At 46.0% G+C, this 72,089-nt stretch overlaps 2 long non-coding RNA genes across 2 annotated transcripts; both read left to right on the forward strand.

The window, feature by feature from the left end:
- The first annotated feature begins 15,024 nt into the window (after positions 1–15,024).
- Positions 15,025–33,301, forward strand: LOC135916270 (uncharacterized). Its single transcript, XR_010568889.1, has 2 exons — positions 15,025–15,366; positions 32,994–33,301. It is a non-coding gene; the product is annotated as an uncharacterized lncRNA (long non-coding RNA).
- On the forward strand, positions 21,591–25,160 carry LOC139047089 (uncharacterized). The gene is made up of 2 exons (XR_011507036.1): positions 21,591–21,741; positions 21,928–25,160. It is a non-coding gene; the product is annotated as an uncharacterized lncRNA (long non-coding RNA).
- Positions 33,302–72,089: the final 38,788 nt, after the last annotated feature.

Consider the following 72,089-nt stretch of genomic DNA (forward strand, 5'->3'; position numbering starts at 1 on the left):
GTAAGAGCGCGTGCGAGAGAGGTAATGTGGGGAGTTTTGCTCCTTGAAAATACGACTCTGCCTAGGTACTACGAGGAGTAAGCGCTTGTCCCTAGGTGAGCCGGCATAAGTCGCGGGGCGGGGTAGTGCTGAACTTACCACCGCAAGTTGGCGGCTCGATGCAATTATATTTATTCGATCATGTTTTACTAATGAAAACAACGTGTCATTATTTTGCATTATTGGCGGCACCTCCAGGACACCAAAGCGGCAACGGGGACATCAAAGCTAGAAGCCGGACTGGTCCGTGGGTTGGGGCTCGCAGAAGCGCCAACCCACGGGACGCCCTGCTTCCAGCTTTGATCCCCCCGCTACCACTTGGGTGCCCTGGAGATCCTGCGCCGCCTGCTTTAATAAAACCTCAGGTGCTCTCCTGAGGCCTTCATTTGCCGGTTACATGTGCCCTCCTGGAGAAGCGCTTGTAAAAAATCCGATCTATCGCCGCGACGAGAAAAGCGACTCGCGACTTACACAACACCAGTCAGAACATTGCCTCTTTAGACACAGCGATCACGTCCGCACCCACTGCCTCACTGCGCGGGCAGCCAGCGGCGGAGCGTATAAACCAACTCGACCGCACTCCGCAATACCGGCATGTCTAGGGGACAAACGAATACAACGCGCGCTAAGAAACCTCCTCCATATTGCATAGTCCGAGTCATATATTCAAGGAGCAAAAGCCCCCAGATTTTTTCTCTCGCGCCCGCTCTTACTCGGGCCTGCGCAGAAACGTCGAGCTCCGTTAAAAGTGCCACGCCCCGCCGTACCTCCCAGCAATTCTAAAAACGCACACCGGACAGTACCATATCCATCGAGGTGTTCCACAAGGGCGAGTTCTCAGTCCAACTCTTTTCAATGTTGCATTGCACGGTGAAGATTAGCACGTATGCGGACGACATGTGCATATGGGCATCTGGTGCCACCCGTCCCCAAATGCGTGCTAGGCTTCAACCTGCTGTGACAATCACAGCTAAGTGTCTGCGGCGTCAAAGCTGCCAACTCTCAACAGAAAAAATGTTCCGTGATTACATTCACGCGAAAACAAATGGCCAGGTATCCGATAATCGTCAACGAAGTAGCGATACCTACGGTTACACACCACAGATTCCTTGGCTTAGTCATCGACCGGGGATTATCTTGGTCAAGACACGTTGCCGCACTGAAGTCAAAGTTGAAGAGTTTTGTTCCTTCGCATCGTTGCAGGAACAAGATGGGGCCCCTCGGGGTCGTCATTACGCCAATTGTACCAAGCTCTATTCCTAGGGCATATACAGTACAGCATGCCGGCGCTCTCAAGCATGGGACTTAGCTGTGTGCGCGCGCTGGAAATTATTCAAGCTCAAGCATTGCGCACATGTTTGGGCCTCCCACGATGTACGTCAACCAATGGAACAATAGCGGAAGCTCGTGCTTGTCCTATTGGGGTATACTTGCTCTGCGAGCCTCTTCGAATGTACCTCCGCGTGTTGACCCGACACAGGCACCATCCTCTGTCATCGCTCCCTGCCACCCACCCAGGTTCCAGCTTTTCAAGGACTATATCGCGCCATCAGAGTGTTCTGCCGTCAAGATTTTCTCCCACCTGTATTCCTAGAATACCCCCGTGGGTTCTGCCTAAACCTGTTGTTACATTGCAGATCCCTGGAATTACTAAAAAGGCATGCTTTGCATCTATTGGCATCAGGCAACTGACCCTCTTGATCATTTCTACAAAGTACGGAGATACTGTACACGTGTATACCGATGGCTCTGTCACACCATATGCCTCCACTGCTGCCTTCGTCATTCCACATATGATCATCGCTCGGCTGTTTAAACTAGACCATAGTTCAACATCAACTGCCGCAGAACTTGTTGCTATCCCGGAGGCACTTCAATTTCTCTCCGAGGAGCCTCCTCGCGCATGGACGATATTCTGTCATTGCAAGCCAGCTCTTCAAACGATTGACTGTGTCCTCAGACGGCGCCCGTATTATTCCGTGGCTACAGAAATCACAGAACATCTCGATCACGCAACTAGAAATAGCCACAATGTCACCTTTCAGTGGATACCCTCACACTGTGGCCTGATCGGCAACCAACAGGCAGAAGCCGAAGCGAAAACTTCTTTAGATAATGCTTGTGACGTACGCATTCCGTTCTCACGAACAGACACAAACGCCCTACTTCGTCGCGTAAAACGCAACGCTACGTTGGAACACTGGACCCAACCAGATCGACGACACAATCACTTACACAAATGGGACCAAGAAATAAAATTTCGTATGCCTCGCAAATTCAAAAGAAGCCACACGAGCATGGTGCACCGGATTCGCCTGGGTGTCGCATTCACCAACCAGGGGCTTAGCCAGGGAGGGGGGGGGGGGGGAAATCATTCTGGGTTTTGTCTAGAGCGTCTTTTTCACGCTCGAAAAGCCATTTCACCGCGAAAATTGCGAGCTCGGGCTGAATTTCGTGGCAACGCCCATGCACCGGGAGTCACATAACGCAAGCAGCCCCATCCGAGCAAGCACAAAGTTTCAAGGATGCTTCCATGGCGAACGGGCTCGCCGCGACATATCGCGGAGGCCGCGGAATCTACAATCTATCATGGAATTTACGGAGCGCGTGAATATCAATTCCGAAACTTTATGGGTATAAAGTTCTCATGCACTTTTGATGTGAAACGTGCATTGACATTTCCAAACGGGTGCTTTAGATTTTCAATTTCGGAAATTTGTAAGTTTAATGCTCCCATAAATATTTGACGCCAAAGGAGCATTGACTTTTCCAAAGTCGCACATCGGGCCATACAACGAGACAAGCCAAATCAACACACTCTCAGACAAGTTGACAAAGCCCGCAGCAAGGACCGATGAGACGAAGTGTTGTGGTGGGTCATTCGTGCCGTCATGTCACATAAAAAAATATCATTTTTTTTTTCACCTGCGCCAAAGCTGCCAGTGAAGACACTAAAGCCAGCCAAAAACTACGTTCTTATTAGCTTTTTCTACTTTGACTTTTAATCGCGAGGACACATTGAGCCTTTTCAATTTTTTTTTGTTGTCGCTCCCCTACCCGCGCGCTGCCAGAGCCAGCCAGAGCGCATGCGTTTTTCTCGTGCTGCCCCGACCACCGCGCGGCGCACGTCGGTGCGCGTTCGGTTTTCTCTGGCCGAGTGCATTTTCGCTTGGCAGAGCTTTGGACGCTTTCTAGCTAGCAGACGAGAAAAAGAAACAATGGTCGCTAGCCGCCATCACTGTGGTGGTGGTGGTGGAAAGCACTTATTAAGAAAGAGAGGTGTGAACTCGCGCATGAGCCCTACATACTAGGTGGAGTCCCTAGTCCGGGACCCCATTGGTCGAAGTCGCCAGCCCGGCCCTCTTGACCAAGGCCTTTAGGGCCTGAAGGTCTGAGCAACCAAGCAGGGCCGCCTCCCAGTACTCTCGGGTAGGGTCACGACGGATTGCAGCGCGTTGGCTTGAGCGCAACCTCTCCAAAAAGTCTTGTCTTGCTGGTGTAGGATACCGAGCAGTATGTGCATGTTTCTTGGTGAACCAAGCGTATCGTGTTTTCTTCGATATTCCTTTAATAGCCATATCTGTTGCCCAAAGTAGGCATTCTATTGTGACCAACAAACTTTGCGTTTTTTTTTCGTTACGGTGCCCCCGCCCCACAAAAGGAAAACAGAAGCGTTGTTGCGGTGCAGCGAATCGTCGCATGGTGAAAGTGTTATTTTGTTACTTCTTTTGCGGAAAGTAATGGGCTATGGGACGCTTCATCTGCCGGATACTCTTATTATATTATTGCGATATCAATTATATGGACAATCTAGGCACATTCCTGCCGTCGCCGTCGCCCTCATGTTCCGCATAAAGTCCAAGTGCGATAACATCGTGACCCCGCGCCATTTCGAGTGTACGAGGACGAGTCAAATGAAAGTGAGCCTACCCACCCCGCGCAATTATGGTTCTGTTCATTATCTGCAAGGCCTGCGCGTAGCACACAGACATCTCTCATTTACAAAAGTGACACGCAGGTGTGAGGATAAATGTTCTATAATGCTCTCATACACTGGGTTGAACATGATTGTGTGCCGTAATGGACTCTCCAGAAATCGAGCAGCGTGGTGCCGTCAGGTTTTTGACAGCTGAAGGTGTTTCCCGAAAAGAAATTAGTCGCCGTATGGCTGCCATGTACATGGAACATTGCATTTCATTGGCCACTGTGAAGCGTTGGAACAAACGGTTCAAAGAAGGACGTGAAATTTGCAAAGACGATCCCAGACCGGGCCAAAGCCATCGTGCAACCACCCCTAACAAAATTGCAAAGGTTGATGAGCTGATGAGACAAGAACGGAGGATAAGCATCGATGAACTGGCAGAGCGTGTGAACATCAGTCACGGTTTCGTTCACGCCATACTTTATGAACATCTCGGCTATCGGCTCTTGTGCGCGCAATGGATGCGTAAGATTTTGAACCACCGCCAAAATACAGAGAAGATTAGCGCTGCCTTTACTCATCTGATCCGGTATCCCAATAAATGTGATGCTTTCTTGTCTGAAATTGTGATCGGAGACGAACCATCATGCCGCTACTAAGAGCCTGAAACACGACGGCAAAGCTTACAATGGAAACATTCAAATTCGCCTTCTCCAAAGAAATCAAAGGCCGTCATTTCCGCAGAAAGATGTTGTTGACTTTTATTTTTCGATCGTCAGGGGCCATTACTGATAGAACTTGCTAAATCTTGAGAGACTATCAATTGTTTCCGATATCGTGAAACGCCGGATCGGCTGCGTGTCGCAATCAAGAACAAACTACGTGGTAAATTGACGAATGGGGTCATGTTGTTCCACGACAATTCCCGTTCCCACGTAGCTGATGTGGTTAATACAAAACTGGCAAAGTTCAAGCGGGAAACGCTGCAACATCCGCAATACAGCTCAGACCTGTCGCCTTGCAAATTCCACATTTTGGGGCAACCGAAAGAACAGCTCAAGGGAGCCAGATTCGTCTCGGACGATGTCGTGAAAGTCAGTTGCAGATGTTTTTTAGCAGCAACCCAAGGAGCTTCATGAGATGGGAATTGCGCGACTCTTTAGTCAATGGGACAAATGTCTAAATGCTCATGGGGGCTACTTTCAATTAAAGTACCCCGTTTGTTATATATTCGCATTGGCTCACTTTCATTAGACTCGCCCTCGTATATTCTGCAGAACTCCTGCTTTTTATACGTAGCCTCTGTTGCGACTATAATTTCGGTGCAATTACTCACGATACACGACCGGTGACAGCTGCTGCTGCGTAATACATTGGAACAAATGGCAGCGTCATTGAGATTTTTCACTGCCGTTGCATATGTACAAAAATGTAAACAAGGATCTTGAATGACAAAGTGTCATTAACATGTTTGTCTTCAACTTGTTCATTTCATGGCCTTTACATTTCTCATATCAGCGGCATCCACTTCTTTGCCGGCTTCTAACTGATGTAGTTTTAAAGTTCATGTGATATTTTCTTTACTTATTAAATAGACAAAATGCATGGAAGCATTGACATCAGCTATGTTGGGCACAATTTTTGGCACATACGAGAATATTCCTTTATGAAAAAAATGCATATTTTACTTGTATTGATAGTGCGTAGCGTTCAACAATTCGTTTGCAGCATCTTTGGCAACGGCAATGCAGTTATTATTCGTGTTTTTTATCCCTAGGCAAATTGTTTAAGAGGAAGCTTTAGCTCGAGCCCAACTCCGACGCGGCCTATTCAGATACATGTAAAACGCAGAAACTGTTTTCTGAGATAACTCCTGAATCGCTTTTAGTGAAATTTGTTGCATTTGAGAGAGTATGTTAAATTCTAGTGTCTGTTGGAAGCGGAATTTCGATTTAGGGCCTGAACTTTGTTTAAAATAGTTTGAAAATTTTGAAAGTTCGAAAAAAATAGAAGCACGAAGTTTAAATATTAATAGCGCTGCATCAAGAACAGATATCGTGGTTCTGTAAACGGCATCCATTACACCATTCAAAGCGGACAAATTCGATATGTCAATTCGTATCTTACGTGAATCGCTTATGTTATGTACAAGGGTTCTGCAAAAGCCGTATTTCCATAATACTTAATTTTTTGGGACTCATGTGTAACATATCAATTTTGTCCGCTGTAGATGTACTATTATGTGCTATTCACAGAATCGTGATATCAATTTTCAATGTTGATTTACAGAGTTGTAAACTTCATTGTTTCGTTTCCTGAAAATTTTAGATTTTTGCCACTTTTCAATAAAGTATTGATGACCTAAATCGAAAATTTGAAACAAACAGTCACTAGAATTAAAGTTTTCCTTTTAAATGCAACAAACCTAGTCAAATTTGGTGCAGTGGTTGCCGAGAAAAATGAATCCTCCTTCTTCATGTATTTAGATAGGAGCATCCGACCTAATGTTTCCTCTCAAGGAGGAGGTCCACCTGCAACGTGAGCCCCCCCCGAACGAAATTTCTGGCTACGCCACTGTCACCAACCGTTATAGACATATGATAGGTGCCAGTGATACTAGCCCAAACTGTGAATAGTGTGAGGTGCCGGAAACACGAACATATATTTCGTGTATGTCCCGCGTACGCGCAAGAACGACAGCAACTGGTCTCTTCCATTGCAAAGATCCATAAGAGGCCGCTATCAGACGAGTTTCTTTGAGGTCCTTGGCCTAATGCAAACAGCGCAGCCCTGGTAACAAGCGCCGCTATAGCTTTTCTCCAAGCCACTGGGCTGGACGCACGGCTTTAGAGATGCCACAGCTCTCTGAATTTGTATATACGCCCCATCTCTTCCTTAAATCATCATCATCATTCATTAGCCCTCTCCCTCCCCGTCCCTTATCCCCAGTGTAAAGTAGCAGGCCAGAGAAAGTTATAGTTGAGGCCGACCTCTCTGCCTTTCTGTAAATAAATTTCTCTCTATCTCTTTCTCTCTCTTGGCGCGCAGGTGGGCGAGCTGTCGGGCTTCTTCGGCGTGCTAGAGATAGGCGCCGACATCGAAATTCTCATGGTCAGTGACGTGGGGCAGCATAGAGTCGAGAGTCTTCGTCGGGTTCCTTCCGTAAGTGGTGTCATTTGAGTTGTTTCTTGCACTGCAGTGTTATAAGCGAAGGTTACGTACGGCACGACTGCATCATATGTCTTGTGTTCGACGTCGACGTTCATCGCTAGTATGTCGGCGATGGTCTTGTTCAGGCGATCCGTAAGACCATTCGTCTGCCGGTGGAAGGCAGTTGTCCTGCTGTGGCTTGTCTGGCTAATTGCAGAATGGCTTGGGTGAGCTCTGCTGTGAAGGCTGTTCCTCTGTCGGTGATGAGGGCTTCTGGGGCACCATGTCGTAGCACGATGTACACGACGGAGAATTTTGACATTTTGGCTGCACTACCTTTCGGCAGAGATTTCGTTTCAGCGAAGCGGGTGAGGTAGTCTATCACTACGACGATCCACTTATTTCCGGTTCTTAATGTCGGAAAGGTTCCCAACAAGTTCATCCCGATCTGCTGAAATGGTCGGCAAGGAGGCTTGATCGGCTGTAGTAATCCTGCTGGCCTTGTCGGTGGTGTCTTGCGCCGCTGACAGTTTGTGCATGTCTTGACGTACCGGGCGACGTCGGCGGTCAGGCGTGGACAGTAATGCCTTTCCTGTATCCTCGATAGCGTCCGGGAGTATCCGAAGTGCCCAGCGGTCGGATTGTCATGTAGGGTGTGCAGAATTTTTCGACGCCGTACTGAGGGAACAAGGAGGTAGTTGGCGCGGACTGGTGAGAAGTTCTTTACGAGTAGGTTGTTTTGAATCGAAAACAAAGCCAATCCTCGCTTAAATGCCCTAAGTGTTCATTTCCGAATACTCGATTAAGCTTGTTAGCTGCGGGTCCGCTCGTTGCTGTTCAGCGAAGTCTTCCACGCTTGTTATTCCAAGGAAGGTGTCATCATCCTCGGTGGTGTGTCAATGGGCGCGTGATTTGGCAGTCGGCATCAGAGTGTTTTCGTCCGGACTTGTAGATTACAGTGATATCATATTCTTGCAGTCTGAGGCTCCACCACGCCAGGCGTCATGAAAGGTCCTTTAAATTCGCTAGCCAACACAACGCATGATGGTCGCTCACGACTGTAAGTGCCCTGCCATATAGGTAAGGACGGAATTTTGCTGTAGCCCAAATGATGACGAGGCATTATTTTTTGGTCGTACAATAATTGCCTTCCGCTTTTGACGGTGACCGGCTTGCGTAAGCTATGACTCGTTCAAGTCCATATTTCCTCTGGACAAGGACGGCACCGAGGCATATGCTACTGGCGTCAGTGTGGATTTCTGTATCGGTGTCCTCATCGAAGTGCGCAAGTACCGGTGGCGACTGCATGCGTCGCTTGAGTTTTATGCGAAGCATATTACTAGAGCTCAACCCAGCTCCTCAGGCGCGGCGGTGTCGCCTTCAATACCACGTGACACCGTGACGTCACGACAGAGGAAAAACGGGGCTCCAACTCGCGCCGTCGCTCGCGGCGTCGCGGCGGTATATAAGCAGCTGCGCTTGCCTCTGCTAGACACTCACGAGGTCAGATGCCTCCTGGAGACAGAGCTGCTCTTTGGAATGAGAAGCGAAGGTTGCGGCGTGCTACAGAGACTGTTTCTAGGTGGCTTTGCTACAGCGCAGCGACTACGCGCCCCGCATCGGACGCGGTGAGCGTCGAGCAACGCAGCGTTCGGCGCGACAACGAAATGTGCGCCTGAGCAAGCGCCGCACGCCTTAGCCGACGCCGACGACACCGCCTTTTCTGCGACACGAGCTCCTTAATGCTGTCGCGTTAAAATAAAGGCTAGTATGCTTCGCATCCTGGGCTTAACCTTAGCTAAGCCACAGCCATTTTTTTGAAATGCGTCGGCCTTACGTGTTTGCCACTTACACTCGACATCACATTTAGTTAGATATGCCAGTGGCGCAGCGATGCGTGAAAAGTCCTTGACAAAGCACCTGCAGTAGGCACACAGGCCGAAGGAATCTACGCACTGCTTTCTTGTCGATGGAACTTTGTGATGGCAGCTGTCTTCTGCGGCTTGAGACGGACTCCAGATTTTCTAATGACGTGGCCAAGGAACAGAAGCTCATGGTAAGCGAAGCGGCACTTTTCCGGCTTCAGAGTGAGCCCTGATGTCTTCATGGCCTCTAGTACTGTTTCAAGCAGCCTAAGGTGATCGTCGAAATTTCCGGCGAAGACGACGACGTCACCCAAGTAAACGAGACACCTCTGCCACTTCAGTTCTGCTACGACCATGTCCTTCACGCTCTGGACAGCTGCAGGTGCCGAGCACAGTCCGAACGGCATGTCGGCAGTCAGCACTGCGGTGACAAGTAGCGGCCTGGTGACGGCGAACGGGGCGGTCTTCGAGAACTCGACTGAGTGGCAGCGGGGTAGTCGGCGATGTCACGAGGGCGCTCCCTAAGCTGTGGACATGGCGCGTTGACGTCGAACCCTCAAAGTCCCAAGTCGCGGTATGGGCATCGGCGGTACACATGTCCGGCTTATCCGCAATGATAGCAGAGTGGGTGGTGGTAGAGGGCGCGCCAAGTGTCTGTTTTCCTCGGGGCGCTTCGCTGGCCGGCCGGGGGGTGGGTTGGCGGCCGCAGTGATGGCGGCGTCTGCAGACAAATTCGCGCCGTCATGGGGCCTTGGCTCGGCCGTGGAGGGGGATTCTGGCGGCGGGTCGCGGCGGCGGTGGGGCTGCGGTGATGGCGGTTGCACTTCAATAACCCCAAGTGATCGCTGAAGCTCTTCTTTACCGATGTCAGCGATTGAGGCCACTTGAGGCTGTGACCTTCGAAAGAGCTTCTGCAGTTCTTCGCGAACGACAGCACTGATGATCTCTCGCATGTCGTAGCTGCCGATTATATGAGCATCGGTGTGGTCTCAGCAGTTATATTGCCTTGTCCAAAGACGAGGCAATATAGCCTTTAGCCAAAGAGACCACAAGCCTCTTTGGCAAGAGGCGAAAGAGGCTTGTGGCCATTTATCTAGCTATGAAACTCATATAGGGCGGCATAAAGAGAGGACCACAAGCTCAACACTCCCGATCTACATTTACGTCGTTATACGCATTTTCTGAGGTCAAGTGTAAAATTAATTCCGTCATTTGCCTGACGGATTGACAGGTTTGAAGCGGGCTGTTCTGAGTCACTCTAACGAACTGACCCATTACTCCGAAAGCTATCTTCAGCCAGCTGCGTTTGAAGGACAAGTTATAGATAAAAATAACGTTTCATTACAAACAATACTGCAATATTCAGAGCATAATTTCAGTTCCACATAAAAGCATAATAACCTGATTTGAACAATCATATAAGTAATCGCAAAAGGATGAATCGCTTGAGTGGGATAGGTAGCAGACACCTAGTATTGTTTTTTTAAAAACCAATAGTTAGGTAAAAACAAATTAGCTGTAAATCCGTATTAATGGGCACAGAAAAACGTATAATAGATTCTTTAATAGTGAGCATGATGCCAGCAACAATTCTACCTGTTCGGTCACTTCGGTAAAGAACATATTGGTTCCAACACTCAAACATTGAGGGATTGATGATTTCGCTATTTAGCCATGTTTCTGTGAGTACAATAATGTCAGCGTTACAGTCGTTATTATTTGTACATAGTCTTCCTTAAAATAGAAACTCCGAATGCTAGTAAAAAGAACTGAACACTCGCGATCTCTTGAGGCGCCTTCCCTGGATGGCCCTAGCTTGTCAGTAACGAGCTGCCAGAACGAAGAGTTGTGCCACGTCTTTGCTCTTTTCTGCATATTAGATAAATGCTGTCCTTAGCTTCGTCATATCTGTAGCATTTCCCGTCGAAGGTTAGTTTCTTATGCCGGAGTTTTAAAAAGCTTGGGTTTCGATGGGCCATATTCTATTAATGTTTTCCTTACGTTACGCGTTTTTTGGCAGAAATCTCCGCTCATTGCTGTGTCCGTGTTTTATAACCAACCTTGCTTTGAAGAGACAGGCTCCCTGGTATTGTAGGCTTGAAATTTAGTTGTTAGTGGTCGAGTTTTTGTTGAATCAATGCGCCCTATCCTGTGCGCCCGGCATATGTCAGAACCTATGATATCAGCCTTAAGTACCTTCAGCCGATTTCAGCCGATTTAGTACCTTGTTTCCTGATTCGGATGAAGTTTCTTCTTCGGTGCATGGTATTCCATAAATGATCAGATCGTTTCGTCGAGACCGATCTTCTGCGTAATCAAGACGTGAGTGGAAGGCACACGTGTCTTTTTGAGGCGCTTTATTGTGGCTTGCAGCTCTTTCATATTTTGTTGCCACTGCTCAAAAACCGGAAGTTTGATTTTCAACTTTCACTAGTGCATGCTTTATTTCGGACATCGCTTCTGAAACAGACTGCAGTTGCTGCTCTAATTCAAACATTGTTTCCAATATTGATTTTGTGTTGATTCAATTCTTTTTGTACGCTCATTGAAGTCCTTCATCATTTGCAGAACTTCTGCAAGATTGTCGGGGCCCGGGTCACTTTCGACATCCCCACAAAGAAGAAGCAGCAAGGAGCAAAAGGGCAATATGACTGCTTCCGGGCACGGAAGCACCAAGTAAATGGATCATCTGATCTCAAACTACAACAAGGTAATTTGGAAAGACACCTAACCTACAGGAAGAAAAAACAGGTGCGTAAACCTTTGGCTCTTCCGTTCATCGTGCATCCTTGCTCACTCTTATTTCCTGTGTCTTGTGCTGTTGCTCGTTTTTTGTGCGAACGTGTACCAGCCGCCTCAAATTCGCACTTTATTGAACAGCGTCTGTTTCTGGGCGACGCAATCAGTAAGCTTTGGATGTGGTCTTTCCTTACGTAACCTTCGCTTACAGCGTTGCAGTGCAAGATACAACGCAGAGCACGCCGTTCAAACTGGTTTAAGGAAGGAACCCGACGCCGACTCTCGACGCCATGTTGCCGCACGCCACCGACAAAAGTTATCTCGACGTCGCCAAAGAAGCATGACGACTCGCCCGCGGGTGCATTAAAAACCAGCAAAAGACGGAGAGCCGAAGTTGCGGTCATCGACGGCGCTACGTGAAATGCCAGCCTAAGGACCATGTTAAAGTATGAACCCCGATAGGCGACAAGAACTTACTGAAAAAAGATTGCGACGCTATTTCGGACCCTACAAGATCCTCCAACGTACTGGCGCACTGGAGTATGAGGTGATGTAAATCAAAGCGGTGCCACTCATGACCTAAATTATTTCATCTTGTAGGCGTTAAGGTGTTTTACCAGCGCTAGCAAAACGTGGGACTCGATGTCATTGTTCCAGTCGTATCTTTCTTTACTAGGTGCACCTTTGTTATTTCGCTCCCGCGCTATGCTCTCACCATCGAAACCATGGTTTCTGAAAGGCAGGCATAAAACGCGTACTTATTTACCTTTTGTCCGATGACCGCGTTGCACCGGCTAACAAATGTTACAAGTTAACGCCGGGCGCAAGACGAGCCTGCGTGTATCAGAGGACTCTCGATTGTTGCAGCCGAGTCCATCTGTTGTCTATACAGTTGTCTCCAAACCCAGTGTAATCAGATCGCATGTGCGACGCCAATACTGCGGTAGTACATTCTGTAAGGCACGAGAACACCAGCGATCACGCGGGAATTTTCGGTGAGTCGGTCGTGTGTATATAGCCGACGCCTGTGCTCGTTGCTATCGCGTTTGAGTGCAACTTTGTTACACTAGGCACGAGTTCGGCATATTAAACAATTAGATCATGGGTCTCTCATATGTGCCAGGGTCTGATTCTTCATAATCACTACTGCGTGACAATATCACCACTTCGAATTCGAAAACAAGCGTTATCTGCAAATCAACGGAATTACGATGGGAACCAAAATGGCTGCTAATTATGCCAGTATCTTCAGGGCCTCATTAAAAGATCCCTTCCTGAAAACTTCATTTATAAGACCAACATATCCAGGAGATCCATCCATGATATGTTCTTTGTTTGGGCCGGGGCCGACTGTGAATAAAGTCCTTTCCAGTTAGTTTCTAATTTCGATAATCTGCACCCGTCACTTAGCTTCTCTCACTTTTTCTCAAGGAAGTTCTCTCAAGATAGCGTACACATCACTGAGATTATGAATAGATGTCGTGTCTACGTTTCACTGAACAAAGATCACGACCGATCGTCGACAGTGTACTTAGCTGTAAAGCAGCCAGCGCCACTTCTCCAAAACAAGCATCAACTTCATGGCTAAGCGTTAATGGCGCTACAAGGAATAGGTAGGCAACAAGAAAAAAAAGTGCTTTCTTCTCGGTCACTGGTCCTTGGTTACGCATTTAAGCAGGGCGTCTAGCCATATTGTTTTCGTCTAGCTCTAGCCCCAACATTACTAAAGAATCCGTTATTATCAAGCTCATAAATACAGAAGAATTTACTAGGAAAGCACACAGCTCCAGAAGCAAGGCAAGCAATTCAAATCACTCACTGTGTGCCAAGAAAACCCTGAACAAATGTATAAGCCATGCAATTCAGTGTACTCATAGTTTAGATCGACCACGAGTAATCGAAGAAACGGCGAACCGGAAAAACCTTTCATCTGATTGAGATTGAAAGATGTATTTAAATTTTAGATTCAGCGGTTTTGGTCCTCACCTAGAGTTCCGATGCTCCCCGTCACTCGCCGCCTAAACATCATAAAACAGTGTGCCCAACGGACTACTATCTTCAAGGGGCCACCTAGTGTATCATATCGAAGAAATAAATATGTGAGAGCTTTGTTTCTCAAGGCGAGAACCCAGAAGCCCGACAAGCCCCAACGATGTGAGCCATACAGCATATCTCACTGCAAAGTTTGTCGCCACATAATAACAACAGATATGGCTGAAGCGGCGCAATTAGACCTTGTAATAAAATTTGCGAAAATTTCGATTGTAATTCCAGTAGAGCCTGTTGTACGAAATTCGGGTGCGAGTAGCTAAATAATAAATCACACAAACTAGAAAACATTGTCACTTGCGGTACCAAAGCCACAGCGCGTCTGTGAAAAGCAGCCCCCCCCCCCCCCCCCATTTACCTCTCTCCAGGCACGTTCCACTTCCCTCCTTTGACACTGTGAGCGTCTCATGCTCTTGCAATCCGGCACATCCATGCACACAAGCATAAGGAATCATTTTTTACGGCTAAGCTGTTTATGGCTAGGTTCTGGTGAATCTCGTCGCCGTGGATGCAGACGAACAATTCTTCATGCGCGGGCCGATCGCGAAGATAGCGCAGTATTGGGCAGGTCCGCGGCGGAGTTGCAGTTCGCCATTAAGGGGCCCACATTAACAGCTTCACTGATCATCCTTCTTCGCTGAGTGGAAGGGCACAGTTTTTCAATATATCTTTGGCAATCGCTATCTTTCCCAGGAGGGCGCAGGTTCTTCCGCGTGAGCTTCAGCGTGGAAAACAATATACACGTAGATTCCTTCCCGCTGTCACAGGCTTCGTTATTCTCAGCGACTCATTGCGCCAGCCAGGAATCTCGCGGGAGCTAGCGCGGCGTCTTATTGTCCGGTGAACGCTTGAAGGCGTGCCTTTGAAACGCCCTCTAATGCTCAGTTATCTCCCCAAGATGAAACTGCCCACCAATGAACACATACCCTACTTTCTTTCATCGCTTCTTTATTCCTTGTTATAATTTTTTTATATTATTCTGAACCGCATCTTTGTACTGATTCGAACGGCGCGGCGCGGAATCAAACCTTTGACCATGTAAGCGTGCAGCCGCGAACAGCCGTTGCCACTGAGCCTCCACGACCGATTGCAAAGCTACATGCAACAGTTCGTTAGCAGTGAGTGTCCGTGACGCGAACATTTGCTGCAGGCGTATAGTATTCCACGTGCACATCCTGAAAATAATGTGCGCATCCGCAAGAATATTTCGCTCTGACAGCCCTACAACAGTCAGCTGCAAGCGCGCTCGCTGTGGGGGAAATCAGTTGCAACATCGCTCGCCGCCTTCGTAAGCGCTTTACCGTCGGAGTTCGGGACTTCCCGTGACATCGGCGCAGTTCGCGGCAGCTGGCAGTCATGTGCAGCACCACCTGCATCAGTGGAGAAGGAAAGCGGGGGTTGATAGAACCACGCTCTGCGAGGCGTCATCTGTCACGTGGTTTATTACGACAGCGTCTCGGCGGATTCATTTGAGGTGCCCCATTGACGACAAAGGCATCGCATAGCAGCAGCCTCATTGTTCATCTCGGACGCGTTCAGAGGAGCGGAACATGAAAACTTGGACACTGTCCTTGGTAGCAGGTGTCTTCCTTTTAATAACGGGTGAGCTTCGCTTTCTTACATGGCATCGCTGCATGCGGTCCTATTTAAAGCAGCGACACGTTTCCTTTTTTATTATTTTTTAGGTAAGTGTTGTTCCATGGGCAACTGGTTCATTTTTAAATTTTTCAAGCTGGGCTTTATTTAAGGAAAAAACGACAATGAGAGTAGAACGTTTTCTTTATTATATTTATCTCAGAACTTTTTTGTAAGGTCTTCTCATGTAGGAGCCACAAAGTTTAAGGAATTGCAGTAAGATATAAAGTTTGACTAGTTGTAAGGGATGCATACTTGAAATCAGCTTGGAAAGCCACAGCAACGGCAACACAGGACAACGAGGTAATAATTCAGAAGTTAATAATTTATCCTCATTTCGTGTCCGTTGCAGCTGACAACGAATCATTCACAGATGGAGTGTTCACCTATTTTATGCTCGTGCCGTGTCCCTTCCACGTTGACAATTTATTGCACTGTTCGGTTGCCCGGGGAAAAAAATGGCTGTGGCTTAGGTAAGGTTAAGCCCAGGATGCGAAGCATACTAGCCTTTATTTTAGTTATTGAACCACTGTTTAGCTTGGTGAACTGCTGTTGCTTGGCTATATTTGGTTCGGCTAGACGAAGAAACAACTCATGCGTTACTCTGCTAAGCCTTGGACGCATTGGACGCGGTGAGCGTCGAGCAACGCAGCGTTCGGCGCGGCAACGAAATGTGCGCCTGAGCAAGCGACGCACGCCTGAGCCTTAGAAACAGCTCGTTTCTAAGGCAACACCGCATTCACTAGAGGCGCTTTTGTACCGCTCTGAAGCATCGTACTCGTGGCTCAGTGGTAGCGCCTCCGTCTCACACTCCGGAGACCCTGGTTCGATTCCCACCCAGCCCATCTTGCAAGAGTTGAGCCAAAGCCACTTCTCCTCTGTCGTGACGTCACGGTGTCACGTGGTTTCAAGGCGACACCGCCGCGCCTGAGGAGCTGGGTTGAGCCCTCGTAATATGCTTCGCATAAAAATTAATCCCTAAATAGACCTGTCCTGGACTGATGCGGCCTAACCTTACTAGCATGCATGACCTTCGCGTGGTGGGACATAATACGGAGGGCAAAAATACGTTCTGCAGAATCTCTCTATCTATTGTGTCGTAGTGAATGAAATAACTCAAGGCGCGGAATGTCTCGTTTTGTAGCAGAAATAAGGAAAACTGTGTATAGCATCTAAAACTGCTTTCTAAACAGCGCGTCAACTCATAGCAGCCCTCGCTGTGTCGCTGGTTTCTGTGTCCCCTGGAAACGAAACACCTGCGAAGTAGAAATGCGGTCAGGTTCACACGCCCTGCTCGCCAGACGCATGAGGCTCCCCCAGGATGAGGACTCGCCGAGTGGATTCTTTTTTGTTATTGTTCTTGTTGTTGTTGTTACATTGAAATTTTCCAAAGATGAAAAGCAATTTGACATCCAGTTGAAGTCGATTATACAGAAAGTCTTCCTGAGCAAATTGGGGGTGAGGCAGGAACGGAGTCGCTTTGCACCGCACTGTGAGGGAAGTACCAGGAGCTCCACGCTCAAACTTTACAGAGTACCATTTATTGCGAATCATCATCATCATCATCATCATCATCAAATCATCATCATCAGCCTGGTTACGCCCACTGCAGGGCAAAGACCTCTACCATATTTCTCCAACTAACCCGGTCATGTACTAATTGTGGTCATGTTGTCCCTGCAAACGTCTTAATCTCATCCGCCTACCTAACTTTCTGCCGCCCCCTGCTACGCTTCCCTTCATTTGGAATGAAGTCCGTGACCCTTAATGACCATCGCTTATCTTCCCTCCTCATTACATGTCCTGCCCATGCCCATTTCGTTTTCTTGATTTCAACTAAGAGGTCATTCACTTGCGTTTGTTCCCTCACCCAATCTGCTCTTTTCTTATCCCTTAACGTTACACCCATCATAATTATTTCCATAGCTCGTTGCGTCGTCCTCAATTTAAGTAGAACCCTTTTCGTAAGCCTCCAGGTTTCTGCCGCGTACGTGAGTACTGGTAAAACACAGCTGTTATACACTTTTCTCATGAAAGATAATGGCAACCTGCTGTTCATGATCTGAGAACGCCTGCCAAACACACCCCAGCCCATTCTTATTCTGATTATTTCAGTCTCATGATTCGGATCCGCGGTCTCTACCTACCCTAAGTGGATGTATTTCCTTACGAATTCCAGTGCCTCGCTGCCTATTGTAAACTGCTGTTCTCTTCCGAGACTGTTAAACATTACTTTAGTTTTCTGCAGATTAATTTTTAGACCCACTCTTCTGCTTTGCCTCTCCAGATCAGTGAGCATGCACTGCAGTTGGTCCCCTGAGTTACTAAACAAGGCAATATCATCAGCGAATCGCAAGTTACTAAGGTATTCTCCATTAACTTTTATCCCCATTTCTTCCCAATCCAGGTCTCTGAATACCTCCTGTAAACACGCTGTGAATAGCATTGGAGAGATCGTATCTCCCTGCCTGACGCCTTTCTTTATTGGGCTTTTGTTGCTTTCTTTGTGGAGGACTACGGTGGCTGTGGAGCCGCTATATGTATCTTTCAGTATCTTTACATACGGCTCGTCTCCAACGTGATTCCGTAATGCCTGCATGCCTGCTGAGGTTTCGATTTAATCAAACGCTTTCGCGTAATCTATCAAAGCTATATGTTTTTTTGGTTGTTTTTTTTATACGTACGGGTTGGTTATGTTCCGCACATTTCTCTATCACCTGTTTGATAGTGTGAATATGGTCTATTGTTGAGTAGCCTTGACGAAATCCTGCCTGCTCTTTTGGTTGACAGAAGTCTAAGGTGTTCCTGATTCTACTTGCGATTACCTTAGTAAATACTTTGTAGGCAATGGACAAGCTGATCGGTCGATAATTTGTCAAGTCTTTGGCGTTCCCTTGCTTATGTATTAGGATTATGTTAGCGTCCTTCCAAGTCTTTGCGAATATCAGAATCTATCTATCTATCTATCTATCTATCTATCTATCTATCTATCTATCTATCTATCTATCTATCTATCTATCTATCTATCTATCTATCTATCTATCTATCTATCTATCTATCTATCTATCTATCTATCTATCTATCTATCTATCTATCTATCTATCTATCTATCTATCTATCTATCTATCTATCTATCGACCCTCAGCATGTCCGAGTTCAAGAATGACGCCTGCTTGAAGTCATCGAGACAGTCAAAGAGGTGGTCGAGGCACGCCGCCGCAGGGTCAATGGCATGACCTGCGAAATGATTCGCATAACATCGATTTCCACAACAGCTCGGATTTGCATCATTTTTTGCACCACCCTATACTTTCGATCGGCCCACATTTTGACCTATAATGGCTTTTCTAAATCATTTGAAATAATTTTCGAGGTTTAACATGTCAAACCTAAGATCGAATTATGAGGCACGACGTTAATTCCGGTGGAAACGCGTTCGTGGCCTAATGGTTACAAATTCAGGCTTCTGTGCCAGGGATGCTTTGTTCGAATTCGGCCGTTGGACAATTTTATTGATTTGCTACGGCGAAGCTGTAAGCCTCTAGTAGGTCGGCATTTTTCGTGTCTGCGTCCGTTACCAAAAATGTGGGCCCGTCTCGGCCTGAGAAAAGTGAAGCGAACTGGGCATACATTCTCTGGAATCACGCATACAACAACAACAACAAAATCGGACCGAACCATTCATATCTTGGCGGATGAGCCGGCGAAGCTCTCGATTGCAGACCAAGCAACTATTGCCAAACTGAGTGTCCGGAAACATTCTCTTGAATTTGGGATTCGCCCCGGTGAAACTCAAAGAAGGTGGCAACTCACGCTTCTGCCGCTTTCAGGCGAACTCGGACGACCTGGCTTTGTGCTTACGAGTGGCCTCCAGTGCGTGATCTGCATCGGTAGCCTGCGCTCGACACCGGCGATTAGATTATCGCATCTGCTCTCACTGCCTTTCTGCGGATGCAAAGTCGCTGGCCGCATTCTCCGCTTTCGCACGTGCACGCTGTCCTTGTTATAGTCCGCGCGTCTCTGCTGTCGACGCCTCTCCTCGTGCTCGGCTTGTTCTTCGGCCGTGCGCACAATGCGTCGTCTTACCATTTCTCCCATTTTTTGTTGGAGTTGCAACTGTTGCAGTGGTGTACGTCTGCGATGCGCAATCCGGTTCTTCCACACCGTGGCGGTGCACATCCCCGTGTTTTTCCGCCACAACTGCCGCGCTGTTGCATTGAGGGCAGACGACAGCCGGCAGCGACGGCGGCCAGCCCGCGTGTACTCCTCCCACTTTGTAGCTGCAGCACGCGGTGAAATCACGTGTCCTTTTCTCTATGCCGCAACGGTGCACTCTCGTTCGTTCTCCCTTATTCGGCGTTCGCGTGGCCATCTTTTTTGTTCACTTTACGGACGTTAGCCAGCCGAGATACCCCCTTACGCATATGACGCATATGACGCATTCGTACATGTCCGTCAGGTAATCAGCTTCCCTGTAAAAACGGAACATACGTTTCAATAAATAAGAAGCACAAAACAAGCATCCAAACAACATAATTGATCATAAGGCACTCCTGATAACAATGTGAAGCACGTAGCGCTCCTCGCATACGTTTCCCGGTAGAGATTACTGTTGCGCGAGCTGCCGCGGTGATGGCAGCTTGCGACGTGGGGAGTGACGTTCCTAGCCTTTGGTTTTTAAGAGAGCCTGCCTAGCAACTGATTTCAGTGGTCTTGCAGGCGGCGGCGTGCTGTCACAATTACCACTAGTTCTACTACTACCATTACTCTAAAGCAATAAAGCCTTGCATTCCCCCCTCATCAGTTTTTTTCTTTGTTGCTTTCCTACTTTCTTTCTTTCTTTCTTTCTTTATTTCTTTCTTTCTTTCTTTCTTTCTTTCTTTCTTTCTTTCCTTCTTTCTTTCTTTCTTTCCTTCTTTCTTTCTTTCATTCGTTCATTGATTCTTTGTAGTAGTGACTTTCAACACCTTCGCTGCATACGCACTTTTGCAGAGCCGAGATGACGAGTCGATTTTTTTACTGCGAAGCAATACTACTTTAGGTCGCACTTCAGCCCGTTCCGTGGCGAGGCGGTGGTAGGCACCATTGACCTTTAGCGTGACCTCGCTGCGTGACGTCACACCACGTGACCTAGAGTGACGTCACATCAGCTGTGTAAAAACGGGGTCCCATCTCACGCCGTCGCGAGGCGAGGCAGTAGCCACAAACGGCGGCCTTTAACGAACGTTACTGCAAGCACCGAGTGGGCATATCTTACGACGCAGAGCAAATGGAGTGTTACCGCACCGTCGGCCAATCGATACTGGAAGATGTTGTAATGGGCACGCTGGTGAGGGAAATGTTTGTCGGCATACACGGATTCGACGGATGACTTCCTCATAGATGATTCACTGTAAGCCGTAACACTAGCATAACCCAAGACTACCACCAGCCATACTACCAGCTGATCCGAGAATAACACACTATTGCTTCGCAATCACCAGGCTTAACCAAGCTAAGCCACGGCTGTTTTTTTATTAAAAAAGAACTTCGTAAGGGCGAAACAATCAATGCAATTGTAACATGTTAGAACATTACGCGAAGTGAGACTCGTAGCTATAGTGGCAGTGTGAACTGCAGTAAGCTTAAGCTGGCTAAGCAAACGCGTGTAATGTGACGTGCGCAGAAGCACGTGGAAAGAAATAACTCGACTAGCCCGAGCAGCATCGGTTAGAACTACAGGCTCTTGTCGGCATTGTCGCCTTGCGTCGGCCCCGCGTTTCTGTACTGCGGCATGAATCACGACGTGCGCGATGTGTGCGTCCACTTGGTGATTTTTAACTGCGCGGATTTGTCTGCGTTGACGTTCTTAAGCCTCGGCCTCCTGTTCGCGCAAACAGTGTCCGGGCACCTCCGGCGTCCAGCTGCAGCGTGTGCCGCACCAAAGCCACCTAGAAAAATATGCAAGGCCTGCGCATCACCTCCTCTCCCCTGTCAATACGTCACGAGAGTCGGATGGTAGCGGTGGATGGGGGAGCGCTGCGTTTCTAGAACGCGGCGCGCGTTCTGAAAACATTTTCTCCGTGGCTGCAACGCTAGAGCGGCAACGCGTGGAGCATTTGCTTGGCGGTTTTGGTGGGGCATGCTGCACCGTAAACGCGATTGCTTTTCTTCAATTGTGCGTGGTTCGTCGTACACAGAAGCGCAACGATGCCTGGTTGTTGGTGCGCACCAAACTGCAAGTCCAATTATGATGGAGGACAAAGTGTCCGAGTGCACAAGTTCCCATCTGACCGAGCCACTCGGGAAGCATGGACGAGAGCAGTTCCTCGGAAGGACTTCTCGCCAACGAAGTACACAGTGGTAAGTATTTCTTCTCTCTATTGTTATTCTGGGTTTCCCGCGACGAATAGGTTTCGTCAGCATAGTGCGCAATGCATTCGTGCACGCGTGCACAATAGATGGGTCTCTGCACCTGTCGACGCGCTTGTAAATTCAATATTTTCGTCGAGCTTCATACCTGTAACGGCTTGTTTTTTTTTATTTCAGCTCTGTGAAAAGCATTTCTTGCCATCGGATTACTTGAAGACGACATCTACCACGGACGTCAAGACAGGAAAAGTTGTCGAAGTTGCCATGAAAAACATTCGTCTGAAGAAAACTGCACTTCCGAGCTTGTTTCCCAATTGCCCTGCCTATTTATCGCGTCCGCAAGTGTGCGTTCGAGAAGCGCCGGCTGCCAAAAGAGCGCGCTTGGAAGCCACATATTTGCAAAAAGCAATAATGCTTTCTCAGCAAACCCAAGCAGAAGAGGACGCCAAAAATCTGGTTGGTAGCTTTGCGGACTTGCTCAAGGCCTTGCCAAGCTTTCAGTGTTCGGACTTCTGGACAGTTTTGAACAAGGGCTCCAAGGCTTTCTTTTTGGACTTGTCACTTCAATCTGCTCCTGCAGTCCGTACTTCGGTGATCGTGTCCACAGACCTGCGCGTCGAAGTATTTTTTGATGAAACGGGTGTGAGGAAGTGTGGTGATGTTTTAGTTCCTGAAAAGCTGTGCGACTTGAGAGATTTGAAAAGTGTGTTACACATGATCGAACAGACACGTACGGATATCAGCACTGAGCGTTCCGAAAAGGCCCGTAATCTACTGACATTGGTTTCGACAATGCTAGAGGAAGTAAGTGGAAATCATTTCGCATGCGAGTTGCAAGAATGGCATTTTGAAGTGCTTAAATTCTTGAAGAGTCAAGTTGATCTTGTTTTGAATGATGCTGGCCGATATCCCCCCGATTTATTCGTTTTTGCTAGCCTTTTGTTCACAATTTCACCTCATGCATATAGATTCCTGAGAAGTTCGATGAAGCTTAAGATGCCGCATCCTGATACGATCAGAAGACTGTGTTCATCGTACGATGTACGCCCTGAAACGGAGCAGCAAGAATGTAGCTTTCTTTCCTATGCAAAGCGTATTGTAAGCACATATAAAGAGCATGAAAAGACTGTAACGTTAATGATTGATGAGATTCACCTTCAATCATTTTTGATTACAAGGCTGGGTTGGTTACTGGTGCTGCGGTAAATTCATCGACTGCAGCAAAAACTGCCCACGTATTTATGATACAGAGCCTGCTTTCTTCAAACAAGGATGTTGTACACATCCTTCCTGTGGCACAAATCGATGCTAAGGCACTGCACGACTTCCTTCGGAAGATTGTTCTTGATCTAGAGGCATCTGGTTTTAGAATAATCGCAGTGATCTCGGACAATAACTCCGTAAACAGAAAAGCCATGTCCTACTTCGCTAAGCCGGCATGTGTCAGCATTGTTTACCAGCATCCTGCTGACCCATCACGACCCCTGTTTTTTGTGGTGGACCCAGTTCACATACTAAAGTGTATAAGAAATAACTGGCTGAATCAAAGAAACATTGGCAAATGCATGTACTTTCCTGAACCGAAGAGTGATGAGGCTGAACCAAAGATACTTACAGCATCTTTCAAGGTATTATGCCAGCTGCACGAAGCTGAAAAGCATGAGCTCTTGAAGCTAGCACCAACGCTCACTTTGAAGGCACTGAACCCCTCAAACATGGAACGGCAGAATGTTAAACTGGCCCTAAAGATTTTTAACTCATCTACTGTTGCTGCTCTCAGTGTTGCAACGTTCCAGCATGCAAAGGAAACCTCTCAATATGTCGACACCATTTTGACTTGGTGGAACATTGTTAACGTCAAGACGCCAAGAAAAGGACAGCGGTTGCGAGATCAATTGCAAGGTCCAATAGTTTCATCGTCATGTCCTCAACTAGAATTCTTAGAGAGAATAGTTCCATGGCTTGATTACTGGAGAAGCCTCGAACATGACAATGGCCGCTTGACACGTGAAACGCACATAGCTTTCAGCCACGCTACCCATGCCTTGCACGAACTTGCCATATACTGTCTCAAAGAGCTTCATTTCGAGTATGTTCTTTTGGGCAAATTTCAAACTGATAGCTTAAAGGATCGCTTTGGAAAGTACCGGCAATTGTGTGGTGCCAATTACCATGTGTCTATAAGGCAGATATATGAATCTGAAAACAAATTGCGTTTGCAGAAGGTTCTGGACTTGCCAGATTTGGACATTCTACTGCCACCGAGCGCGAACACGTTGGAGTCAAGTGTACATTCAGGAAACGGCCAGTTTCAAGTCACTGTGACCGACTCCGACATTGAGAAAAAAACGTCAAGGCTACCGGCACTAACCTATGTTGCCGGCTATTGTGCCCATGCAGCTCTAAAAAAGCTGACATGCGCATCTTGCAGTGAAAGCCTTGTGATGCAAGACGTCGATCTAGATGACCCTGAGAATGCATTAATCACGAAGATGACAAGGGGTGGCCTGAAGTTCCCACGAGCTCTTGTAGTTAATGCTGTACCCTTTACTGAAATTATATTGGACAAGCTCAGGACACCAGAATATGCCGTACGATTTTTCAGCCTTCCTAGGCAGAAAGATACTCTTGTCGGCCTTGTGTTCGCTACCCTTCATGACTTTGAGGATGTCGATGTGTGTGATTTCGGTCATCCTGCACAGGAGGTAATGGGGCATGTTGTAAGTGCTGCAGCGAATACACTGCTGAACAACTTGTGCCGCACAGAAAACGACAAATTACGCAACGCCAAGAACGACCGAAAATTGCAGACCTTGAAGGCTTGAGATGTTTCTCATTATTTATTTTTTATTCATGAAGCTCTGTTTTGTTGAACATCTACGTATGTTTGTGTTGACAGAACCCTTGTATAAAGAAGCCTGTGGCGTAGCTAGGACTTATTTGCCCTCATTATCTATATTTAAACCCTGCATTTCGGCCAATTCAAATGTTAGCGTTTGAGTGTATTGTGCTACCTGTTTACGATTCCAACTCTCCATGCTACCGCAATACATTAATTGCAAGTTTTCCTTCAGGGCTGAGAGTAGACCTCTCATCTTTGACTTACTTTTCACCATTATCTCAGCATTTTATGAAAGTCAATAAGGCCTGCAAACAAATCGGGTGGAAATAAAAGAACCACAAGAAATGGTACAACAAAGACGGAAGCTTATTCTATTTGAGAATTAGTTGTGCGTGACCCTATAATGATAAAATTTTCACAATAAAATGAACCTCGACATTCGTGTCCAGCGAGGACTGTTTTACGTAATGCAAGAGTGAGAATGATAATTGTATATGGAAAATTTAAAATGTTTGTTTCTGAATGCAGTTCTTTTCATTTGTGAATAAAGTATATTCTGTGTCTTCAATATGCAGTTTTCCTCTTTCTTTCGTTCCGTCTAAAGTTGAGTGACTAAGCAGCATGCAGTTTGCTTGTCATAGTCCCGACCAAACATCACAAGCACAATAAGGCAGGACGTGTTGCGATACACGTAAAAAACAAAAATGTTGCCAATCAAGTAATCTAAGGAACGTATGAAAGAATGCTGCTTTCTATGGTGGTGTTGACTGCGGTGAACCAGCGGCTCCCCCTTATTTTTTGCGCAAGCTATACGTGTCTTGCTTTGGAAACGAAGCATCTGAATTTATAGGTTGCTGTCACATTTAGGACAGCACTAATTTTCTCATGCCATAGTATCCGCGACGCTCAAAGAGAGACACTGCAAGCGCAACGAACCTAGGTGCGGAGACGCCGACGGCGTCGACTGTCCGGCCCATCCGACTAGCGTGACGTCACACCGGCGTGCGGAGGCCTTACATTTTTTTCTAGGTGGCTTTGGCCGCACACGAAGCGGGAGGTTGTTCCTGCGACTCGACCACGGAGTGGTCTTGCCGTGTATGATCCTTGCTTCGGAGCAATGAACGTTTACAAGAGGCTCTCGGCTGGCGTTCTGACAATTTACGCGCATGTTCGTGCGTTTTAAGCTGGTAGGCCACGCGTACAAGAAACTTTCTTTAAATCACAAGGCGGGATACCAATAACTGTTTTTCCCTTAATAAGCATGCTTTATTCGGCTTATTCAGCTATTTAAAGTGCAGAAAATGGTTCATTTTGTTTTTGGCAAGTAATTTTTCTCATAAGGTATAACAAAAGTGTTAGTCACGCCAGCAGTAATAAGTAACTGTTGAATTGCTGAATTGACTAATGCTTTGGCATTTGTGTAGTGGGAGACCTGTGCAAGCAACTAGGATAAATGCAATGTAATAAATATTGAGAAAGTAATGTTCGAAAAAGTAAGCAAAGTGAAAACTATTGCCACTCTTGACCAAATTTATTGTCAAAATGAGCAGTAAATGCAAAAATATTGCATCCATTTCTTTTGTTCTAGTTTGTGGCACAAATCCCTATATGAGCAATAAGCGCGCAAAATTTCATATCAAGATGTTCATTCAAAAAGAAGCTAGTAAAGTTTGCGTAACATGAGCAGGACCAAAATCTTGTTTTGGGAAAACGTTAAGTCTTCAAACCATGTGAAAAATGCCAAAAACTGCATAGATGCCTAAAATGCAACAGCTTCTTAGTTGGAGCCCCTATGACATGCACTAGAGTCTCCTTTTGTTCGTGTGGTTGCTCGGCGACAACATAAAATGAAAAAAAGTTTTTTGAATAATATTTGTACAAAAGAAATAGTACTGATGCTCGGTTTCGCAATACGAGGGTCTGGGTTGAAAACTCACTGTAACTCCCAAACTAATGACGATCGGAAAATGATCTTTTGCAGCGTGTTGCTGAACGTATGGGCATACATAAAATGTGAAAACTAAACATAAATTTTATGGTAGAAATTGACTTTTGAATGTGCCCTACCACCTGAAGGGACAATGTTCTTCGCTGCTGAAACGCCGCACCGAAAGGTGCTACCATGGCTACTAAATGTTGGAAAACGATGGTACAAGCTGCCACGGTCTGCACAGCTCTCTCACAATTCGTTCCCGCAAGCAAAGCTGTCTAATCGGAGGTCTTAGAATACAGCTACTTCTGTGCATCAGTCTCTGCAATTAGAACACGAACACTTCCTAGAGATATTTCACCACCTGGCATTCAAATTAGGACGCAAAGGAAAGGCGTACAGTTAATGTGAGCCCTCAGAAAACGTTTTGAAACTGAATAAATCAGTATATTTATGTGTAATAATGGAATACGGCGAAATATAGCATCGAGTGTTCATTGATATTGCAATAAGACGCACCAAAAGCCTCAGCGTGCCGGCTTGCACGCGGGAAATGCTTAATTAAGAATGTCCTATTCCGCCTCATGGGGCATGCCCCTGTGATCCCATGGTTAGAGTATCAGGCTTGTGGGCACAGGGGTCCTTAGTTCTAAACCTGCAGTCGGAAAACTTTAGTTATGTTTATTTGTGCGTTTTGTTTTGCAGCATCACGGCGGCCAGCGCGCATATTGTCCCACATATTTAGGCTGCACTATTTCTGTGGGATCGGCCCACGGTAAAAGGTTGGAAATATGCTTGATACGGAAAAGTGGTGGTAACTCGCAAAGGACTTTGCCTTTAAAATTCTGCAGCATTAAGTGTCCAAGACACAATGTAATTCTAAGACACTCCGTAGTTGGATGGTCCAGTTTTCCTTTTTTTGACTATCTGGTGTTCCTTAACGTGCACCCAGCACGGTGCACAAGCGTTTTGCATTTCGCCTCCGTAGAAATGCCACCACAAATTGAGCGCATTACCTCGTGCTTAGCATCGAACGCCGCAGTCATCACGGCGAGTTATGTCTTAGGTTGTAGTATCCGCAGCACGGCACTGGCAGTGTCGGTTTCGAGTCTGAAAGCGTTCTTGGACCCTACCTGTTCGCCGACGCGCCCTTCGAGCTACATGCGCTACAAACATCGATTGCTGATGACGAGGATGGTGAGGATGTTTACTGGCAGCCCCCTTGAAACGAGGCGGGGGAACATAGTCACCAAGCCGTCTTGACTTAATCGAGCTTTACTACATCCGTTGCTACCTAGTCTTTCGCCTATCTGACCTCGATTTTAACTTTCCTATTTAAAACCTCTATCGCTAAATTGTACCATTAGCTACACTGGCAATGACTCCGGTTCTATAACATCTCTTCCTTGCTTTGCCTTTTCCACCCTGCTACTGTGCGATCAGCTGCCGGAAAGCAAATGGGTGATCACTAAGGAAATATACTCCTTTCATGGCGGTAAAATGTGGAACAGAAGACGAAAGGCTTGTGCAACAGTTGAATGCAAAAATAATGAATGGCATTTAAAGGAATAGAAGGAACACGTGTGACTAAGTTCACGGATCGCTGCTACGTAAGGATGACCAGTGTTCCTCGACGTTAAACTAAAGTGACTCATACGCCATACTCATACTCAACTGTGGGCCGTCCGGCACGCTGAGGAAGCCGCCCTTGCCCAAGGACTCGAGGCCGTCACCTAGGCTGGGGCGCTTATGGCCCCACCCCGCCCAAATCGCCGGCCATTTTGAATAAAGTTTTCACTCACTCATACGCCAGCGTACTATTGCTAACCTTCAGAGAAAGGATTTCAAACCCGGAACGTCGGCAAGAAAGTAGCGCTCGTTACACAATAAGGGCTGCCACCACTTGTTACGGAGAGGAAGTTTCGCGACCTTCAACAGCATCTGCTTGGAGCTCGAACCAGGTTGACTATCGGAGAGGCTTCGGCAGGGAAAACGAGATGTAAAACCAAATAACGGAAATTTAATAGATCGTTACGGGTGAGCGGTGCACTCCAAGGCAAAAAAAAAATTACCGACGATTACGTTACTTCCTAATGCGAAATTTGAGCGCAGCAAATAAGCTGTTTCACCTTTTCGATAGATTGAGGCAAAGAAATCGAGCAACACATGTTTGCGCTATCACAGAATTTTTTTTTATTTTTCACACGTATTCCTTTAACAAAGACTCCACTAACAGTTCTTGACAGTCATGAAGGAAGCTTTGTGGTCGGAGAAATAGACTGATATATGTTCGACTTGGTACACCAATGCTTGATTCTCAAAGACGTTCACAAAGACGTTCACAACTGGGCCCTTAATGCCATATTGGCCTCCGCCGTGCATCAGTCGTCGCACTTGCATGAATGGGATTCGCGGAGATACGAGTCTTACACTCACCGCATTAAGTTGTGGAAGGTGCGCTGGCCTCGAGGGATATTTGTAACCGTTTGTTGTCGAAATAACAACCAAAACAAGCGCGAACGAGACCGACCCAACAGAACCAAACAGGCGCGGGCGAGAGCTGTGGCGCGAGCAGACGATAGTACGAAACGAGCGGATCGGCTGAGACCAGACACGAGTGCGCATCGAGCCGTAAGGAGGGTCCGCATGACACCAGCATCGCGCGCGCACGTCACTGAAGGGGCCGCTCTCATTGGTCTCCGCCATTCGCGGCTCGCGTCCTTCGTCTCCCACTCCAGCGAAGGGGGGCGGAGCTGGTTACGAGGCCGACGACAACGCCGACGCGAAACCTAGGAACGGACGCCAAAGAGCTGCGCTCTAAAAAAAATATGTGCAGAAACGTCCTCTGCCCTTGAGCGCTCCTGCGCTCAAGGGCAGAGAAGATGTCTCCGCGTGGCGTCTCGCTGGCCTTCTTATACCCTCTACCATCTGGACAACCTCATTCTCTCTTGCTCCCTGGTAGCGGACCCTTTGAGGAGACGTCGTGTCAACCCACACAGAGGAGCACGGAGAGAAACTGCTCCATGGCGTAGAGAGGGTGAACGTAGGACAGAATAGCATAGGATTTTCACTGGTGCATAATCCCGTCGCACACACCGATGGACAAGGGCTTTCATGAAAAAAATGTTCCAAAAGCAAGGAGAACTCATACTTCAACGTGTTGTTATCGCTGACTTTACTCAACAATAACATATAAACAAACATAGATGGTGAAACGTTTATGTTTTCTGTTATATTTTATTGTTGAGTAAAGCCAGTGATAACAACACGTTGAAGTAAGTCTTTTCATGTTGATGAGCGTGACGATTAGGCACGTCGTGTCTCAGGCATTTGGCAGCCGTTCCATTCATTCCCGCACAAAGTTAACCGTAACAACAGTGATAAAGGGAGTAGTGCCGTTTCTTGGCTCAGTAATTTCTTGGAATATCTACACGCATCCAGCCCAACTTACAGTAAACGTTACGACCACTATCTCCCACATGTCAAGAATAAGTAAATGGATTCGATCCACTAAAGTATGGGTGACGAATACACCGACAGCACACGAATGTTCGAAGCTGGACATTTCGTGCTGGCTCAACGAGTAAGCGAGTAACTAGTGATAACACGCCTTCACTACAAGGCATTACGAAGCACAGAACATCGGCGTTCCAAGCCTTAATTGTGCGCAGCAAGAACAAATCTACTGCAACGGATCACACCCGCGAGCGATTAGGCAGAAAATAATCAGACAGTGGCCGCACCGAGGATCTTGCTGAGACATAAATATGACAAGCTGCTGCTTCAACATGATTGTCAGCTAAAAAAACTGATTCCTAGTTCATTCAAAAGTTGACAGCTGTGACAGCTTAGAATACATTACTGGTCCCCCTATTTAGTACAAAAGCCGTGTACGCTGCTCGCACCATTTGGACAAGGCGTGATGAGTTCTGAAAGCGCATATATGTCCTCTGAAGCTGCGCTCGAAACCCCTCGTGTCGTGCATGCAGTCACCGTCTACGATATCCGCCAGAACAGACGTTTGCACAGCCGCACCGGCGCGTCATGCACAGTCATTGTGAACACGCAGGCAAAGGAGGAAGCTGAGGAAAATAATCGACGCGTCACCACGTGGTCTAAAATCTGTTGCCCATTGGATCACTGTGAGAAGTGTATATAAAGACAACAAAAAATACTAGAAGCAGCAGGCAAAGTAAGTGAGAGAAACGGAGAAACGATAGAAGGCGGGCGATATGTGAATGTAACTCATCTTTATAACCAAGGTATCTGTATAGCGCAACAAAACAAAGACACAAGAAGAAACGACGACAAGCGCTTGTTTTCGTCTTTGTTTCTTCTTGTGTCTTTGTTTTGTTGCGCTATACAGGTACCTTTCAATGATGACCGACCAAGAAGCCCATATCACCACCCTTGTAACTTTGTAACTAAGATTTCGTACCTTATGCCTATCCTAAATTGTTCTTTCATGAACATGAAAAAGCTACACCGCGTGTTTGCCGTTTTCGTGTGGGAGTCAAGCTGGGAACGAAGCAGTTGCACTAATTTTCTCAGGTGCATTAAGGATGCTAGAGCAGGATTTGTGCGACATTTTACAGTGAAGCTATACATTTCTAGGGTTTCGTGCATGTTTGTTCTCCGTGAACAGAAAATATTGTCACGTGGTAGTGACCGTAAAGAACACAGTAGCCATACAGTGAAAGAGGAAACTAACTTTTATTGGGTGAACCTGTGGTCACAAAAACAGGCTACGCTCAAAGAACTGCGACAGCAGCGAACACAATCGGCGATCGGCGAAATCTAATCAGCGGGTCAAGCGCATCGGCTTTTATACATCATTCGTCGAATGTTCCAGAGTAATCACTGGGACCCGCGTGCCTTCCACAATTTCGTACACCATTCGGGTCACGCATACATGTAATCGGATTACACAAGGTTCGGCGACAACAGACAACGTATAGAAGCATCGCTAACATTCTGGAAACTTCCGATACATGTAGGCGCGTCCTGCGCTGAACGATAACATTTCTTAGACGGTAAAAGCGCTCACCCGTAAAAGATGTTTACATGAGTCCACGTTTCAATATCATCATCAATGGCTCATACCCCCGTAAGCATTCATGCTCCCATAAGCAAGGAAAACATGCAATGGCTCATAGCCCCCATAAGGCAGAGGCTACAAGTACTCGTCAAAGAATCCAAGCAGTGCTTGAATTCTTGCTAATGACGCATACAACACACAGAACAGCATGTCGAAAACTGTCATCATCAATGGCTCTTACGTCCGTGAGCAATGGCTCATACCCCCGTAACCCCCGTAAGCAAGCAAAAAAATGCAATGACTCATTGTCCCGTAAGGTTCATGGCTACTCGCTTTGCGTGAATTAGCTGTGGTTACAATACCCCTGTTGTTGTCGGTGATTTCAATGTAGATGTGTCGGTACCCGAAAGGGAGTGGTTCACGCGTTCCATGTTGCAGAAATAGCCCTTGCGATGACTCAACAATCCGACCCAACCGACCACAGCGGCATACGTGCATCGAGTTGGCATTATAAAAGAATGGGATTGTATTTGCGAGTGAAATAATGACCACCGACCAAGACAATAAATAAGTGTGCGTACCTTTCATCACGATGACCACCATCAAGAGAATGAATGAGTTCGGGCCTTTGTTCAAATTTATATGTCACCTCCGCGTCATGTGCTAAACAGCTTCGCTGGTCAGCCACCTTCACGGAGTGGAATGACTCATGATTTTCTACTGCAAATTATAAACAGATATTTATTTTTTCGAGACGTGAAAGACCCGCTCTTGTGCATCGTGTGTCAACTGAAACTCCGACGCGCGCTTCCTCAGTTCGTTGTTGGAACCGAATGCATGCAGGCCTCGGTTAATGGTTTCTTTGAAGAAATAGTTGCCAGTGTTCTCTTCGTGCTTGTCTGCTTCTGGAATAAATATGTAATGTGTAAATAAAAAAATGTATAGCGATGTATGTGGCACCTTTTATAAAGATTAAATGAGGTCCACGCCTTATTGGCGTTGTCTACTGCATTTCATCTACTATCCTTTCTCCGTCATTTCCTCATCGTCACTACGTCGTCATTATACAGTTGTCATGCCCTCATGGTCATGGCCGACCTTGACGAGCGAATGTCATAGCAAACTGTATCGATCCCGATGACCGCGTATGTGTAATATAGCCGAAGCAGTGGAAATCTTTAGTAGTGACTACGACAGACTCCAAATAAATGTGGCTTCAGAATACGGTGGGAGAGGGGGGGAGGGACTGTGGAAGATCCTCAGCCCAAGGCAAAGCACCACCTTCGCATTACGGGCCACGAATACGGTGTGTCACTACAACGCCTGAACGGTAATCGTAGTAACTTTGGCAGCCATCGTGATATGGGCTCTGACAGAATTTTTCTTCCTGCCGCGAACTATTCTCAACTTGCGGTCTTTTTTCTCCCACACAGTGACAGCGTGCCGCGCGGCAGACGGAGAGGAGGAGCGTGAAGGCAGCATCCTTGGCGCCATGAGCGACTTCTTCGGCAACACCTTGAATACGTTTGTCAACGCGGCCGAGCACGTGATGGGCATCATCGGCTTCCAAAGGCCTCCGTACACGTCGGTGGGACAAACGCAGGCACTTGAGTAGCAAAACGGCAGCGTCGACTTTCCCGCGACTTGATGTTGGACGCTGGACTACCACTTCAATTCCGCCTTCTTCTTGTACGCTCTACTTGAAAAACGCACAATTGGTCAATAAAACGCAGCATATGTACGTTGAGGGGATCAGTATGTGGCTCACTGGCCAAAACACTCACCTCGCTTGCGCGTTCAGCCATGTTGTAACTCACGAATCAGCTATCGCACATACCACTGCAGCATCAATGGTAATACATTCTGATCATATTTATCCTGATAATTAATTCTAAATCGACCAGGAAACCTAAAAATATTTGTGGTAATTTACATTTTCTTGGGTAAGTGTTTTAATACAAATTAATATCAAGAATTTTAGTGTGAGGATATGTTTTCTTGGGAGTCTGTGCCCTTGACTGCATCACTACTGTATGCGAAGCGCTGTGGAAAGCAACAAGCAATAAACGACGAAAAGGACAATTTGAAACAAAACGGTAAGTAGCCCAATGAAGGCAAATATTGTAGAAATTGCGACGCGGTTTATTGTCGCTGACAACGTTGCTGGAACTCTAGGTAGAGGAAGGCACTGCAAGGGCTGTACGTAGCACGGGGGTAACTCGCGATCACGGCCCGGTCCTTCGTCTTCCTCTTCAGTCGGTACATACACAGGGGTGCGTCTGCTTCATTTCAATGCCCCGGGATCGAAGCGTAGCCATCCTGGCGACTCAGGGCGCTCAGAAGATGAGCGGGTCGTAATATGGTTTCAGGCGGTTGGCAGGTACTGTCTCTCGCCCACGACGACGCAGGTCTGGTGACACTGTGAGCGGCTCGACAACGTAGTTGACCGGTGAAGTGGCATCGATGATACGGTACAGACCGCGATAACGCGCCAGGAGTTTGGAAGAGAGGCCAGGAATGTGGGCTGTTATCCAGGGCCAAACAAGCGAACCAGGAGCAAAGTTGTGCGGTGGTTGATGATCACGGTCATGTTGTGTCTTTTGACGTTCCTTAGCCTCGATAGTCAGGGCACGTGCCAGCTGACGGCAATCTTCAGCATACTTCGGGACTTCGAAAAGCGGAGTATACTCTGTAGCGTCAGGTCGGTACAGCAGTATGGTGTCTAAGGGGCATGAAGGCTCACGGCCATATGCAAGGGGGGAAAAGCCAGTAGTCGCTTGCGTCGCGGTGTTTTATGCGAACGTAACAAAGGGGAATACCGTAACCCAATTGGAGTGGTCGGATGAAATATACATCCGCAACATGTCGCCAAGTGTGCGATTGAACAGCTTGGTCAGACCATTGATCTGGAGGTGATACGCGGTCGATTTACGGTGAATAATCCTGCACGCAGCGAGGAGGGCTTGGATGCCCTCCGACAGAAAGACACGGCCCCTATCACTCAGTAGTTCTCAGGGAGCACCGTGGAGAAGAACAAAATTGCGAAGGATGAAAAAAAAACAACGACACGGGTGGTCGCTGCTGGCAGAGCTGCACTCTCAGCGTAATAAGTAAGGCGATCGACGCCGACAAAAAAATCTAATGATTTCCACACCCGTTGCATGGAAGCGGTCGGCATCTTCCACTGCATGGAAAATGACGACGCGGTCGAACGGATGAGCCGGGCAAGATAGCGGCTGCAACGGTCCTGTGAAGCACTGGGTAGGTGTCTTGCCTTGTTGGCATGTAGCACAAGATTGAATGTACTTTTGCACAAAGTTGTACATGCCTCGCCAATTATAGCGCTGACGCAACCTTGTGTAAGTTTTGAGGCCGCTGGCATGAGCGCTTATGGTATCAGCCTGGAAAGATGCGCAGATGTCAGAGCGCATATGACAAGGTATAGCAAGGAGCCATTTCCGACAACACGCACAGTGTTTTCTTCATTGCGAATAAACACAAACCAGAAGTACCGTCTCGTACAAAGGTACGTGAAGGCGAATCTTGGCAGCACCTAGCTAGCTGGCCTATTTCTGCTTAAGCCCTTAAAAGGGCTGGCAGTCATTGATCCTTTTGCCACAGAGAATTCAGATGAAGTTGTGCAGTGCCTACAGGAACATACTTCTCTCGAGTATTTCATCTCTGTTGATGTGTAGGATTTATTCTATTCAGTTTTCCATGGGCCTCTACTTGCTTTTGTTCGTAACAGCATCAGAGTCAGTGGGGTTATTACTTTTCAGAATTTTGCGGGCCTGTCTGCCGATAATTGTATGATATCACTTGAATTTCTTTTTAGTTCTACCTTCTTTTTCCATTTGAGAACGGATTTTATCTGCAGAAGCAAGGGATTTGCATTGGCTCTTGTTCTACGCCTGTTTAGTGCAATATCTTTTTAGTGGACCTTGACCTTTGTTTAGATAGTGTTCTTGACGAGTATTCTCAAAGTTTCGAGGTAGGTAGATGATTTTTAATCATATTAAAGAAGTCCCATGTGGCCTTAGACAACTCTGTTGTTCCAATCGTTGACGCGTTTCGACATTATGGGAAGGACTTGTGCTTCACCCACGAGTTACTGTCTGACGACTCACTGCAACGTTTAGATTTATGCCTGTTTTTATGTGATCATGTATGTCGGGCGTATAGCCCCATGGCACGAAAGGCGCTGTAGCCAAATGATTCTGCGGAAGCTAAGCTAATTAAGAGGGCTATCGCAAAACTTTCCCTGGGATCCGCTCCATAACGTCATGCCCGCATGCAATGCAGAGTAGTTTATCAGGCACGGCTATTGGTTTATGCCTGATACCCTTGTGTGGTCGTGACGGCAATAGCATAGGTTCTTTTGCGTGAAACAAAAACATCCCGTTCAAGGGTGAACATCGGGCGGCTATGTAGGAGTTGTCCAGAAATGTTGCCTATGTGTCCTATATGGCCTATATGTCCAGAAATGTGCCATATATGCATCGCAAATCCCACAACCTGAAAAACGTAGCCAGCAGGCACACCGTGCCGATCGTTTTTTTTTTTTTTGCCCCGCGCAAGCTGGCTTGGCTTTGCCCCAGAATCTCTTCTGAAAAAGAAGAAAGAACCCGGCCGTTGTGGTAAAAAGCACGTTCGGGAGTATCTGAAATGTGTGGCGGGCGTTGTCTGCGAGATTCCGCTGCCTTGTGGCAAGTGGGCAAACTAGACGTCGATCGGGCAAGGGAACATGAACTTTCAATTTAAGATAAGGATAATGCGTATTTGCATGCGAATGGTCAAGCTTGCATGTGTGTTCCGGATTTCCGAAAAATAAAGACCTTGGGTAAAAATCAAGATACCACTGCCAGGGAGCTCATGGAAGCTTCTTATATATCTCTTGGAGGAAAGGCTTGCGTAAGTGACACATCTATTTCTTTAATGGCAGCGAGAAATGTTTTTTGCCTGGTTTGCTCTAATCTGTGGTAGTGACAGTGTGATTACATAATTCACGCTTGTTATACTAAAGGCGTATATTGACGAGCGACGAAGAATAAATTTAGTTGAAAGTTAGCGCTTGTTCGTGTCCCTTACTACGTCCTGATCTTGAATTTCGCACAGTCCATTTATTACCTCAGTTCCGCTTCTTCTCTCGTTCATTCATAGCGAGTGCCTCGAATCTGGCAGTCTTTATGTCATTAGGGAGCATACGAGAGTTTATTAGCCACGTGCCTGCTCTGCTAAAGTCACGTGCTACGTGACGCCATCGGGCAAAAAGGATGTGCCACATCCGCCCACCTTGGCACTGAGTCAGGCTGGCGAACATCCCCAGGACTAGCTCTAGTAAACATAAATATGCCAAGGTTAGTGGATCGATCGATAGCCGTTACCGTAGCACAATTGGTAGTGCAATGCACGCGTAGTGCGCAGGTCGTGGGTGTGGTCTCCACCAGCAACAAGTTATCTTTTTGCCCACTTTAATTTTTATTTTCGTCATTGTTTTCCACATTTCAATTTCAACCACAGCTAATTTCCCCTATGCTTCATTGACTGTTGGGTTTATGTGACAAAAGTTGAGCCCCTCGGTTCCCCTTCTTCTCTTATGTATAGGCTGTGTGTTTATTAAATTTAGTTCCTGCCCAAATTACAACCTGTTCTGGCATCACCCACGCGCGCTCCGCGCGAGTGAGCGCCCTTGCTGGCCGGACGTGGTCTACGTCACCGTGATCGGCGATACAAAATTGGCTTCGATACTAAAAAATGCAGCTGTCGTGCAGGCGTTCCTTCTTTACAGACTGCCTCGGCATTTCCCGCTGGTTTTTACGTTCACAGTGCCACCTATTCAGGTGTTAAATCATCGGCTAGGCATTCGCCCTGTTTGCACTGTGCATAATACTGCGCTAAGCCTGCCGCTGCCCCTACTTGCACAGCTCGCCAATGCTTGCTGGCTGCGATTCCTACGTACCCCACGGCTCTCCCATGGCTGCGTTCGCTCCGCCGCCGTTCTTGCAAACAGCGAGGCCTCCTCGGTGTTTAAAAGAATGCCTCGCCTCCGCACCCCGTCTTTCAGGCGTACGTCGATGTCGCCACCGGAGATGCCGCCCCACTCGCTCTCAAGCAGAGCCTCCTGCTGAATGCCTTTGGAGATGAAGACCTGAACGTCTACTGGGCATTACAAGATGTACAGAGTCCGGCGGGAAGCAGCGCAAGAGGTCAAGAAGAGGTCAAGACAGTGACCGGAGGACGAATATGCTGCAGAACTTAATCTCTTAGAAAACCACTTCAAGGACCCGAGCGCCAATAGTTCAAGATGCTTAAGCAGTCGCCTGCGGAATCTATCACTGGCTTCGTCTCTGCATTACAGAACATGACCATCAAATACATCTTCACAATTTCAGCGAACTCTGTGGTCCGCGGTCAACTTTTCAGCGGCACAGCTGCACAGCACGCGCGACGTCTGCTTCAACAGTTGGGCCGTATGCTTACCCAGCACCAAGCCACAAGTTCAAAAGGTCGACTATCAGCGTGGTGGTACGCAAGATGGTCGCCCATGGTCTTCAGTAAAACAAAGCCAACATGCCGTCCATCCTCTCTGACATGACTCGGGAAGAAGGCAACATGACCGGGGGCAACACGACGCCCGTCCCTCTCCCGCATCGAAGTCTGCAAGAAGATAGGACGGTCCACACCGATCGGAATTGGGTTCACGTTACCGATGCCAATCTCTTCAAAACTATGCGAATATTCCTGGTTCGCCCACAAAACTAGATTGTTACGCGTGTGGGAAACAAGGCCACCTCCGAGCACCATGCAGCTCAGCAAATATTGGCAGAAATATTCAGGAAAACGTCGCGCAAACTCAAGACAGCACCGTAAACAATATGCTCACAATTTTAACTATTATCGAATGCTCCAGCAATCTTTCGTCATTAGGTCCCCTTACAAGTTGTCAAAGCGAACATCACTTTCCTCGGAGGCACCGGTGCAACTGCGCCTTTGCTAAACTTGCCAGTATTCAAGCGGTGCTTTCCATGTGCCATAGCTCTACAATTACACATCATCCTTCAGAACTTCACCAAGCAATACATCACCATTGTAGGATACTTCATGACGAACGTCCGGTACAACATTACCGTCGCTCCTGTCACATTTTGCGCGACGAAAGGCGCATCGCTCCTTGGCTTGGATGCCATTGGAAGCCTTCTTGTCAGCGTTCAGGGTGCTACCTTGTGCTGCTCCACGTTTCGAATGCTACAACTATCCAACTCCCTATTAACTCTCCTTCTAAATGTCAGCATCTCGTCTCCCTGGAATTCGTTTTAGTGAAGGGGTACACCCATGAGGCTAAACTTCGTCCTGGAGTGGAACCTGTAGCGGCCAAGCTTCGCAGTTTGCCGTTCCTGCTGCGGCAGCAAGTCACCGATGAAGTCTCCTGTCTTGAAAGCTCCGGAGTAATCGAACGAGTCTCAGCTTGTGATGGGTCTCTCCGCTTGTTGTGGTGAAGAAAAATAGCAGTTCTCTGAGATATTGCGTGGGCTAGCGTGAGCCAAGCCAGGCTATCATGGTGCATGGTTTTCTCTTGCCATACATTGAAGAACTCCTCCAACAACTTGCAGGCGCTGTTTAGTTTTCGAAACTAGATTTTGCATCAGCCTACCATCAGGTTGAATTGTCAGAATCAAGCAAGGACTTAAATACTTTTCTAAAGCATGACGGCTTGTACAGATTCCGTGTCGCCTGCTTTGGGCTTGCAGCTGCCCCTACATTTCTCCGGAAAATGACACTAAATATTTTGAAGGGTTGCTTCGAAGTGCTATGCTACCTTGGTGACATATTGGCCTGTGGTCGAACGTATGAAGAACATGATGCCAATTTGCAATTTGTTTTAATTCGTATCAGCAACTCAGGCATGAAACTTCATGACAAGTGTGTCAGTACTGTTAACGAAATATAGTTTCTTAGTCACTATTTCAGTGCCAAAGGCTTGTCGCCTCTTGAGCCTAAAGTGGATGCTATTATCAATGCTCCTGTTCCTATTTATTGTAAGTCCTTGCAATCAGTTCTGGGCCTCGCTGGATCTTACTCGATGTTCATTCCGCAATATTCAGACGTTGTTGAACCACTGCTTTCAGTGCTCCACAAAAGGCCAAACATTTCATTGGTCTCAAGAAGCTAGTTTGAGCTCTAGTATCAATTAAAGCGGTATTGGTTGCGAACCCAGACATTGTCTACGCCTGCTCTGCACGAGTGCGCTCTTTGGTTGTCGGCGATACGACGCATCTTGTCTTTATTCTAATGCTTAGTTGAGGTTTTCATAATTATTAATGTTCTTCTTATTGGCGGACATTTCCATTATAGCTCCAAACAATTGCCACTTGATGGAGCGCTGCTAACCGCTAATGCTAATTCCTCAATAATCCAGCGGATTTTAATACGGATTATACTGCAAGAAATTTCGGCGTATCTAACGCGCCCGTTCGGAGCAACGTTAAGTGAAGCTTGAATTATTGCAATGATATGTCAAATAAATCATATGGAAGGACGTACATAATGCGCACACCTTTATTTTATGTCCAAGTACATGCTACGAGCTGCTGAAGTCTTGCCCTATCGGAGAAGCTTTTTCATTTTGTTTCGCCGTTAAGGGCTTGTAACTGTTCCGATGGTAGAAAGTTGGGCTTGCTGGGAAAAAAATATTTATATCTTCCGCTGTGGCATAGGTGAAGCCAGATGAGAAAAATACACCTATAGTCAGTGACAACAAAGGAATGAAAAAGTTATATGTACGTTGTTCAACTCAAGCGCAGTTCCCAAATGTGCGCCAGTCAATCGGGTGCGCTTATTTTCAGGACTTGAAGCGATTTCCTATGGCTAAAGCGGCTGTTGTCTGCATACACATCTATCTTTGTGTCACTAGATTTATAATGAAACCTGAATGCCTCTACAAATTTCGACGGTGATTTTATTGTCAGTGTTCAGCCAAAGGTTATATACTAGCTTGAAACTATGACCTCTTATTTAGCCTCGTATTTGCGTTAGCAGAGCAATGTCATCAAGCTGTGAATGGGCTCCATTTGGCTCAGCTCTCTTTCCCGGGTGAAAAGCAGATGTACTGTGGTTTTGAGGACGGAGCTTGCTTGTGATCGTTATGTGTTCAGCAACTATAGCTGCATTGTAAAACACCGAGACCCTTTATTACTTGCGCCGTTGGCGTCGGTTACAAGATCCCACGTTCTTACTGAAAAACCTACATTAGGCACAGTGGCAACCGCCTAAATGAGCATTCACTTCAGCACAGCAATACATTGAAGAGAATGCCTACCTCACCTCTTTCAGTAGCAGATTATAACACGCGCAGTTGTAAGGCTTTCCTTAGTCCAACTAAAATTAGCACTAAGCACAAGGATTAAAAAGTGCGTGACCTTATAGAATATTTCTTTACTTCAAAGGTTAGCATCATAATTTGCTGTTCCCAACCTTCCATCTCAATGCTCGATTCTGCGATGCCGCTGCTTGCTGGTATGTTCCGTGATGTCATTTATTAGGCATGCGCGCGCAGGTGGCGTTTTCCGTTGCGTTTTGCTCATCATTAACTCCAGTTGTTAGACAGCGCTCGTCCTGGGTCTTTCGTTTTCCGGCCTGATTTCAGACGTGCAGCTGCACGTCTGAAATGAGGCCGTGCTCTGCCTGCCGGGCAGAAGGGCAAGGCGGCGATAAAGCCACCACGCAAACCCGGTGACTCACGCGACAGCGAATCCCACTGTCTCCGGGATCCGCGCAGTTTTCATTAAGGCTGCTTCGCACGCTGCGACTGGACCGAACAAACCTGAGGCAGTGGCACGCGTCGTAATCCAATACTTACAGGGCTCATTTCACACGACTGCGATTTGAGTGACGTGGCTGGTGCAATGCCCAAGGTTTCTTTCTGCGAGGTTTCTTGCCATACGCCGCATAATTCTTCAAACGTATGATATTATTGACCAGCCTTGACAGTAGCAAGTGCTATACATGCCTTGTAATTTAAAAATGCTTCTAACGCTAGATTTACTTCGGAGGGCGCAGCTGCAGTCCCTCAAGTTCAGCGCGAGGAGGAATGGTGGACGTTCACAGCTGTTCGTTCAGGGCTGTGTTGTCTCATGTGCCTTCTGCGTCGGTGTCATTTTGCCTTCGCAACGACAAATTACGAGAGGACCAATCAACAAGCCGATAGCTATTATTATCGCTTGCTTCAAGATCCGTGAATGAGAATTGGGAAAATTGTAACACAAAATTTTGGAGTTAGTTGACAAATATGCGCCATTAATCTCTATAGCAAATTATATAACTAACCCTTGGCTTACTAAGCAACTTCGGTCACTAAGAAATAAAAAGAAACGCTTGTAAAGTACCGCGAGACATAATCATACGGTTTCTTATTGCGATAAATATAAGGAATGCCTACAAACCTATTGTAAAGCATTAAGTGCAGCCGAAAAAAAATATTACTCTCAGGACTTGCCCTCACTTATCAGCAATTATCCCCAAAAATTCTAGAAAGTAATTGGCCCTGATAATTCTACCGAATGCATCGCAATACACTATGCAAAACAAACTCCGATTTCAGATAAAGAGTGTCCAGTGCTTTCAATGCGTATTTTTCATCTTTTCTTAGAAATAAAGATTGTTCCAATGGGCCCCTTGCTTCAGAGCGAGAATTCGCCGTCATGGCACCAATCATCGTCACTGCCGAAGGAATCGCTAACATGGTTACCAATCAACTTCATCCAGTATTGATAGTACAAAATCAAAAATGCTAAAGAATACTACAAATATACGCACAGATTTTTAACCCATCGTTTTTATCTGGTGAACTATATCTAAACACTGGAAGAGAGCTAAGGAGATTCCCTTTGTTTACTCTGTTGACAGGCACTCAACTTCTAATTATCAACCAATTCCGCTAGCATTCACATGCTCCAAACTACTTGAACATGTTATAACTTCTTACATCTACTTTCACATTGAATCCAACAACATTTTCTTTTTTAATCAGCATGGTTTCAGGAAAAGCTACTCATGTCACTCGCAGTTACTTGAATTCATGACTGACCTTCACTTTAACATGAACACTAGTGACGAGACTGACTCCCTCTTTCTTAATTTCACTGAAGCTTTCGATACTGTACCCCATTGCTGTTTGATCTCCAAGTTGTCAGCCCTTTCTTTCGATTCATTAAGACTACCTTGGCTTCGTACCTTCCTGTGTATGCGTCAGTAATTTACACTAGGGAATAAATTTTTATCTAAATTTTGCAGCGTCACGTCCGGTGTCCCTCAGGTAGTGTCCTCTGTTCACTACTCTTTTTTGATATACATTAATGACTTACCTTTCAGCCTATCATCATCAGTTAAGTATTTTGCTGATGTCTGCATCATCTACCGCACAATTAAATGTTTCCATAACTATCCCACTCTCCAAAATGACCTTGATATTATATATAGTTGGTGCAAAATGTGGCAGATGTCCCTTAATGCCACTAAATGCAAGTTAATTACATTTAGCCACAAACTTACTAACACGGTACTCGATTAATAATAGCATAATTTGCAATATACCTTCGTACAAATATGTTGGCGTCCACCTTACACCTGATGTTTCCTGGGCTACACATATAGCAGCCATATGTTCCAAAGCTTCTAAGTCCCTCCGTTAGCTGCGTAGAAACATGCGTAACACACCTTCTAATATAAGTAAATTAGCATATCTTACCTATGTTTGTCCGCAACTAGAATTTGTTTTATTAGCGTGGTCCCCATATCAAGAGTACGTTATCAGCTAGCATTTTGTAAGCTGTTCAGAATAGAGCAGTCAGATTCATCTCGCGTAAGTATGACCATACTTCTAGCATTACTCGAATTGAAAAAAATTTTACTTCAGTCATTAGAAGTTCGCCGCGTGATTGCTCTCTTCTGTCTGTTTCACAGGTGCCTTTATGTGAACACATGTCGCAGCCTGCCAAATCATGCCCCTGTGCGCACGTCACGGCGCCTTCTCAACACGATCAGTTTCATGCGCATACATGGTCAAACGCAGGCATTTGACTCATCATCACTGCCTCGTGCTATTGCACATTGGAACAGTCTTCGGGACCACATCGCAGCCATGTCTAACCGCGATAGCTTTGGGTGATAATCTGAATACGCGCTTTGATAATACTGCATACTGATGTTCGACCGTACTATTTGTAACCTTTGTTTTGTGACTTTTCTTTTTTTGATGCTATATTTTTCTTTCCAGTACAAACTGTCACCTACCTTACTCCATGCCCTTCGGCGAGCATGTTAGGTATTATGAATGAATAAATATCCAGTATTCCGAATTCGGCTGCAGCGAAGTCATGTCAGTGCAGAAAGACCCTCGCACTACTCGCGCTCAGCGTCAGCTTTCGGAGAAATGATTGCGCTTAAGTGGTTTCTGCTCCTAGCCCTATTCTTGCACGAAACTTAGCCACAAGCACCAACCCAAAAGTGCACGCATGCCCCTGATGGAAGCCCCAAATCATTTGTGTGATTACTGAACGTGGAATGGAATTTGTGTTGTGAACTTCAATCTTAGCACTAGCCTGGTTCGTCCACCACGGCGCGCTGGCTGTAATTATCTATAGAAGTCCTCTCTGAGTATTTCTAAATGCCCAAAAGCCGACACCACAAGTATTTTAGGACCTGCAGTCACCTGTGTAAGTAGCATAATAGCATTTTAACAGGCATGGGCATCGTCTATTTTCGCGTCCTGCGTCTCGCGCTGTTAGTATACTGTGAATATGTACCAAAATACTTGAATCAGTATGCTACAGCACGTAGTGTGGCAGCATAGCCCCACAGCAAACACGAAATAGACTGGATGAGTATATGTGCTCGTTAATAACAAAACAAAGCGCTAGAATTTTTGTATTTGTGTGGGAAGCATAAAGTAGGAAGCTATTGGAACTATCTTACAATCTCGTTGACATGCGTGTGCTTCTGCTTGCTTGGTGGAGTGGTTGGGATGCTTCTCTCATCTCCGTGCAGTTTTTCTTTTTATGTGCCTCACGCTGCCTGTCCTCTTGCACACTTAACTTCTGAGCGTCAGACATGATACTAGCAATGGGTGCGGCGCCCTGGTGGCCGCACCCTATCAAGCTTCTTAAGATTCAACGCGGTGTTACACCAGACCAACAACCACATATCCAAGCGGCGGTAACCAGCCTCGAGATACCCTCTGGCACTGGGTTGCAGCCTGAACAGTCACAGGCCACCACTAGACACTGAAATACCACCCCCAAATCGCTGCCGCGCATCGAAAAGGTCGTTCATGGCAGTTAACTCTCTGCCAGTCAAAAACACACCTAAGCCAAACATGATCATCATATATAAGCCGAAAAATGCTGAGCAAGTTATCACACGCTTCAATCCGCTCCCACTCAAGACAGACTTTGAAGCGGTAGCTCCAGATGGAGTACCGTATGTACTACCAAAGCGTTTGAACCTCCTGGCTATCGGTACGCGCAATGCAGAAACTTTTGAACGTCTTTTGAAAATCTGAAGTATTGCTGAAATACCTCTTCAGACCAGCGAGCCACGGTCGAGCAATCGTGGAGTAGGCGTCATCAAGGGAGTTCCTGTATACCTCGATCAAGCTGATATCTTCACGGCTATTCTTCAGAGAGCGCCTGTGAAGTCTGTACGTCGACTGGGAGTGTCAGAAAACGTCCTTTTTGTGGGACGCAGCAGCGTAGACAACGTTATCAGCCTTGTCGACTGCGTGAAATTCAACAAAGCTGCACACAACATCGCTATTGGCGTATTCCTTGACATGAAATGAGCGTTCGATAACATGACTCACGAGGCTATATCATACTCTCTGAAGTCCGTTGGAGTTTGTGGCCGTATGTAGGGTGCTGGATTTCACACTAACTCACATTGGTCAGTCTATATGTCCATAAAAGAAGGTGACACAGCTTCGCACAAAATGCATCGAGGAGTTCCAAAGGGCAGTGTTTTATGTCCGGCCTTATTTAACATCTCTCTTATCGGACTGGAGAAGTGCATTCCCACGTCGGTTGAAATCTCTTTATATGCGGATGACATCTGTGTATAGAACTGTGGTCGCAACAGACGCGTCCTACGAGCGAGATTGTAGAAAGTTATCGATTCTATTGAAAAATTTCTATTTGCGCGAGGTTTAACGATGTCACCAGAAAAGTGTGCCGCCCTTGGCATAATGTCTCGCACTACACGTTAAAGATTGTGCACTCTCCCATTCGGTACGTTTCAAGTCACAAGTTTCTGGACGTGACAACCGGCAGACTAATCACGTGGACACCCCATATACGAATGCTAAAAGACAAAAAACTGGATCATGCGCGAGCATCTTCCGTATGCTATCAAGCAACACTGGGGGCGACTTCGTAAATTCTCTGCAACGCATGTATACGGCTCTCTGTGAAGGTATCCTGCGATACAGCCTTCGTATGCCACAGGGCATTTACAAAACCAACATAAAAGCACTTACCGGTGCGCAAGCAAAAGCCCTTAGGGTGTGCCTCGGCTTACCGAAAAACACATCAAGCGCAGGAAGCCTTGCAAAAAGCAGACGCCTATCGGTTCCAGTACTTCTCCAGCGGGAGTTTCTTCGAGTACACATGCGCTTCGCAGCCACAGTGCTGGGTCATCCACTTGCTTCAGACAGTGGTCTTGCGGGGCGGAGCTTGCTCCTGCTCAATGATCAAATCTCTTCTATGCCGACGTAACCAGCGTGGAAAATTACTTTGTGGTCTATTGTAACTTTCGTGCCTGGTCCATCGCTGACATATTTTGCTCCAGAGCATGTTAAGACCAGCTTCAGGGCTCACCGTCATATTTGTACTGATGGCTCCGTTACCCCTACATCATCTGCCATTGGTGCGTGGATTCCTCTGCGAGTGTTACCATCTCTGCCACTCCCAGTCACCACACTTCAACTACAGCCACTGAGCTAGCTGCACTGCGGGCCACTTTGGTTTACATCACCGACCGAAAAGCTGAATTTTGGACCATCTTCAAGAGCGGTCCTGCAGTCGCTGAAGTGGCCACGCATGCAGGAATTACTCGTAATGGATGCCTATGCAATAAAGCCTGCGAAATGCCTCACAGCGTTGTGCTGCAGGGGTTACCAGCCCACTGCGGAATATAAGGCAACGTCCAGGCTGACCATGCTGCCGAAGCTGGACACGACACTTCGAGAGTAATGGGCCAGATACATTTCTCGAGAAAAGAAGCAGCGACACTGGTATCTGCACATCCTTGGCGCCTACAGAGATCCCTCTGGACAGATGCCAGCTACCAGCACGGACCCCTATACAAAATAGATCCATCGGGGGACTTTTACACGCCGCGAGGAGTCAGTAGACAAAACCAAGCATGCCTTCACCGCTCATCGTGGCCTACACAAACTACTTCAAGTGTAAAATTTAACTCACGAACTCGCCAATGTGCTCTGTATGTAACGTGCCTGAAGTCCTGCAACATGTTCTGTGCGACTACTGCCACTACGCGTTAAACAGAAAATATCTGAAGGCGTTACTGCACCTTTAACGGGACTCGAGCTTGGTACTACAGCACATTCTCGGCCCATGGCAAAGTACCGCCTGTGCATTACGTGCCACGAAAGCGCTTCAGACGTTCTTGCAGGCCACGAGCCTTACCGAAACTTTGTGAACATCTCTTTAGTGTATATACACGTGCGTGTATCTATGGCTGTATGTGCTGCTAAGTGCTTATCACTATATATTGCTACGGGGATAACGTACATTTACAAATTAAAACTATATGCATGGTTGCAACAGCCACGAGCAGTGACAACTGATGCAAGGCTTTCGCACGCGCCTCTGGCCACCTCGTCAACGTCGCCTTCGTTCGACCGACAGTAACAGCCCGTTCACTGCCTCGTGGCACTACCACTCCCCCTGCGCCCCCCCCCCCCGGGACAAGAGTGCTGACACGGTTCTTCTTATGACGGACCAGAGGGGCCCATTACTTACGGCTTCTTGTTTTGCCTGATGGATATATTATTATACGGGAGTGAACTAAGTGCTTAGCTTCGGAATTTCATCCCTATACCAGCCTGCCTCGACCTCCTCAACCAGTTTTTAATTAACTTCAATTTGATTAAAACACCTGATTCTATTTTATAAGTGTTATAAGTGTCATAATTGTCTTACAAGTGCTCCTTTGGTGTCTCGATATTATGAAGTGCCTTGTCAGTTGATTGACCTTGACTGTAAGAGCAATTAGTGGCCTGTTTATATGCTTGACGAAGTATGGTGGTAAAATATCAGGCTGCTTTCCACTTTCACCACTACAATCCAATCATGAGTAACATGTCTGGTACTTTAGTTTACCTTTTTTGTTTCCTCTTTTCTATATTTAAATGTCAATTAGCTGATACCTGAACATTTTCCAATGTGACAGCTTAAGTTACATCTTGCATCTTAAGTGCATCTTACAACGCCTCCTTCTTTGAAATTCTCAAACCAAATATTACACGTGTCACTAAAAACAACACTGCGCTCAAACGATGTGCAGGAAGCCAAAACGAGGACCGTTATTCGCTTTGCCAAATGATTCTTGAAATTTTCTTGGAAATATGTAGCGTTCGGCTTCATATTAGAAGTATTTTGGTACCATATGGATTATCTACACAAACTTAATCATGCTTTCAGTCCTCGCACGTCTCGAATGTACATTAGTTGACGGCCTATTTAGAAAGATACGCTGTCAGATCATCGTGCTTTCTTTCCTTTGCTTTTTTTATTCGTACAAACAAATTCGGTTTCGCTTGATGTGTTGAGTGGTTCCAACCGTGGCCCAATGTGGTGATGATGCAACGGAAATTATGTCTCCCAACCGTCTGATCCATGCATTCGGTCACTCTGCAATGAAATAAAACATCGGGTGGTGAAACTGCACCAAGAAACCTGTGCGTGAGGCTGGAATAATGAGATATTTAGCCGCTGCTTTCCTAGTAGCGGCCTTTATTACATGAACAATGACTCCAAGTGATAAACTCGAAGCGACGCGCAAAGTCACGGAGAAAAAAACCCATGAGAAAGCACAGCCAATCTATTAGAGTTTGTGGAAAAGTAACAATGTGGGAAATTTGGGCTTGCTTTGGAAACAAAACACAAAGTGCCACAGGCAATTGTTTTGATTCGAGAACGTCAACTGGCCCATTGAGCAATATGCCTGTATGCCGTCTGAAGCAGCGAAAAAACGGCACATAACTTCGCATTGGCTGCGACACCACGCCACTCACTCTCGCGCGCTCGTGACGCTGGCTCGGTCTTGCTGGCTCGGGCCTCGACAGAGCAGAGAGGGCGAAAGGGGACACTTGCTGCCGCGCTATTGCGTCAGGGGGAGGGCATCACCGCGATGCCACATCACCCTCGCTCTGGCTCTCCGAAGCCTCTGTTATCCGCACGTTCCTTGCCGCGTAAGCTCTTGCCTGCATTCTAACTGCGCCTCGGTAAGGTCAAATCAAAACGTTCCAAGCGCCTCAATGCGCTCGCTTTCCCGCGTGGAGTTCAGGACCACTCAACGGCGTTCAATTGGACATTAATACTTTCGCATTCACAACTCATAAGAAATACTTAGGTGTCCTCGCATCGTTAGAATGTCCTCTACTAAAAAAAAATCGAAGCAGCACTGTAGAGGACAATGGATAAGTGTTGTGACGAGATAACAGATTAGTAGACAACATGAAAGGCGGCTGACGCAAGAGACGGATCATTTGCGAATGCTGGAAAAAAAAGCTCCTTCCAGCAGGAGAAAAATGGCCCAATTATGATTATGATAGTATAGTGCGATATGGGTAGAAAGGTACTTATCAGCATATTTTCCAACGCTAGTCCAAGAGCGACCAAGATGGTCATAAACTAGCAATCGGCATCTCACCACCGTTCTTCCTCGTCGTCTTTGCTGCAACCACAGCTGAGGTGAACTTAATTCGTAAGCCAGCAATACTTTGGTGTGAAAGGCAGAACATTGCACTTTTCTATTTTTAGGTGACCTTCCTTTGTCCTACGCCAAATTTCTGTCCTGTTGTGTGGGTTCATCACATAAAATATTCTGCGTCACCAGACTCATATACCAATAGTGGACTTTATTTCTCACTTCCGATGTGTCCACAACGTTGCAGATACGAGCAAAGCGTTATATCTCTCATTCAAATGTTTCAAAGCCTGCCAACGCTATGGCTAGACTAGCAAACTATAGGTTAGGTCACTTTTCAGGCGTAGAATGTGGCTGTATAGTTCACCTCACCCTGAGCAGTTCTACCAAGAACAAAGGATTCTGGAAAGGAAGCAGTGAATACAAGCATGTAAGCTTGTGGCATCAAAAAAACAATGACAGGTCCTCAGGTCCAACAGCTGCCTGTATCCACAATATTTACCTTTTACTCATGTGTAATTTGCGCCATCTGAATTTGTCACCCGGTAATACTTCCATGTGAAAAGCAACGCATTACACTTCTCTAAAATTTAGGTACCTTATCTTTGCCCAACACCAATTTTCTGTCGTTTTGTGGGTTCATCACATAAAATGTTATTTGTAACCTCACTCAATATACCAACGGTGGACTTTATTTGTCATTTGCGATGGGTCCGCAATGTTCCAAATGAATGTCGAGCGCTAAATCTCTCATACATAATTTACAAACTCTGCCAGCGCTACGGCTAGAAAATCCCACTGTACATTAGATCACTTTTAGGGGGTAAAATTTGGCTGTATAGTCCACCTCACCTTGAGCAATTCGACCCTAGCCTGTGGGTTCTAGAAAGAAAGCAGTGAATACAAGCATTTAAACTTGCGAATCGAAAAAACAACAAGTGCCTTAGCTCGAGTTGCGCCCCGTATGTACAATATTTACCTTAACTTCGTGTCTTATTTCTTTCATTTAATTCGTAAGCCAGCAATGTTTCGGTGTGAAAGGCAAAGCGTTATGTTTTTCTATTTTTAGGTAATCTTTCCTTGATCAACACCAATTTTCTGTCCTGTTTTGGGGGTTCAATACACGAAATTTTCTTTGTAACCTTACTCGATATACCAACGGTGGACTTCATTTGTCACATCCGACAGGTCCACAACGTTGCAGATGCTAGCGAAGCGTTATATTTCTCATACATATTTTACAAACTCTGCAAGCGCTAAGGCTAGAAAATCCCACTATACATTATATCACTGTTAGGGGGTAAACTTTGGCTGTATTGTCCACCTCACCTTGAGCAATTCGACCATAGCCTGTGGGTTCTGGAAAGAAAACAGTGAATAGAAGCATTTCAACTTGCGAATCCACAAACCACAAGTGCCATAGTTCGAGTTGCGCCCTGTATGTACAATATTTACCTTTACCTCACATCTTATTTGTTTCATCTTAATTCGAAAGCCAGCAATGTTTCGGTGTGAAATCCAAAGCATTATGCCTTTCTATTTTTAGGTAATCTTTCTTTGACCAACCCCAGTTTTCTCTCCTGTTTTGGGGGTTCAACACATGAAGTTTTCTTTGTAACCTTACTCAATATACCAACGGTGGACTTCATTTGTCACATCCGACAGGTCCACAACGTTGCAGGTGCTAGCGAAGCGTTATATTTCTCATACATATTTTACATACTCTGCAAGCGCTAAGGCTAGAAAATCCCACTATACATTAGATCACTTTTAGGGGGTAAAATTTGGCTGTAAGGTCCACCTCACCTTGAGCAATTCGACCATAGCCTCCTGAGGGTTCTGGGAAGAAAACAGTGAATACAAGCATTTAAAGTTGCGAATCCAAAAACAACATGTGCCATAGCTCGAGTTGCGCCCTGTATGTACAATATTTACCTTAACCTCACGTCTTATTTGTTTCATCTTAATTCGTAAGCCAGCAATGTTTCGGTGTGAAATCCAAAGCATTATGCTTTTTCTATTTTTACGTAATCTTTCTTTGACCAACCCCAGTTCTCTCTCCTGTTTTGGGGGTTCAACACATGAAGTTTTCTTTGTAACCTTACTGAATATACCAACGGTGAACTTCATTTGTCACATCCGACAGGTCCACAACATTGCATATGCGAGCGAAGCGTTATATTTCTCATACATATTTTACAAACTCTGCAAGCGCTAAGGCTAGAAAATCCCACTATACATTAGATCACTTTTAGGGGTAAAATTTGGCTGTATAGTCCACCTCACCTTGAGCAATTCGACCATAGCCTCCTGAGGGTTCTGGGAAGCAAACAATGAATACAAGCATTTAAACTTGCGAATCCACAAACCACAAGTGCCATAGCTGGAGTTGCGCCCGGTATGTACAATATTTACCTTAACCTCATGTCTTATTTGTTTCATCTTAATTCGTAAGCCAGCAATACTTTCGTGTGCAAGGCAAAGCATTATGCTTTTCTATTTTTAGGTAATCTTTCTCTGGCCAACCCCAATGTTTTCTCCTGTTTTGGGGGTTCAACACATGAAGTTTTCTTTGTAACCTTACTGAATATACCAATGGTGGACTTCATTTGTCACATCCGACGGATCCACAACATTGCAGATGCAAGCGAAGCGTTATATTTCTCATACATATTTTACAAACTCTGCAAGCGCTAAGGCTAGAAAATCCCACTATACATTATATCCCTTTTAGGAGGTAAAATTTGGCTGTATGGAACACCTCACCTTGAGCAATACGACCATAGCCTGAGGGTTCTGGAAAGAAAACAGTGAATACAAGCATTTCAACTTGCGAATCCACAAACCACAAGTGCCATAGCTCGAGTTGGGCCCTGTATGTACAATATTTACCTTAACCTCATGTCTTATTTGTTTCATCTTAATTCGTAAGCCAGCAATACTTTCGTGTGAAAGGCAAAGCATTGCGCTTTTCTATGTTTAGGTAATCATTCTTTGACCAACACCAATTTTCTTTCCTGTTTAGGGGTTTCAACACATGAAGTTTTCTTTGTAACCTTACTCAATATACCAACGGTGGACTTCATTTGTCACATCCGACAGATCCACAACATTGCATATGCGAGCGAAGCGTTTTATTTCTCATACATATTTTACAAACTCTGCAAGCGCTAAGGCTAGAAAATCCCACTATACATTAGATCACTTTTAGGGGGTACAATGTGGCTGTATAGTCCACCTCACCTTGAGCAATTCGACCATAGCCTCCTGAGGGTTCTGGGAATAAAACAGTGAATACAAGCGTTTAAACTTGCGAATCCAAAAACAACATGTGCCATAGCTCGAGTTGCGCCCTCTGTGTACAATATTTACCTTAACCTCACGTCTTATTTGTTTCATCTTAATTCGTAAGCCAGCAATGTTTCGGTGTGAAAGGCAAAGCATTATGCTTTTCTATTTTTAGGTAATCTTTCTTTGACCAACCCCAATTTTCTCTACTGTTATGGGGGTTCAACACATGAAGTTTTCTTTGTAACCTTATCAATATATCAACGGTGGACTTCGTTTGTCACATCCGACAGGTCCACAACGTTGCAGATGCTAGCGAAGCGTTATATTTGTCATACATATTTTACAAACTCTGCAAGCGCTAAGGCTAGAAAATCCCACTATACATTAGATCACTTTTAGGGGGTAAAATTTGGCTGTATACTCCACCTCACCTTGAGCAATCCGACCATAGTCTGTGGGTTTTTGAAAGAAAACAGTGAATACAGGCATTTAAACTTGCGAATCCGAAAACCCCGACAAGTGCCATAGCTCGAGAGGCGCCCTGTATGTACAATATTTACCTTAACTTCATGTCTTATTTGTTTTATCTTAATTCGTAAGCCAGCAATACTTTCGTGTGAAAGGCAAAGCATTACGCTTTTCTATTTTTAGGTAATCTTTCTTTGACCAGCACCAAATTTCTGTCCTGTTTTGGGGGTTCAACACATGAAATTTTCTTTGTAACCTCACTCGATATACCTACGGTGGACGTCATTTGTGACATCCGACAGGTCCACAACATTGCAGGTGTGAGCGAAGCGTTATATTTCTCATACATATTTTACAAACTCTGCAACCGCTACGGCTAGAAAATCCCAGTGTACATTAGATCGCTTTTAGGGGGTAAAATTTGGCTGTATATTCCACCTCAACTTGAGCGATTCGAACATAACCTCCTGAGGGTTCTGGGAAGAAACCAGTGAATACAAGCATTTAAACTTGCGAATCCGAAAACCCCGTCAAGTGCCTTAGCTTGAGTTGCACGGTGTATTTACAATATTTACCTTAACCTCATGTCTTATTTGTTTCATTTAATTCGTAAGCCAGCAATGTTTCCGTGTGAAAGGCAAAGCGTTATGTTTTTCTATTTTTAGGTAATCTTTCTTTTACCAACCCCAATTTTCTGTCCTGTTTTGTGGGCTCAGCACATGAAATTTTCTTTGTAACCTTACTCGATATACCAAAGGTGGACGCCATTTGTCACATCTGACAGGTCCACTACGTTGCAGATGTTAGCGAAGCGTTATATTTCTCATACATATTTTACAAACTCTGCAAGCGCTACGGCTAGAAAATACCACTATACGTTATATCACTTTTAGGGGGTAAACTTTAGCTGTATAGTCCACCTCACCTTGAGCAATTCGACCATAGCCTGTGGGTTCTGGAAAGAAAACAGTGAATACAAGCATTTAAACTTGCGAATCGAAAAAACAACAAGTGCCTTAGCTCGAGTTGCGCCCTGTATGTACAATATTTACCTTCCCCTCACGTCTTATTTGTTTCATCTTAATTCGTAAGCCAGCAATACTTTCGTGTGAAAGGCAAAGCATTACGCTTTTCTATTTTTAGGTAATCTTTCTTTGACCAGCACCAAATTTCTGTCCTGTTTTGGGGGTTCAACACATGAAATTTTCTTTGTAACCTCACTCGATATACCTACGGTGGACGTCGTTTTTCACATCCGACAGGTCCACAACATTGCATATGCTAACGAAGCGTTATATTTCTCATACATATTTTACAAACTCTGCAAGCGATAAGGCTAAAAAATCCCACTGTACATTAGATCACTTTTAGGGGGTAAAATTTGGCTGTATAGTCCACCTCACCTTGAGCAATTCGACCATAGCCTCCTGAGGGTTCTGGGAAGAAAACAGTGAATACAAGCATTTAAACTTGCGAATCCACAAACCACAAGTGCCATAGCTCGAGTTGCGTCCTGTATGTACAATATTTACCTTAACCTCATGTCTTATTTGTTTCATCTTAATTCGCAAGCCAGCAATACTTTCGTGTGAAAGGCAAAGCATTGCGCTTTTCTATATTTAGGTAATCTTTCTTTGACCAGCTCCAATTTTCTGTCCTGTTTTGTGGTTTCAACACATGACATTTTCTTTGTAACCTTACTCGATATACCAACGGTGGACGTCGTTTGTCACATCCGACAGATCCACAACATTGCAGATGCAAGCGAAGCGTTATATTTCTCATACATATTTTACAAACTCTGCAAGCGCTACGGCTAGAAAATACCACTATACGTTATATCACTTTTAGGGGGTAAACTTTGGCTGTATAGTCCACCTCACCTTGAGCAATTCGACCATAGCCTGTGGGTTCTGGAAAGAAAACAGTGAATACAAGCATTTAAACTTGCGAATCGAAAAAACAACAAGTGCCTTAGCTCGAGTTGCGCCCTGTATGTACAATATTTACCTTCCCCTCACGTCTTATTTGTTTCATCTTAATTCGTAAGCCAGCAATACTTTCGTGTGAAAGGCAAAGCATTACGCTTTTCTATTTTTAGGTAATCTTTCTTTGACCAGCACCAAATTTCTGTCCTGTTTTGGGGGTTCAACACATGAAATTTTCTTTGTAACCTCACTCGATATACCTACGGTGGACTTCATTTGTCACATCCGACAGGTCCACAACATTGCAGATGCGAGCGAAGCGTTATATTTCTCATACATATTTTACAAACTCTGCAAGCGCTAAGGCTAGAAAATCCCACTATACATTAGATCACTTTTAGGGGTAAAATTTGGCTGTATAGTCCACCTCACCATGAGCAATTCGACCATAGCCTGTGGGTTCTGGAAAGAAAACAGTGAATACACGCATTTTAACTTGCGAATCCACAAACCACAAGCGCCATAGCTCGAGTTGCGTCCTGTATGTACAATATTTACTTTAACCTCATGTCTTATTTGTTTCATCTTAATTCGTAAGCCAGCAATACTTTAGTGTGAAAGGCAAAGCATTGCGCTTTTCTATCTTTAGGTAATCTTTCTTTGACCAACACCAATTTTCTTTCCTGTTTTGGGGTTTGAACACATGAAGTTTTCTTTGTAACCTTACTCGATATACCAACGGTGGACTTCATTTGTCACATCCGACAGATCCACAACATTGCAGATGCAAGCGAAGCGTTATATTTCTCATACATATTTTACAAACTCTGCAAGCGCTAAGGCTAGAAAATCTCACTATACATTAGATCACTTTTAGGGTGTAAAATTTGGCTGCATACTCCACCTCACCTTCAGCAATTCGACCATAGCCTGTGGGTTCTGGAAAGAAAACAGTGAATACAAGCATTTAAACTTTGAATCCGAAAACCCCGACAAGTGCCATAGCTCGAGTTGCGTCCTGTATGTACAATATTTACCTTAACCTCATGTCTTATTTGTTTCATCTTAATTCGCAAGCCAGCAATACTTTCGTGTGAAAGGCAAAGCATTGCGCTTTTCTATATTTAGGTCATCTTTCTTTGACCAGCTCCAATTTTCTGTCCTGTTTTGTGGTTTCAACACATGACATTTTCTTTGTAACCTTACTCGATATACCAACGGTGGACTTCATTTGTCACATCCGACAGATCCACAACATTGCAGATGCTAGCGAAGCGTTATATTTCTCATACATATTTTACAAACTCTGCAAGCGCTAAGGCTAGAAAATCTCACTATACATTAGATCACTTTTAGGGTGTAAAATTTGGCTGCATACTCCACCTCACCTTCAGCAATTCGACCATAGCCTGTGGGTTCTGGAAAGAAAACAGTGAATACAAGCATTTAAACTTTGAATCCGAAAACCCCGACAAGTGCCATAGGTCGAGAGGCACCCGGTATGTGCAATATTTACCTTAACCTCATGTCTTATTTGTTTCATCTTAATTCGTAAGCCAGCAATACTTTCATGTGAAAGGCAAAGCATTGCGCTTTTCTATTTTTAGGTAATCTTTCTTTGACCAACACCAATTTTCTGTCTTGTTTTGGGGGTTCAACACATGAAATTTTCTTTGTAACCTTACTCAATATACCAACGGTGGACTTCATTTGTCACATCCGACAGGTCCACAACAGTGCAGATGCTAGCGAAGCGTTATATTTGTCATACATATTTTACAAACTCTGCAAGCGCTACGGCTAGAAAATCCCACTGTAAATTAGATCACTTTTAGGGGTTAAAATTTGGCTGTATAGTCCACCTCACCTTGAGCAATTCGACCATAGCCTGTGGGTTCTGGAAAGAAAACAGTGAATACACGCATTTTAACTTGCGAATCCACAAACCACAAGCGCCATAGCTCGAGTTGCGTCCTGTATGTACAATATTTACCTTAACCTCATGTCTTATTTGTTTCATCTTAATTCGTAAGCCAGCAATACTTTCATGTGAAAGGCAAAGCATTGCGCTTTTCTATTTTTAGGTAATCTTTCTTTGACCAACACCAATTTTCTGTCTTGTTTTGGGGGTTCAACACATGAAATTTTCTTTGTAACCTTACTCAATATACCAACGGTGGACTTCATTTGTCACATCCGACAGGTCCACAACAGTGCAGATGCTAGCGAAGCGTTATATTTGTCATACATATTTTACAAACTCTGCAAGCGCTACGGCTAGAAAATCCCACTCTAAATTAGATCACTTTTAGGGGTTAAAATTTGGCTGTATAGTCCACCTCATCTTGAGCAATTCGACCACAGCCTGTGGGTTCTGGAAAGAAAACAGTGAATACAAGCATTTAAACTTGCGAATCGAAAAAACAACAAGTGCCTTAGCTCGAGTTGCGCCCTGTATGTACAATATTTTCCTTAACCTCAAGTCTTATTTGTTTCATCTTAATTCGTAAGCCAGCAATGTTCCGGTGTGAAAGGCAAAGCATTATGCTTTTCTATTTTTAGGTAATCTTTCTTTGACCAACACCAATGTTCTGTCCTGTTTTGTGGGTTCATCACATAAAATGTTCTGCTTAACCTGATTCAATATAACAGCGATGGTCTATACTTGTCACTTTCGATGCGTGCGCAATGTTGTATATGCGAAGAAAGTTTCATATCTCTCATACAAATTTTTCAAAGGATGCAAGTGCTACGGCTAGAAAGGCCCACTATAGATTAGATCGCTTTTCTTGTCTATATGTGGCTGTATAGTGTACTTCGCCTGGAACAATTCGACCATAGCTCTTGGATCCTGTAAACAGTGAATACAAGCATGTAAACTTGCGAATCCAAAAAGCCACGTTAAGTCCCATAGCTCCAGAAGCTTCCTGTATCAACAAAATTTACCTTTGTGCGATGTCCAATTTTTCTCATAATAATTAGGAAAACGGTGATAGTTCGCTGTGACAGGCTCAGCATAACACTTTATATTATTCTGGATAATCTATCCATGTCCAACACCAATGTTCTGTTTCATTGATTCTTGGAATAAGATGTTCTGTGTATCCTTATTCAATACGTCAATGGTGGACTTAAATTGTCACTTTCAATTGGTCCTCGATGCTGTAGATGCGAAGAAAGCTTTATATTTCCCATACAAATGTAACACTACACTAAAATACTTTCCGGGCGAAGAACCTGGCTGAATAGTTCACTTCACCTAGTGGAATTTAGCATAGCGCACGGCGTCTGGAAAGAAAAGAGTGATTACACGCATGCTAGTTTGCGAATGCTAAATGCAATGAGATGTGCCCGGTCTCTATACGTTTCCTGCATCATGATTCAATGTAACAAGAGTCAGCTTTAATTCTCACCTTCGACAGGTCCAGAGTGGCCGTGGCCTGGAAATAAAACAACGATATTGGGAAATCGTAAGAAAACGGTAGCTTCTGTGTCTTTCGTAGCTCTCTAATGGAGCGTTACGCTCAGAAGTCAAAAAGCATAACAATGAGAGAGAACCGGCTAGTTGATAATCCACGACTGAACAGTTTTAACACAGAGGACGGATATTTAGTGGATATAAAATAAAGGGATAAGGAACAGCGCATGTCGTATTCATTCAGTGCCCGCACTAAATAAATTGCCAAGAGAGCATCGATTTGGCATAACGACTGTAATCTTACTTTAACACAGGTTTGTTCCTCGCCTCTCGTTAGCCAATTAGATAAGGAAAACATGCCGAGGTAGGCAATAATATTCGCTTTGAAACGAAACAAAGTACATCTCCTAAAAGCGAGGCTTAGGCAGCTCAAACAACCTTTCGGTCTGGGCGCGGGCTCACGTCAGAGACTCAAATATATATGGGTCTACGCGTGGGAAGCTTCTACAGTGAGTAATTAATAAAGGGAAAATGAAACATCCACTCAATCGTAGCAGTTGCTAGAAAGGAAAGCGTTACGGTTTCCTCGATAGAAAAGCCTCGCAGTTTAACAAAACGTCCTCATGATTCGGGATGATGATGATGAAAAACGTTTATTTTCTCTATTTTGCAGTGATTTTTGCGGCATCAGATGGAGTCTTCCATCTTCTCTCCAGGGTCGGTTCCCCTAGTCCAGGGCTCCGCTGAGGGTAGCTGCCCTGCGTGCACGCCTTACTAGTCCTTGTTGGACTTTCAGGGTGTCGCTGGATAGCATCCTCTCCCACTGTTCCGCACTCGGGTTTTTTATTATGGCTAGCCCTTCTGTTTTCTGGCAAGCCCATGTGGTATGATATAGGGTTGGTTTGTCTCCACACCATGGGCACTTGCTCTCGTACTGCGTGGGGTAGATCTTGCTGAGCATGTTTAGGCACGGGAATGTTCCCGTTTGTAGCTGTCGCCATGCTACGGCGTCTTCTCTGTTTAGTTGTTTGTGAGGGGGTGGGTATTTTCGTCTGATGCCTCTGTAGTAATTGAGTGTCTCTGAATAGCTTTGGGCTACCGGCTCGGGTTCCTCAGTGGGGTCGGGAATGTTGGATGCTCGGTTTGTTGCGTGCCCTCGAGCTATCCTATCGGCCTCCTGATTTCCCGTAATGTCGGTATGTCCCGGCACCCAAACTATCGTGTGTTTGGCCTGGTTGTTGACGGTTTTGCCACTTGAGCGGAGGATGCGGAGCGCGCTGTGGCTGATTCTGCCGTTTAGGTAGTTGCGGCATGCTGCTTGTGAATCTGTGAGTATGGTTAAGGACCTGTTGGATCGGTAGCCCTCCGCTGCCGCTAGAGCCACGGCTGCCTCTTCGGCCTCAACTACCGTACAGTTCCGAATTGATGCGCTGGTGATTTCTTTTAAGTCCGAGTTGATCACCGTTGCGACTTTGCTTTTCTTGTGGTTTTTGTCCTGAGTGTAGGTAGCGGCGTCTACGTACACTGTGTCATGTCTAGTTGCCAGTGTTCTTTGTACATACTCTGCCCTTGCTTGTCTTCGTGCCATGTGTAGGTTCGGGTCCATATTGCTGGGTATCGGTGCTACTTTGATGGTGTTTCTGTATTCGTCCGGTATCGTCTCCGTGCTTTGTGTCTCCTTTATGGTAGCTTCACCGCCGTATCTACTCAGGAGTCTTCTGCCCGTTGCCGATAGCCTTAGTCTTTGCATTTGCGCGATTATCTGCGCTTCTTGGAGCTCCTCGAGACTGTTGTGTAGCCCCAGGGCCAGGAGTTTGTCGGTCGATGTTGACTGCGGTAGGTGGAGCGCCGTCTTGAGGGCTTTCCTCAGGATTGCGTCCGCTTGTTGCATTTCGTGCTTCGTACAGTGGTAGTACGGGAGGCTATACGTCACTCTACTGACCACCAGGCTTCTGACCAGTTTGAGTGTGTCTGCTTCCTTCATGCCGTGTCTTTTCCGTGAGACCCGCGTTATCATGCGGGCCACTTGGTTGGCTGCAGTTTTAAGTAGTGTTAGGGTGTGGGTACATCGTTGGTTCGATTGTATCTACATTCCTAATATCCTGATGAGCGTCTTCTCCGGGATTGGCTGTCCCTCGAGGTGGATGTTCAACTTCATGTTTACTTCCTCTGGGACGGTGCGATTCTTCTTGCCTCGCCATACTCTTAGGAGCTCGGGACTCGAACCCGGGACCACCGCTTTTCCGAGGCAGCCGTTCTACCATCTGAGCTAACCAGGCGTCCAGCAGATGGCAGGGTGAAGTGAAATTTATTGACAACTTGAAGGAAAGGCAAAAGTTCTATGGAAGTCCGCAAGGTTGAGGGAAGTAATTAATAAAGGGAAAATTAGACATGCGCCGAACCGTAGCAGTTGCTACAAAGGAAACCCTTACGGATTCCCGGAAAGAAAAGCCTCGCAGTTGAAGAAAAAATCGTCCTGTTCCGGGACTCGAACCCGGGACCACCACCTTTCCGGGGCAGCCTTTCTACCATCTGAGCTAACCAGGCTTGCCCTTTATTAAGAACTTCCCGCCACCTCGAGTGCTTCTGCAGAACTATTACGTCAAATTCTACAGTGATGCTCCACTTAGGTCCTTTCCCATTAGCCACTTCACTAAGTATGCCGGGATCCATAATTTGAATATATTGCTCTCTCTCTTTCTTCGATCAGTGGCAGCGTGGCAAAGTGGTGTAACATATATACGGACTGGCATGTACAGCATACCTGCCAACGTTTATGACGTTGTCGTAAAATACCCGATAAGTCCCTGGAACTTATTTATTTATTTATTTATTTATTTATTTATTTATTTATTTATTTATTTATTTATTTATTTATTTATTTGTACATACTGCAGCCCTATTGGGCTATTGTAGGAGTGCGTACGAAAACAGAACAATGACATATAACAAAGGCAATATGAACAATGCAGACGCAATGAAAATAACTACCTATTCAATGGTCGCTAAAAATAAGTTTAAAGGCAGAGAATGAGTATTACCAGGTAAGGAATTCCAATATTCAACAGCACGGTGTTATTATTACGTGGTTATGATTAGCATGCTGACATCATTACCTTACGCATTTTTTTCTCTTAAGTTAACGGCGAAATCAATTTCATATGAACCCAGATACAGTTTCTGGCCGATTTTTTTCGAACCAAATTTATTGGACCCGCTCGATTATTTGAATCTACCGGCGGCAGCGCAACCTCCTCCTACAATCAAAGTATAATCGCAACCTAAATTTCAGCTACCGTTACGTGAATATTTGCACAGTACACTTGTTTGTTTTTGATGTCTCCGACGGAGATTATTTCTGCTGCATCTGTATGTAATAAGGACTATGTAGAGGACCCTTACAGAAGAAAAGTGAGCGAAATTTATATAAACCGTTAGCATCGTATTACATGAATGCACAACATCAGCAATTGCCGCGGTAGCTTAGTCCGTACAGCACCGTACAAATAATATGCAAGTGGCGGAGTCGGGTTCCTCAATGCAGCAAGTTTTTCGTCCCCTTCCATTTTTCTTTACCTTATTATTTCACCAGAGTGACTGACTGATTGAAAAACGTAACAATCTATTTCCCTTGTGCTTTTTCTGTCTTAATTCTGTAATCTTTTATGTAATCTCAGAAGACAATTTTTATCAGTAACTTCAGCAATTCTTTAATACACGTGCTGTGTGCTACGTCAAACTCCATCAAGGGCATTGCTTTCGGCGAGACGAGATAGAGCGTGCACGTAGGCTCGTCCGTCGCTGCACTATGGCATCGCACCGGACGAGTTGCGTCAAGTGAAAGCGTTGCCCAATGAAATCGATGGCACAACAGAGCATAATCCTCTCTGTATCTTTCTTTCAGTGCGTTAGAAGCATACTTACAGAGTGCGACAAGCCCAGCGATAGGTATAATGCTGAGTAGCTTCATCTTGGCACTGTCGTGGATGCTTGAAGATCTGCGGAAGAAGACGATTCATTCGAACGTGCCAAGGAAGCACTTTGATGTAGCACTAAATGGGAAATTCCCTTTGCAACCTAAATCAGATCCTTGAAAGTTTTATTCTTCAGCAATTAGTAGCTCTTTTGGGATTTACGACACCACTACTAAAGGCCCGGTAGCAAGGCTTCTAACTCGTATTACAAGTTTGTCTTCATGCTCATTGTTTTCGTACAATGAACCTCATAACCCGATTGGTTACATAGTTATCGCTCCTGATGTTGTCCTCAACTTTTCTCCTTAACCGTCCTAAACTATTCTTTTTGGCCATCGCCACTACCCACGGTTATTTTCCAGAAATTCTTAGACTCTCGCCAAGTAACGAGTTCGCGCAAAGCAGCCGAAGTTCTAGGATTGTACAAGTTAGAAAATAAACAGCCTTTCTCTCATTACAGGCCAATATCTTTACCTCGACACTCGTGTAGCATTTTGGAGAATATTATTCACAAGGACGTCATAGAATTCCTTTAATTAAAATTCTAGGATCCCTTCAGCATTGTTTTCGTCATGACTGCAGCACTGGGACGCAACTTGTCAATTTTTTTTTCATGTTGCTTCTACTCTGCAGTTAGGTAATCAAGTTAATGCTAGCTTCACCGACGTTTGGGAAGCCTTTGATTCTGTGTTGATAAGAGACTTGTCAAATGAAGCGCCGTACTAAATAACCCTCCACCCCAACCTTGTTTCTTGGGTAGCCAGTTTTCTTCGGTGTTGTCCACAATTTTTTCCTTTAATTCTGTTGATCTCATGTAAACATTACGTCCGCTGTCCCACAAGGGTCTATGTAAGGTTCTTTACTATTGTTTGTTATATATCAATGGTACGGCATGTAAAACCCCATCTGAAATTCGACCTTATTCTGATGATCATGTTCTGTATGAAATTAATAACTTCATAATGACCGTTATAGGTTTGTTCAATCCCGCGTGTCGTTTTTCACCTGTTGTAAATGTAGCAAATTAGTATTAATTGCAGTAAAACAGCTGTAGTTAATTAAAGGAAAATGAGACATCCACCCAATCGTAGCAATAGCTACAAGGGAAATCCATACGGGTTCCTCGAAAGAAAAGCCTCGCAGTTGAAGAATAATTCGTTCTGGTCCGGGACTCGAACGTGGGACCGCCGCCTTTCCACGGCAGCCGCTCTACCATCTGAGGTAACCAGGCGGCTTGCAGATGGTAGGGAGAAGTCGAATTCGTCAACAACTCAAAGCAGAAGCAAGAGTTTGACATCATAGTTCTGCGGAAACCCGCAAGGTGGAGAGACGTAATTAAAGCAAAATGAGACATCCACTCAATCGTAGTAAGTGCCACAAAGGAAATCCATACGGTTTCCTCGAAAGAAAAGCCTCGCAGTTGATGAAAAATTTGTCCTGGTCCGGGATTCGAACCCGGCACTTGAACATTGAATTGGTAAGCAAGAAAGCACTTAAAAAACTGGGTCACTTGCGCCGCGTTTTAACTAAAGGCCCACGCGGAAACTAAGCTCATTTCGTATGAAACACTTATTCACCCCGGTCTCGCATACGCCTCCATTTCTTGGAACCGATAAAGACAGTGTGAAATCAGTTCACTCGAATATCTGCGAAGAAAAATCTGTTCGTTTCATCTGCCATAATTACAGTCGCCGTTTTTCGTCTAGAGAGACACTGCATGACCCTCAACCTCCAACCGTACTGGCTTCGTTATGACATTGAATCTGCTAACTTTCTGCACGTTATCAATAAAGCCGTCGCTTCCTTTTGCTACTGCAGTCGTATAACGCTTCCTTAAGTGATTTGTACTCGTAGACCCCATGCTTCAAACCTGATACATTTTCTTGCTCATGCTAACGCGTTCAAGTACACTCTTTTTTCTGCGCACAATACAACACCAGAATGAATTACTCGGTATTAATGTTTCTGTGTCTATAAATTAAATTTTAGTGGCAGTAGGAGAGTCCTTCTTGAATACGTCGATTCATTTACCTGTGGTTTTTTTTTCTGTTTTCTTCTGTTCACTTACCTGTGTTAACTGCTTCTGAATTACACGTTTTCTTTTTGTGCTTTGTATGCTAATTTACTGTTTAGACAACGTGGGAGAGTATTTCTCATGTATGTAGATTGCTTTACCTGTATTAGATATTTAGCTTACTTTCTTCATTGTGCTTGTTTAACTTAGAAATGGCAACTACTTTTAAGTTCTTCGCTTGCGTTTGCCTTGTTCGCTAATTTACCATTCCCGCTGCTGCTAAAGCCTTATGATAGGGCTGCGTGATATGTAAATGTATAAATCAAATAAATAAATTCATCGCAATACTTCCCCTCTCCTGCCTTTTTTCCCGGTAGAGAGTAGCAGGCTAGAGAGTACCAGCTCAGGGGGACCTCTCTGTCCCCCTTTTTTCTAAATAAAATTTCACTCCGGGACCGTAATTGATGACTGAACTCCGTAAGCATGTAGGGGAGAGGTATGGGTTTAGAGGACTCTGCGAAGTGTTACCATTCATGGTTGAAGTGTTGTAACCACATTATCAGCTTGTCTGGCAATAACTTCTACTTAAGATACAAGATAAGTAACATTTAAATAAAAATCAGCTGAACCATTTAACGTCTAGGCCTATGGACACGGCCCCGTTGGCCTGCAATACGAGAACATTTTGGTTTGAGCACGCGCTTAAAACACGTTATGCGCTTTTAAGCCCTAGTTGCGTCTGTACAACCAGTTCGCGCTCCTAAGTAAACATGTTCGACTATTACTAACATGACCGACATTTGCTTCGGTTCAAAAAGCAAAGAGGTGCACAAATGATAAGTATTTTGCCAAACACTCGCGTCTACGAGTTGTCGTTGTGAAATACGACGCAGTGCATTCTTAGGCAAACCGTCGCCGGCCAAGGGCAACCGCACCGAGAAACGCGCACAGCGTGACTTCCGTGGCCGCACTACTTGCGTTACTTCCGCAGCGTTGGCTGCTACGTACGAAACGGAGTAATATATGCGACAATATAGTCCAGTCCCCCCTCCTTCCAAGAAGCATACGGAAACGTAGGATCTTTACGCATACCAAATGCAGGATATTTACGCACGCCTTGCGGTGAAGAGTGCCGGTCTCGGAAAGGAATCACCGCGGTACTGGGTGGAACGGCAATCGGACTGGCGCCCTTTTATACAAACTCTACCCTCGCCCGAATCCCTCAAACCGTGGCGGCCCCTCCTGCATCATTCGAACTAGGAAGACAGTGCTTCGTTTTTTCTGTGAATGGTTCGCGCTGCATTTTGTTTCGCAGCTGCGGAGGTTTCCCAATGAAGACTTGATGCGAAAAAGTCCTGTTGCAGCCGCGATCATGGTTTCCTGGTAGCAAAATGAGCCACCTGGCGCCATGCGAAAGTTTCCTCAACTCACCTAGGGTTCACGACCGCTGAACAAGCCACGTGAGTGCGGGCAACGAACTCACGTTGAACGCTCTTTCAATCTCTTGTCGAAGTCGAAACACAGACCACAGCAGTGGAGTAGCAGGAGGGTGGCACACCCGGAGCGTGCTCCCCCACCCTCACCGAAATTACGTTGTCAGTATGTGGTTTGCTCAGCCTACCCCTCCCCCCCACCCCATACATACACCGCCCAAAAAACGCCTTTGCCACTAGACAACAATATTTCTTGTTTTAATGCGAATCATTCTTTGCGCGGTTCCAAGTATATTGTGGTAGGTACGTGCGTATGCAAGGTCCTGTCTCACATCACTTGGAGCGTTTTCTATAAGCGAAGCGAATTTAATAAATATATCTGTGATCCGACGCTGGCCTCCGCGCACAACAACCCGAAGCTCTAACCGCACTCGCATTTCTGTCTTTATCGCTAGGTCACACTCGCAAGCAAGCGTATCCCGTGCGAACGCCAGCTAGCCGTTCGAGCCGACTGATCCGTGTCGTCGTACAGCACAAGCGCGATCACGTACACATGAGAGTGTGCATGCGTCCAGTTTCTTTTAGGCCACAAACGCGGTAATGGAACTCGCAAACAATTGCCAATCTTACCATTGCATATCGCGTGCATCACATCTCACAGAAAAAGCATCTCACGGAAGCGATAGCGCGCTAATTTCCCCCAGTCCTCCCTCATGGCAATCGCTTAGAGACGCCGTTAGACTGCAATGCTTCCGAGATCTGTTCCCGTATTCCCAGTGCTTTCATCGTAGCACCGGCACTATGTGTTTTATAAAACAGACGCTATTCGACAGTTAACCACCATGAAGATTTGCCCTGGTTTTAGCGGGACATGGTGTGATGTCTCTTTGAAGGAGTACACAAAAATTGGCCGTACGCTCAAATGTCAAGCACTGAAATTGACAGCAAGGTTTAGCGTTGCGCTGAAGGCCTGTCGCAAATCTGGGGGACTATTGTGTAAGTGTCCACCTAGTGGATATGTCCATGTCGTCTGCTGCTAATGCGCTGATTCACTGAAGGCGCCTGTCTCCTCCTGACGCGTACGTACCCGAGCCCAGCCAATCAGAACGTCTGCATCCGACGAAAGGGACATGTCCACGTGGTGGACACTTGCATAATACCCCTTCTGACAGGTGTCACGAGAAGCGCCGCCACCGGAATTGCAAGCGTCGCATCCTGTCGATGCGCGAGATGAGACCGAAGAAAAAAAACCATCGCCGTTAATGCTCGCCCACAGAAAGGATTAGATACTTTTAACTTGACGTACACTGTCTGTTTCGCTCAGACCAATGTATGTACGACGGTGTGGGTTGCACTCGGCTGCTCCGCAGCGACGCCTGCGTGTCTGCGTACACAAGCGCTCACGCCAGCAGCGCCCTGACTCCAGCAGAGCCGACTGAGCGCAGTGTTGCCGTGCGTCCACTCGTAGCTTTTGCAGCCAAACGCATCGCGCTTCTTCGCAGACCTTAACCCTCCACGCGGCGACCACGCATGAGCGTCGTCCCTGACCGCACGACGAAGCAAATGGCGACAGCGCCTCAAACGTCGGTATAATTGATGTCGCAATAACCTGACTGGTCATGTCATCGCCGTTATCCTGTCGTCATCGTCATCTTACTGCTGTCTTCACACACATGCTCGCCTTGGGTGCACAATGCTACCCCTCTCTCTCGCTGGTATGCTAAACGCACTTCTTTGTTCGGATTTTGTTTTTTGTAACAAATAAAACTTAAACAAATACGGCAGACTGCAGACGGCACGCTGCTTATGTGTGAGAGTTCGAAGGTGTTTGTAGACCGTTTGTAGACCTCGGAACGTCATCAACGCGCTCATGACGTGGCCCCACTTCTTCCCCATTGGCTGCGCCGTGACGCGCCCAGTGACGCATGCACTACGATGCACACCTTTGGGCAGCCAGAACCGTGGAGGCGCCGTGACGTCGGGGAAGCGTGCTCGTCGCGCATCCCGGAGGCCCGAGCTCGATTGCCGCCCAGACCGATATGTATCAAATTTTATTTTCAAAGCGATCAATTCAGCTTCTTTGCAGGAACCTCCCTGAGAAATTTGACGTCAATTGGAGCATTTTCTGACGTGTTTTTACTCCTTCCGCCATCGGCCATTTTTGGTACTTACTCTGGGACACGCCGACTACGACCGGTTTTCGCGTAATGGGGCACATAATTCTGGTGCGCAAAAACAATGAAACAACGCTCGCGTCACACGCACATTTGGTCGCCTTACAGAAGCACGCTTCTGGTAACGCGTAGCCAAACCCCACATTGTGCGTGGGATGAGCATGATTGTTGAGCTTTTGGTGCGCATTAATTAAAACCCGCAAACGGCTCAAAACCAGGATACGCAAGCAAAGACGTCACCTATTTGTCGCGTTTATATTTTGATGTTCACTACGGTGATGTAAAGTCATTAAATTGATTATGTTGACTCTGTTGCATGCAACAAGCTGACGCCATGGTGCTGCAGTGCACGAGGCGATGATTACAGTACGTGCCACCTGGATCCACTCTGCATTTGCTCCGCCCAGTGTTGAACATGAACTCAGGCAAAATTTACAAATTGATATTTTACTATAAATCAATGAATCATTAACACACTAACTAAAAGAACGTGTAATGTCCGCGGCCGCTAAAGTTACATCTACCTAACACCCATCCTCCTACCAAAGAGGTTCCCTACGGGTCGGGTCGCTCCACTCCCCCTTGGTAGCTATGAATCCTCCATGTCAGGCTTTGTGGTAAATCATACAAAAAAATTCGCGCAGAAACTCCTCCGGGAGTTGTCTAAGTGTGCGTAAGCATTGTGCCGCGTGCTCATCTCCGTGCAGCCCAGTGTCATTATCAATGTTATGAAACTTTATCCGACCACTATAAATCTTACGAACCCTTATCAGTCGTTATCAACATTATCGGACTAGATCCGACCCTTATCAACCCTTATCGGTCAGTATCAAACTTAACGCAAATGATCCGATCCTTATTAACACTTACCTGTCGTCACCATCCATATCGGACATGATCCGATTCTTATCAACCGTTATCAGTACTTAATAACATTATCAGAATTCGTCCGACCAGTATAAGCCCGTATTGCTGTTTAACACCTTATCCATCCACGACGAACCACTAACAACCATGACGAGATCCATGTGATCCTTCATCATTCCCTATCATCCTTATCAAGTCATTGACTGCTTATCTGCCTGTGTTGCGCGACGAGAAGCGCATGATCCCTCATAGATCTGTCGCGTTTCGGTCGGTGAAGGAACGCCCCAACGGAAGGCGCATCCCGCGTCCACCGAAACGCAACGGGTTTGGCAATAAATTTTTGCAAAATCGAAATTTTTTCCTGGTGTCTACGATGCACAAAGTCGGCTCTTTGTGCATTGTGCATCCCGCGACCTCGTGGTTAGCAGCCGAGCACCATAGACACTAAGCAATCATGGCGTACACGGTTACTTGTTCAACTTCACCGCTAGGCACCAGCGTAAATCAATGGGCAGCATTGTTACAATTTTACAGTTTAGAACGCCGCCAGAATTTCAACAACCTTCAGTTAGCAACGTCAAGAAGGTATCAACTTTTTATAACATGTGTACTTACGGCCCATATTTCTAACGGCATTGCTGCGTTGTAGCAGAATTTGCGGCCTGAATTAAAACACTGCTATAACGCAGCAGGAAAGTTACGAATAATGCCCGTAAATACGCATTTAAAAGGAGGCTGTAACCTCTCGACGGTGCTAACCGAAGGTTGTTGAAATTTGGGTCCCCTTATGGAAGTATCCTTTTTTTAGGCTGATTATTGAGTTAGGCTGGCAAATTGTGGTGAAGCTCAACAGATAGCCGAAGGGGAAATATCATGCATATGTACAGTGTACATATGCATCCCTTCTTCCTGTTCTCATCATCACCTTTCATCACTCTTTTTTGTCCCTTTTCCTTTTTCCCCTATGCAGAGTAGCAGGCCAGATCACGCTAACTCAGGCCGACGTTTGGGCCTTTCTAATAAATTATATATATCTCTCTTAGCAGCACTCATAAGGGGCAGCGATATATTGGCGGAGACTGCGGGAGCCAGCGGAAACGACGAAAGAAGTACCGTGACAACGCTCAGCCTATTATTATCGCATACTTACCGCCGGTGGTCGCTCGGCACGACTTTGTCATAAGCTACTCTGTCATCAAATTGGCAGCCCAGCGCGGGCTGCGCCCACTGCTTGTGACTGGGGTCGATATTAAGTGCGATTGCTCTAATGGGTGCTCGAGAGCAACAGATCCTGCTCTACAACCCATAGTTGGCTTATGCGATTTTTGTAGAAAGCCACATTTGTAGAAAACCATCATTAGTAGATGGCCTTGGAAATGCCTACCGACAGCTGGCTCACCTGAGAATTTTTTTATGTGTGCATTGTTTAGCTTTGCTCGAGTTAAATGCATCTCGTGTACCGCCATATAGCACCGCGTAGACAGAATAAAAATGCTAGAAAAAACGAAACAGACTACATGAAGCGGATGTAGGACGCCTCCAGTCCACCGGGTCCACCGATGTCCCACTGAATACTGCTATGTTTTCATTTTTTATGACGATAGCAATTATATTGACACTCCAGGCGCATTTCTGCCGTCGCCGTCGCCCTGATGTTCCGTATAAGGTCGAAGAATCCAAAGCATGCAAGGGTGAGCCAACGTTAGCTGCTCAATATCGCGCACGCAAGGGAGGATGTGGGGAGCAAGTACGCTGTTCTTCGATGCGCGCAAGGCACCGGGGGAGGAGAGGGAGGGAGGGTAGCTTTCTACTCTGGCGAATGCTGCGTACGACGCTATTAACGCGATAGCGTTAAGGAGCTCGTGTCGCAGAAAAGCCGGTGTCGTCGGCGTCGGTGTCGGCGTCGGTGTCGGCGTTTGCGGCGTTGACCGTGAGCGATAAATCACGGCAGGCGCTTCATAAATAAAAAGCAACTTCCAAGATTGGCCCGGTGGGAATCGAACCAGGGTCTCCGGAGTGTGAGACGGAGACGCTACCACTCGGCCACGAGTTCGATGCTTCCAAGCGGTGCAAACGCGCCTCTAGTGAATGCGGTGTTGCCTTCGAAACGAGCCGTGGAAAGTTATACTGCGGTGTATATCGGTAATTATGAACATGTAACGTAGAGAAGTCACAATTACACGAGTTGCGAAGTGCGTTTCCGCTGCATTTCTTCTGCGCTTTCCGCACACGCAGAGCCATCTTGCGGCAAACACAGAAGACCCCCTCCTCTCAATGTACGGCGCTGCCCCGACAGGAGGCGCACCGCGCGCGCATTGGGACCGCTGCCAGGCGCGTCGCGGGACTCCCTCTCCCCTGACGACGCTTCGCCGTGCTCCCGGTCCTTTCTTTAGATTACTATCTATCTCTCTGCCCGTGCCGATCGCGACGTTTGGCTGGCGTAGATCGTTTCCCCTCCGAGACACCGAGTTCTTTGGTTCGTTCCGTTCGCTCAGGCGCACGTTTCGTTGCCGCGCCGAACGCTGCGTTGCTCGACGCTCACCGCGTGATAGGTGGGCGCTAAGTCCGATGCGGGGCGCATCGTAAGTGATCGCTGTGCCGTAGCACATTGTCTTATACCCCTTGGCGGGTCGACGGGAACGCTGTCGCGTCCCACTCTTGAAGGCGAAGCTTAAGCGTCCTCCAATTTTTTTTTGAAAGCGATCGGCGATGAGTCCGCCATCTAAATGCACCAAGGGCTCATAGGTTTGTGGGCGCTGTGTCCTCGCCCCTTAGCTCGCGTTGAAGCGACAGGTAGCACGAAGGTCAATTTGCTCGCTCGCTGCTGCTGCCGCGCTTCCTCACTACAGCCTTTTGATAGCGACTTTCCGCGTTCATCGAGAGAGATGTGTTCATGTCTGCTTGTGCACGCATGACACCATGCTTGTTAACCTAATTAGTAAGCGAATGCTTACAAGTTTATGCGTCCTATAAAACTACTATACTTACTTCGTGTAGCTGTCTCCTATTTGCTATCGCAATC

This window comes from Dermacentor albipictus, chromosome 6 (assembly GCF_038994185.2).
Source record: "Dermacentor albipictus isolate Rhodes 1998 colony chromosome 6, USDA_Dalb.pri_finalv2, whole genome shotgun sequence".
NCBI lineage: Eukaryota > Metazoa > Arthropoda > Arachnida > Ixodida > Ixodidae > Dermacentor > Dermacentor albipictus.